Source organism: Cygnus olor, chromosome 1, assembly GCF_009769625.2.
Source record: "Cygnus olor isolate bCygOlo1 chromosome 1, bCygOlo1.pri.v2, whole genome shotgun sequence".
NCBI lineage: Eukaryota > Metazoa > Chordata > Aves > Anseriformes > Anatidae > Cygnus > Cygnus olor.
Genome location: NC_049169.1, coordinates 109,162,144 through 109,234,232, shown reverse-complemented (window position 1 = coordinate 109,234,232; position 72,089 = coordinate 109,162,144). Strand labels below are relative to the sequence as shown.

Below are 72,089 nucleotides of genomic sequence, written 5' to 3'. Positions count from 1 at the left end.
TATATTAAGTGCTCCGATACTGTAGTTAACAGATGATTTCTGAAATAGTGATAAACAACTGTGGCCAAGAAATGCTACCTACCATTTTAACAATGTTCATACATTTATCTGATATTTCTCTTCAGCAGTTATACATCATTTGTAATAACTACCTAAGTGACCACAGTCACTATATGAAGGGTCTCGCGCAGTAAATGTATTAAATGTCAAGGTGGTGTACTGCCTCTTGAGGGACCTTACAGTCATACAATATTTCATGACCACACTGAAGTGAGAGAGAACCTTCAATAGTCATGGGATCATTCCTATTATTCTACTTCACGTGTTTTTCAAGGTTGGTTTTGTGTGGGTTTTTTTTGTTTGTTTTCGTGTTTTTTTTTTTTAAGATTGCTAGGTTTCACTACCATATGCAAGTATTTTCATAGTCTTGTGCATGCTTCAGTTAGCCTGGGTCTCATACTTTTTATGGTGTTCAGTGTCATAGAGGGGATTAACAGGCTAGTCAGGAGGATGTTCATATATGGGGAGCAGACATAGGATTGCTATATGCTGGTTGAACAATACTTATATTGCATGCCAGCTGTTCCATAGGCTTATGGAATAGCTGGGGAGCTGATCGCTTGGTTTAAGAGATGTTAATAATGTGTATAAGAAACTGACTTTTTAAGAGTTTGGGAATGAAATGTAATAACCTCTGTGAGACTGAAGTTAATAAATGTTTTTCTTAGTTTTTTCAAAGCAGTCTTCTTGAGCAAAATGCAGATAGTCTCCTGCCCTCTTACATTTGCTATTTACCTGCTTATATTACAGACCCATTACAGAGGTAATAAGTTCCTGACCAGATTCTTCTTAATTACCACTCCATAGTACCAGAAAAATCAGTTTATCTTTTCTGGGGAAATCTTCTTCCTGAATAAAAAATGAGTCTGTGGTGTGGAGTATCTGCTGTTTTTATAGAAATGCCCTTGAGAGTTTTTACCGCTTTGCTAGCAAAACCAAGACCTTGAACTGAAAGGCTCATGTGCTGCACTTCAGTGCTGAGAGGTCAACATGAAGCCAGCAGGACTGGTGATTATAGTTCGCATAGTAAAATTCAGTTACTGAGTGGTAGTATCCTACATTTTTCATTTGGTTTTCAAGAGATATACTAACACTTTAAGAAGCTGTAGCTGTACTCAGCACATACTGTCTTCTCACAAGCTTCCCTCTCCCATCCACATCAGAGAAACCAGTTGGGCATGAAACCAAGGAGAAAAGAGGCTTATGAAAGGTTGGGGATATTTGGTTATTTTCATTTAGTTGGGGTTTTAATTTAATTGACACTTATTCAGCAAAGCAATATGGCCTGCCTTTTCTTGATTTAGGGCTTTAAAAACAAATGTTCTTTTAGTCCATAATCAGCTGTCTTCTCTAACTAAACTTTACCAAAGTGCTCCGAGTCCTTCCAGAGGATCAGACAGTGGTTCTGTATGATTCCTCCTGATTCCTGACAGATATTATTGGTATAGTGTAATAATATCTCCAGGAATTTTCAAACCTCTACCTCCTTATGTCTGTCAACAACTAGCCTGTGCACAAAAGCACTTTGGCACATGCAAACTCATAACAAAATAGTGAGTTTGAATGCCTGGCTTTCAGTCATGCTGTGTATGCAGCTGTGTTCGTTCTGCCCATAGACAATGCAGGGAAAACCTGAAAAAAATTGCTATAAAAGTAAGAAAAATTCCCTGACAGATTGAATTGAAGGTGAAAATGAATGAAAACTAATGGCAGGTCTACATTAGTTATGCCAAGCTGGATACAAAGAGAGAGTGTTTTTTCACCAAACTATAGTGCAGACATGTATCTGGTTAGTAGACAGATAACAGAGGAGCAGAGGAAGTTCAAGTTATACTGAATTTTATCAGTACATATGAGAAGACTTTGTTTCTTGTGCAATTAGCTGACAGAAGAATATTCTCGTGAGCATATCTAGAATCTCAGCTTTATACAGGCAGCATTGAAAGAGAATCCTCTTAAAGAGAATTTGCTGAGAGGAGTTTATATTAGCTCCCTCTTGAATTGAAAGCTATTCCACCTGCTATCTGGCAGAACAGCAATGTGCATAATTAAAAGCAGACATTTCCAAGACTATGAGTACCCAGCAGGGTTTTGAATGCTGGGAGTAGTGAAGGGTTCTACCTCATCTACACAGTGTTTCCATACTTTAAGGACTCTGGAGACATTAAATAGCAATATTTGGTTATTATTAATCCCTTTTACAATGAAAAGAGCATCTCAAATAATTTTTGATGCCAAGAATCTGTTGTTTCAAGCAATTCACTAAGCAGGCTCAGACACCATGAGCCCTCCCTATTTAAAGCTTCTTTGGCTTAATTTATTCCAGAAACTGGACCAGAAGTAGCAGGAAGGTGAAAATTTAGTGTTTGGTGTCCAGTTTAGTGGGAATGAGAAGTTGTTTTTCTTTTCAGGCTCAGAAGATAATCTGATTGTCATAGAATAAATTCTTCCTAGTGAAAAGGGTCTATTGGTATCACAGTCAAATTTGCACTTCAGGTAACTAATTCCAAAATACTTTTTCTTCAACAAAACCATGTCATTAGAAACTACAGATTTGTAGTTATTTTACCTGAAATGTAATTCGTGCTTGTTCATAAATTATCTGTTCTGAATAACAGATAACATTGCTGAGCTGGAGAGTCTAACATGTTCAAAGAATATCTTTTTGAATAGAATAAGTAGTAGCAATTAAAAGCAAATAAAAATATAATTGCCTGCCCACTATAAGTTTTCCATACTGGGATACCCATTCAACAAAAATAATCTTTGGATCAGAAATGGAAAAACATTGAGCACATTAAAAAGCCAAATATTTAAAGAAATTACATGCTGATGGCATCCTTTATTGGCCATATAGTAACAGACTCTTTTTCTTCTAAGAATGTTAGAACTAATCACCAACTAATAAAAGTGTATTTTATGTTAATAAACTTAATTAGCACCAGACAAAGTTTCCCTTTCATTCTTTCTCATTACAATCTATAACCTCAACAGAGATGTGGAATGGATGACCACTTCATAGGTCTCCAAGGCTAATTTTTATGGCTTTAAATTCAAGTGAATATATTTTAAAGTATTTTCCTTTCACCCCAGAAATATTATATCTGCACTGTTTTCCTCATATGAAAGAAATTCACATATAGTCTCCCATTTGGTTATTTGTCTGTAAGTAATCCTTTTCTGTCTTGAAAATTTTATCTGCAAATAATACTGACTTTTTCTCAGAAGGTCCGATTCTGAAATGCATAAACCATATAATAAAAACCAGCATTGATTTTAAACAGTTATTCATATGAGCATATGTATTTCCATATGAAAAGAGTTGTAGAATCAGGACAGAATCATGCAAGTCACCACAGAAGGATGGATTATAGGATTGGAGATGGATAAATGCATAAACCTGTAAACCCTGTTGTATTTTTTTACTTTATTTTGAATGTCCTTTTGTATTAAAAGTTTACAAGGTATAAAGACACCCTATGAGAATTGCCAGACAGTGCTTTAATAAACATAGATCCTGCCTGACCAACCCTTCTACACATGCATAAATCCAATTCATTTCCTCTAGTATCTGATTTCAGCTGAAGTTGAAACCTGTCAAGGAACTAGCTAGCCCTCTGCACAACCAGGCCAAGAGAAATGAAACAGAGTAACTCTGTAAACGAGTAAGTATAATTAAACAGGTAATAATATGCCTTAAATGGGTGATATATCAGAGTGGGACTTCCCTATTTCATCCTCTTTCTCTCCACCATCCTAGGTCACTTTCTGCTACAGCCTTGTTATTCTCCATAGTGTCAACATGGAACTCTCACATCTCCTGAATATTGTCTTCAAAGCAGCACTACTTTAAAACCTGCAAAGGTTCATTCCCTGCTCAAATATTAGGGAGCTATGAAAGAGTGGTCAGTGATGATGGAGAGAAGAGAGTTTCTCCTGGCAATTTGAGATTGCGCTGAGCACTGTAACCACTCACAGAGGTCCTCTGACATCCCTGCCTCTGCTGCAATAGCACTGGGCAGTCAGCAGCCAGAGCAGCCCTTGCCAGCCTAAATGCCCTTAGACATATCCAACTGAGAGACAAGGTTTATGTAGCTGCACAAGTGGAAAGAGTGCTGATGTTTCTATTATGGCATACTTTAAATGTTGGGAGTTATTGCAAGAGTGATCTATTTCTCTATATGTGTGAATAGTTCATTAGTTGTCTGAATATGGCAGTCAAAAATAGGTGGCTGGCTAACAGAAGAGTTCCTGAGTTTTATGAGATCAATAAAACTTGTTGTTGCACAGAGCACTTGGCTTTCTCTGGTAGCCTCTTACATCATCTTTAATCAGGTTTCTCTCTGCATCATTGTGTGGGAGGCAGTATGATGAGTTTATTCGAAAGCTGTTACAGAAAGTCCAATGTGAGCCCAGGCTTAATGGCCCACTGGAGTGAACGGGGCTTATGGATGAGCTTGAGTGCTTTGCTGAACCAGGGCCAGCATGGGTGACATTACCTCACCAAGGAGCCAGGCGCCTGGTCTCACTTGCTTTGGAGACACTTCCATGGTATGAGGTTTGTTGTGTTTTTTTTTTCCTTTTATGGGTTTTTGTTTTGTTATTTTTTTTTAATCAGGAATAAGCTCTCCAGAATGAAAATGTGTGATATCCCCTTGTATATGGAAAACTTCATAAATAAAAACAGATGCTTCTCATGCAGAGGCATTATAAAGGCATTTCTTTAGAAAACAACAGTTAGAGACTTTTCATAACTCTCCTCCTTTTCTTGGATGATGAAATCGTTGAGCACTGAGACCTGAGGTGGGTAGGCCCACTAACCAGTTCCGTCCTCTATAAAACAGACACTAAAAGGGAATTTGATCCAGATCCTCTCTTTTGCACATACCACCACACACCTTGGGTCTGAGCTCAAAACCACTGAGGTCAACTGGATGACTCCTCTGGAGTTCAGGGAATATTGTATCTGGTGCAGACTTGGAAAAAATCAAGGAGGCATTCCCGGTTTTGCTAAGGATGTGGGTTGGTCTCATTAATCATGAACTCAGAAACAGACAATTGGTGCTACATTTAAAGTAAAAATTTAGAGAAAACTAGAAAAGAAGCAATTGACCCATTTACATTCACATTCTGTTTTTGACATCACCAAAATATAAAGCAGGGCCTAAGGTGAAAAAAGATTTTGTACTTGCTTTCTTCTAACACAGCTGTGACAAATGGTATTATACCTTTTATTATTATTATTAAAAAAAAAAAAAAAGCTAAAATGAGACAACAGGGAAAAAAAGATCCTTACAAATAGAGCTCATGATCTCTCAGACAGCCTGCACAATGGGTGCCTCCCTTGTCCCTTGCTCCTGTAGGATGGATCCCCTCCAATTTCCCAGGTTACTTGTTTAAAAGAAAAAAAATAAAAAGAAAAAGAAAAAAGAAAAAAAAGAAAAAATAAGGAAGGAAGGAAGGAAGGAAGGAGGGAAGGAGGGAAGGAGGGAAGGAGGTAGGGAAGGAGGGAAGGAAGGGAGGGAGGGAGGGAGGAAGGAAGGAGGGTGGGAGGGAGGGAGGGAAGGAAGGAAGGAAGGAAGGGAGGAAGGAGGGAAGGAGGGAAGGAATGAAGGAGGGAAGGAAGGAAGGAGGGAGGGAGGGAGGAAGGAAGAAGAGAGGGAAGGAAGGAAGGAAGGAAGGAAGGAAGGAAGGAAGGAAGGAAGGAAGGAAGGAAGGAAGGAAGGGAGGAAGGAAGGAAGGAAGGAGGGAAGGAGGGAAGGAAGGAAGGAAGGAGGGAAGGAAGGAAGGAGGGAGGGAGGGAGGAAGGAAGAAGGGAGGGAGGGAAGGAAGGAAGGAAGGAGGGAAGGAAGAAGGGAGGGAGGGAGGGAAGGAAGGAAGGAAGGAGGGAAGGAAGGAAGGAGGGAAGGAAGGAAGGAAGGTAGGAAGGGAGGAAGGAAGGAGGGAGGGAGGAAAGAAGGAAGGAAGGAGGGAGGGAGGGAGGGCAGGCGGGAGAGGAAGACCTGATTTTTGCAGCAGAATAAGGTTCTGAACAGGCTGACATATAACAATGCCATTATAATTGGGTTTGAGATGATAGGCAGCAAGACGAATTCATTTACTGCATTATAATATAAAGCATAGTTCAGGTTGGAATGTAACAAGCTGCCTTCCGTTTTACCAAGGGAAAAACTTACATTTTGAGGTATATTAAAATTCTTCTTTTTAATGTTATATTACCATTAAAATTACCCTATTTAGCTGGATAAAGACTGTTTTAGTTGAAACCCTGGCTTAGGTGAGTCAGTAAATATTTGTATGACTAACATCAGTAAAGGAAAAATTATGCAGGGCAAGTTTGCTTTTGTTTAGGCAAACAGAATTATAAAAATAAAATTGTGTCATGTAAAATTAATGCTTTGTGAAATCTTATTTTTTCAATTGCTGTTATTAGGCAAAGCTGTAGATTTGCCTGCATAGTCCTAACATCAAATGCATGAAATAGCAGGACTGTTTTCAATATCATAGTGATAATATTAATAGGTTTTAGAGGCTTTTAGACATAAGTAAGAAAACTGTGCTTGAAATTGGTTGGGTACTAAAGAGCTCATCTGTTCCAAGATTCGAGAACAAAGTGAGGTAGAGGTGCAGGAGAAGATAAAATATGCTAGCTGAAGTCTTCTAGAACTAAAAAGACTAGTCTTTTCACAGGTTTTCCAAAATCTTCTGTGATTTGGAACAATAAATCCATGTTAATGTTTTTTTCCAAAGTATGTGATTTCAATGGATTGCTGAATGTATTACTAAATTATGTGGGGTTTTAGAAAACACCATAGCCATTTCTCAGTGACTTCCAATGGCATGTAGGACTTCCAGAAAGGCCTTAGGCCTGGAATCTGGAATGTGAGTTTGGAAACCTGTGGAAACGATTTTGTTCAAATTTCCCGAAAGCTGTCATGTACATTATTTGCACACACTCCAGCTTATTGCAAATTTGAATGGTTTTGGTGTTTGGATGAGGTTCTGCCATGTTCAAGGTTCTGCCATGTTCAACATATCCTGAAAAAGTCCAAGAACAACAAGGAAAAAAAATATATATGTGTTATGAGTTCTGAAAGATTCCTAATTTCTCACAGCTTCGAGGCCCACCAGTGTATCACGGTTCAGCCAGGATGTCCAGCTGACAGTGTACTGGCCTGCCTCTCGTTTCTTTGTGCTTTGATCATCAATGAATCTGCAAGCCAGAAGGCCAAAGACCTGATTCCTTACATAATGAAACAGCAAAAGGCAACGCACAGAGCAGCGTGAAGTACTTGAAGGATTCAATCAGTGGTAAATGAGGAGACCAGAAGATCCTTAGAGGCATCGGCATTGCCCTTTCACTGCTAGCAGGCAGCTGCCCTGCGTCTGCTCGGGTGCTGCGGCAGGGCCTGTGCAGCGAGCAGGGTGCTGGGGAGCAGCACAGCCCGCCCAGCTCCAGCACCTGCCATGCCCGGGACTGCAGCCCAGCCTGCTCTCATTTCACAGCCCGTCAGCAGGTCTCAGAGGAAACAATTTATGATAATGGGGGTCACTGTGTTCCCAGGTCAGGCTAATGTATTGGTCCTTGGCTACTTGCTGCGCTGACTTTTTGTCCCTGTTTAAATGAAAACACCTTTGCTGTTGGGCTTGCCTTGGCTCTAGTAGTTTGTTTCTCCAGCCCAGACTTTCCGTGTGACTCTGGCCACAATACCTGATGTTAAAATACCAGCTTTTCTCAGCTGCTTTGCTTGAAAAGGAGAGTAATGTGAACGTCCCTGTGGTGCAATGCCACACCGCAAGTGACTGCAAGAGTCTCAGATGCTGTGATAAAGGGGACCTTGGAGAAATAGATGCTGTTCAGGCTCCTTGCCTGGTGTCAGTCCCTTTATGAATAATTTCACCTGTTATTAGCCTCATTACATGTTTATCTACTGAATCTGTGCAGCTTCCTGCTGTGACTATTTGGTGTCCAGAGGAGTGGAGAAATTGGCAATAAAGAGCATAGCGGTGATAGGGTATAAAAAGCTAGCTTTTGAATATGCTTGTTTACCAAGCATAGCACTAAAACCATAAAGTCTACAGATTTTTATGTATATTCAAGAGGCAGTGGATATTTCAATACCACTGTGCTGTGGGCTTAGAGAGTTCTCCAGTTTCCAGATCAAAAGCTGCTGTTTCTGAAATCTATAGAAGCAGACATTAGCCTTTCCAGGTACCAAATCTGTACTGATTTTTAATCAAGGAACTTCTGTTGGTGTCATGCTAAACAAAAACAAAACAAACAAAAAGCAACAACAACAACTGTGGCCATTAAGCTAAGGACAACTTCGTTATTTTGTGAAAGCTTTTTTATTTATTTATTTATATTTTTTATTGCAATTGGTCTCATTTAATTTCAGCTCCTGTTTCTCAACAAGAAGACGCTCCTGCCTCATCCCTGCTCCCTCCCCAGCTCCATGGCAGGGAAGGGCTTCCAGGCAAGTGAGAAGTCAACTTGGCGGCAGCCACCAGCCCTTCCCAGCAGGACACAGCTGGAGGCAAACAGCCTCATGGCCATTGGGAAAAGGTGGAAAGAAGCCACCAACCCACACAGCCAGGGCAGCTGGAGGCCACACTACCGGCGTTGCCTGAGCAGAGGACACTGTGCCTGTGACTGAGACCAACAGGAATACTGAGGCAGTACCTATTAGTGACATTTCTCAAAAGCACTGCTGGCTGGAGGTAAGGGAGCTGGAAAGCACAAAGTGTAGCAAATGTAGTGTCACAAAAATCTCCCTGGCTTTCGGTGGGTTTTCATCCTTTCTTTATGGAGGCAGACAGAGGCAAAGAGGAGGGAAAGCAAATACAAGTTGAACATTCACAGTCACTAGATACTGCTAACAATCATTAAGCACAATCACCTGAGTCAGTAAAATACCTGTTGTCTCAGCCTCTGATTAAAATGCTACCTAACATCCTTTTGGAGTACACCCTTTTTACAGATGAGAGGTTTCATTATTTTTGGTTTTGGTTTTGGGTGAGTTTTTTCAAAGCTGTAGGCAGCATCAACATAATGTAAAAGACAGACATCCATAAGTTTGACTTTTCAGGGTAAAAGAAAAAAAATAAAAGCAGAGGAGTTATTCTGTACCTTTTTTTAAGTGTAACAAAATTTTCATAATTATTCAGCAAACCTCATGTAGAAAGACTTCCCACTACCACTTTCCTCCTGCTCCTGTAAAAATGTTGTGAAAAAAAAAAAAAAACTTGGAAATGATAGATTTAAATTCCATTTTGATAAAGTAAGTAGGCTGCCAATGACAAGGAACTTTACCTAAAGCATCTTTCTGAGCCTCAAACAAAACAAAGACTATCTTATCTCCACATCAGTTTACATGCTGTAATCCAGAATGCTTCCATGTTTCATTTTGTTTGAAGTAAAAAAGATTTTACAGGAATTTCCCTCATTTTAAAATGACCTAATTAGTCCCAAAGTTTGTGTAGATTTAAAAAAAAAAAATGTGCAGTGAGACATGGTCATTCTTTGCTTTGTTTACCCATCTGTTTCTCTGCACTGGGAGTAAGGGGGGAATGTGGCAGAACTACTTAATGCAAATGGTACTGAGAATATGGAACAAGTTACCAGTGCTGGGAGTTCGTGAAGAGCATACATGTGTTCAAATTACCGAAGATTTGTTTCTCTGGTAGGGAGGATTGAGGGATGAAAACACAAAACCATGGGATTCAGCTAAACTAAACAAAGGAATTGATACTGTATTTTGGAACGGATGCCTTTTTCATGAAAAGATTTTGCTTTCCAAATGATTCAGGTGCAAACTTGTTGTCTGCAGAGACCGAGAGCCTTTGATATTGTTTCTGGGTGTGACATGTGACTTCAGGCTAGGGTTTTTTTTTGTTGTATTTTGTTGTTGTTTTCCCTAAAGCAAGGCTTACCATTCTCATCTGTAAAGTATGTGTACTAGGAAAGGAGTTCTACAAGCTTCAGTTGAGGACTGGATTTTGGCCAGGCGTGAGTGGGTACAAAGGAAGAGAAAGATGGGCTGGGGGTGGGGTTTGGTAGGGAGCTGCTTGATCTTCCCGGGAGAGGCTGCTGGGTGCAAGTAGGTACTCTCTGAAGCTGGGTGTATGCTGAGCACTGGTTCTGTAGAAAAATCTGTTGAGCAAGAGGAAGGGTTATGTCATATGCATAACAGAAAGTAGAGAAACACGTACTCCCTTACACGTTTTTCTTCTGAGGCAAAATTCCTCTGACATCCATGGAGGCAACGTGCTCTATATCACCTGAGGACTGAGGTTTACCTACAAGGCATCATCTCAACCCAGACGATTGCAAGGACTTTGATATCTGCTCAAACACGGAACTGAGCTAACATGTCTACAGGACTTCTAAATTAGAGCTGGCTCCTGTCCAGGCAGCTCGGAGCGTAAGCAAAGGAGCCTCAGGTCTGTCTGCAATGTCCGTACAGATGGATTCTCAGATAGGATGCTCTGAAGTGTTGCCTGTTGTGGTTACAGCTAGCATGTGGGTGGCTGAGCTCTCTGAATCACACATTGTAAAAACAGCAGTTTGACAGTCCCATTAACAATATAGATGGTTTTGGTTTCAGTATGAAAACCCTTCTTTTTGGAATTCCCCAGATCTGAGGAGAGGATTGAAGGAAGAAAAAAAAAAAAAAATCTGATGCAGAACTTGAAAGGAATTCATGTCTTTCCCACAACATTTACTATTGGGAAACATTACTAACTTTTACTATAAGAGCTATTGACCAATAACTCTTTTAGCATTTCCCTGCTATCCCAGTAAAGTGTAAGTACAGAAGCTGGAGTGAGAGAGATTTGCTTTCCAACACTGAAAAATAAAATCATCTCCACCATGTGCAGCCAAATATATACACCTACCTACTTCCTTTAAATCTGCAGAAACTCTGAAACTCAAAATAGTGGTTGAGCTTACTAAAATTCACCAGGCCATGTAAACAGAGGGTGCTTACACCACAACATAATGAAAGCCATCAGAGCTCCAACTTCATGTGGCTTTCATGGACCAACAGTGTCTGCTTACTTTGTTTTGGAATTTTGCCTCTACCCCATGCATGTCACTGCTTCAAGAGAAATATGTGAAGGAGTCACTTTGGGTTTGCAGAGCAGGAGCAGCAGGAACATCTGAGCTGAGTTGTTCTGGGTGCTTGTAAAAACAGGTTTAACCAAATGAGAGAGGAGAAAGGTCCATAAGGGATATACAGCAGAAAACAGACAGTCTGATACACCACTGCCTTGCACTTTTGTGCAGTCATTAATTTCCTCATGTGCAAACTGGGAGCAAGATTCTGCTGCATCGTAATTCCCTTGTCAGTTATAATCTACTCTGTATCACTGTTAATGAACATGCAGATTTAAAAAAATAAAAAAAGAAAAGAAAAGAAATAAAAAAAGAATAGAGGGCCTCAGCTTTGACTCCCTAAGGAGAAATGGAAATGGAGAATACAGTATATGCACAGTGATATGTATTAAGTCTTTTTATTGAGAATATGCAGATTTTCCTTCCCTCACCAAATGTATTTCCCCATAATTCTTAAAACATAACAGGAAGTGAGACAGCTACGTTGCCCTTCAGTAGAAACTGGTCTGAGTTTGACTTAAGAGTAGACTTAGGAGGTGAAGGTCACATGAAAGTGTAGACAGACCTTCTGAATAAGAGAAAAACATCTGCAATGAGAAATTACCAGGAGGAGTTCTTCAGAAGATGCAGACAGGAAAAGATGGGGGTTTGTGTGTCTCTGAGAGATACAGGAGGGAGGTGCTATTTGAGCTCTATAAGTAGAAGCATGTAAGTATGAACAGACAAAACAGAGTTGGAGTGAGGTCACGTCTTTGTCAGTGCCACCCAGGAAGCATCACATTGCTCAGTGGGACCCTGACAGCAATGTTCTAGACAGCAGCCATGGGCCTGAATCACAAATGCTCCAGCAGACAGAGGAAAAGAAAGTCACTGTAAGACAGACGGCTATTATTCAGCCTTATTACAGTGTAGTTGCTCAGTGTGGTTCATGTGGATTTGCCTACGCATAGAAAATATGCAGCAAATGTTGACTGTCGAAAACTGATAGACCTCAACATGTGATTGTAAAGAAGAGCTCATTATCAAGCCAGACTTTTCTGCTGCATACCAAAGACCATTGTTCTTGGCACAACACAATTTTGTATTTTTATCAGTAACCTAGAAATAGGCATAGAATCATAAAATAATTTCAGGAGGCAGTCTAAGCTTTAAAACGGGCTGGTCGCTGACATGAATTTAGGATCCTGAAGAATAACTACTGGGCAAAGCAACACATCTGGAAACAAGGGATGTAAGCCCTGACCTTAGAAGAGGGACATGCCCTCCAGAGAAGCAGGGACTCTGAAGAAGCCCCAAGAGGAAGAGGCTGTGGCAGTTAATAGCTAATGTGAGCTCCCAGTGTGATGCTCTGCCCAACGGGGTTACAGCAAGTCAAGCTGTATGTGTATTCTACACTGGCGTGAGCAGCGTCACTTTATCCAGATGCAGTAGCTGCAGCTTAGAGAGGATTTGCTAAATTGAAGGAAGCTAAGAGAAGAAACCTGAGATTGACTGAAGTATTGAAAAATATGTTTGCATAGGCACAAGGTACTTATTGCATTGTAGCCTCACAAAGAAAAGGTCAGAGCAACATGGCCATTATTTGTAATTTTACAAACTTGGTAAAAAGTAGCAGATTCTTCAGACTGGCAGGCAAAAGATTTACAAAGTGTGATGGCTGAGCACTGAAGCTAAATGAATTCTGACTAAAAGTCAGCTGCAACTTTTAAATGGTGTAGGTTAATAAGTGTGGGAACCCCAATGGCTGTCATCTCCTCCCTGGAAATATTAAAATTGTGTTTAGAAACTTTTTTAGAAATAATCTGTTCCAGCTAGGGACAAAATCAGAGAAGTCCAGTGGCATCATTAGGCAGTGGGTCAAGTTCTGCATTTTGGGTGTAAGCATGTGGCCCCTCTCAAAACCAAACAGACACTATGTACACTCACCTCTTCACATAACCTGGAGGCTCAGCTTTAAGGCCTTTCCAGCCACAGCAGAGGAAGAGGCTCAAGCACAACTACCCCTTAACACCCTCTTAACACCCTTCATCCCTCTCAGTGCCTAGGGCATAAGGCACTGACCACATTAAAAGGTGGAAAGGCTGACAACAGGATAACTTAAAGTTGCCAAACACAAACACAATGCTAACTTTCATCCTTTCTTATGCAACGGCAGAGAGAACCTTGTGGTAGACCAGGTGATCACAGTGGTCTGGTTTCCTGTGTGAAAAAGTTGGGTTTTGGTTGGGAAGGGTGGGAGAAGAAGGTTTGTTTTGTTTCTTACTGTGTTTTGTTATGTTTTCTTTTAAAACATGTCACCATATGGTTTCTGTGTTTTGAAGTAGCAAACTCTTGCTCTGTGCAAAAGAGAATGGCTTTCCTACACAGGGGATGGGTGAGTTTTTATGAAGCATGGAAAGTCATGCTGTTCATTGGCAAGGGCTTGAGTATACACATTTTTCAGTTCATACTGGAGAATATAAAACCCCATAAACCTCAGGGAGGAAAGGAGGCTGTGTGGTGTGGTTATGATCTGGACTGTGACATGCACATTTCAAAATGTCCTCTTGGGAGAAAAAATATCTGAAAATATTACAGGCAGAGGAGCAGAGAAGCAGAAGGGTTCTGAGAGATGGTAGGTAATTTGGGAAAAAGCTTTGAAGCTATGATGAAATTTCTGTAACTCAGATTAAATAGGAGAACAGAAATTTTGGTTGATTCAGAGGTTTCTTGCCCTTGTCCTAATACCCATATTTTTATACCGTGTTGACAGGTAAGCTGCCTCCATGGGTGCCTGTCTTTTGCACACTGCTTTGTAGATCTATTCCAGGTCAGATGAGGTAGGAATGGCATTATGTAGAATGATGCATATTGAAGGTATGGTTGCTGCCTAGTGGACCTGCTCTGATTTTTCTTTCACTGAACTTCATGGTACACGGATTTTGATACACTGGTTGCTCAGATCAACATAAGATCAAGCTATTCTTTGCTCTGCCCATATGATATATCTGCTGGTAACTCCATTTGTTTATTTATCTGCAAATTTATTTGCAGCATAGCAGCTGAAGTTTGTCAAGACTCATATTTGATGACATTCTGAGTTTCCATCAGAGTGGGGAATCATTTCCTGTGGTACATTACAGTATCATGTAATACAGCTCCAGCGAGATTTGCCCACCCCTTTAACACCCCACCCCCCACTCTCCCTGGAGCAATGGTGAAAATGGAGTCATGATACTTAGGGATTTCCACCATTTCACTTCCTGAAATGGAAACCATAATGAAATACCATGCATGCTATAATACCATATGATCAGGAAAACTAGACAAAGTCTTCCATTGTACCAGTCTGTTTGTTACTAGCGAGGATCTGCCCACTTTGGTGTAACAGGATGTGCTCCATATTTTGTCGTTTTGCCCAGTGCTCCAACCCCTGTGGGCTAAACCTTTTCAACACAAGCAATGAAAGAAGAAAAAGATTGAGGCCCTTCTCTTCTACCACTTTTATTTTAGAGGGATATTAAATACAAAGAGTTTCACTCTTGGCGGAAATTGTCCAAGTGACTCCAGGATACTGTGTAATCATTAGGAACTGGAAAAACTCAAACTGCCTGTCTGTAGTGGCTTGGATAAGACCTGCTGGGTGCATTCCAGAAATGAATATTGCAGCTGTGATGAAACTTACGCTAGGTCTCTTCTTTTAGGGTGAATTGTACCCTTATGCCCAAGGCCAACATGAGTCTTATGCACCTCTTGAGAACCATTTAAGCCCTCAAAATAAGAGTAACATAGCATTTTCATGTTACATGGACCTCCTGACCATTTTGAAGGGGGTGCATGCCTTACAGGATAAGTGCTAATCATTAAAATGTATGCTTTTCAGCATTAAAGACGGTAAAATATATTCAGAAGACTACCTCCCTGTCTTACGTATGTGTTCTCCTATCATTTCTTTGTGCAGTGTCCTAGCCTGCAGAAGTATCTAAAACATTTGCAACTGAGAAGGAATATTGTGCATCATTTGGCTGATACTGCAGCCTGTTTGTGTCCCTCTGATGTTCCTCAACAGTAGTAACAATGACTGTCTGCTTTAACGAGTAGTGCAGGTGGAGGAGGAGGAGTGCAGAATAGGAGAATAGGTGGATTTATTTGGGTTATCTCTAGTGCAGTTCCGTGCCTTTTACACCCATTGAAGCATACCTTCTGGTTTAGTTCCATCCCAAATGGATCCCATTTGTGTGCTCAATGACCTCTACCTAGGCTACACCAGAACAGAGCAAGCAGAAATGACTGGGAGAGTCACTCCAGAAGCACATTCATGACCGTCCCACAGATGGCACATGCCCTGTGCACACCCATGAGCCTTCTGAGACGAAGGACAAGACAAAGAAGTGCTCACAAAAAGCTCCCACCTGTAGGTTGCTCTTACAGTCATTTCCGTGGGAGAGGAAGTAAGCTCTCAAATTCTCCCTTTCATGGGAGAGGTTGTATTTTGAGTCAGGACAAGTAACAGGGAGATCTGTGCCAGGCAGTGGTGCCACCTGACAGCGCTCCCCCCTGCCTCCTGCTTCAGAGGACCTGCAAAATGCTCTCTCCTCAAGTTCCAGGGCAACTGGGATTCAGATGGAAAAATCTGTGCGCACGGCAACCAGAACTTGATATCTTAAGTGGTGCCGTGTGTGTATTAATGCCAGGTGAGATCTGGCAATTGAATGTTTGTTTTAAATTTCTCTTTAATCACTCTTTCAGTTTTAACTTTGAAGTCTAAGGAAGTACATTTTCTGGTTTATGCCTCAGATGACATGGAAAAAGATATTCCACCTACAGTACTGGAATATCATTTATAGATGTGTAAATTCATAAAGCTATGCCTTTAACAGTTTGCCCACATGGAACTATCCCAATTTGTATTAACTGAGAACTTGACTTATATTTTTTTATTATTATTATATTAAAAAAAAAAAAAAAAATCAGTCATTTATTTTGTTGTAATTGCCCCAGTATTTCAGATCCAGCTATTTCGGGATATATGCAAGAACATATACCCGGCCTATGTGCAAAAAATAGAATGAACAAGATTTGGGTAGAGGGGAGGAGAACAGGTTATTTGCCTGATAAATCTGTACTGAATTGTTTTTTGTTTAGACATGGCTCATTACAGCAGGGAGGACAGGGAGAAGCTGAATATACAAATCTTTGGAAAAATGTTTAAAGAAATAATCATAAAAAGGGGTAAGGTTTGGAGGGATACAAGTATACTTGGATTTATTTAAGTTCTGTTTTTCTACTACAGATGTTCTGCTAACTAGAGCAGAGATGTTCAGAGGCCACATACTGGCTGTAAAATTCTAGGACTGAGATTAATTAAATGTCTGCTGCTCTTCATACAAACTAGACTCCAGAGTTTTTCAGGCCTTCTAGTCTTCTGAAAGAACAGCTGTAGAATACATCATGTGCATGTCTTGCACTCCTAAAAGGTATTTTTATAACAAGTGTCATTTTTTTATAAGTTTAACATCTTACCCTTCCTCTGATTATGTTGCTGCTGTTCAGAAAAAAAAAAAAAAAAAAGGATAAAAAGGATAAGGGTCTTATACTTACTACACTAACATCTGATACTTCCTGCAGAACACTACCTCCACCCAACATGTGTTTTTAAACGTAATTCACAGTAGGTTCAATGGTCACAATTATTCATTTATGTTATGGTTTATGTGAGTTCATTTCTTGCATCAGTTGTAGAAAGGTGAGGGACTCCATTCCAGTCTTTTCTCTAGGTCAATATCTAGGAGATATGATTTGTAATTTGTGCCTTCTTTTCCTACTGACTGGACAATGTCATAGCTTCTTTCGATCAGTAAACACATCCCTCCTCCAGATCCTGCTATGCAGGCAAGAGACATGTTTTTATGATGCGATACATTTTTATATATGATTAACCTTACAAAAATCTTACTATTTTTTTCTTTTCCTCCCTATAAGTGGATACCTTAACAATTTGACTTCTAGCCAGGCCTCAGACAATTTCCTTTTTTTAATTTGATACGGTACCCACAAATTCACAATATTCTTGTGTTGTTACACTAAAACAATACAGCTATTTAAGCTGTGCCCAACCCAGCCTTAACACTACACCCCTTAAGGCTGCCTCCTTGGCCCTTATAGAGAAATGAAGCTGATGTCAAATGTAAAATTTTCAGCCTGCTGGAACTGTTATATACTTGATACATTACTTACACATGCCACTTATAAAAACATAAACCCCAAGCCAAAGGCGTCTCCTTTGCTCCCACATGGCTCTAGTTGAAGAAGATGTCATTGACCATAATGAAGCAAGTAAAACATTTTGCCTTAAAGCTACAGTGCTTCACACGCAAAAGACTTACAATTTTTACCAAATACAACTACTTTAAGTTCATGATTTTACTGTAACTGAAGACATTTTTATTGTAAAAGTGGCCAATTACAGCAACCACAGCTGCTGGTCATGTGCAGTGGTGGCTTGTCAGAGGCACAAATGCCATTCGGGAGCTCACACACCTAGGAACACCAGTCTGTGTGTTTTCATTATGAAAATACTTTCTAATTGTTTGAGTTTTCTGAAGTTAAAGTCTGAGTTTTCGTTACTAGACCTTTAAATAAATAATTTAGGGTCTACAAAAACTTTGTCCTGGACTCCATAGAAATGACAACCACGTACAGAGGAAATGCCAGCCCTGAAAATGAGACAACGCACAGACGAGCAAATTTCTCACTACTGTCTTTGCAACATGCAATATGAGAAAAGAGGAAGAAGTTTGCTCAGTCTCCAGAAGCACTCAGTTCCCAACCCATCTGGTAAGACTGGTGGGAAGGTACACCAGTAATGGTGATGTTGGCTTATTTATCAACCACAATCCTACTTCAATATCAAAAAGCATGAGTTAGACTCAGTCAAAACAACTACCAGGAGGTCTCCATCCTGAATGGGTTTCCAAAAACATTTAAGCCACTTAAAGACACGTAGTCCAAATAAGGGACACCATAGACTATGCCATTTTCCTAGGATAAGAGTCAAAAGCTGTATAGCTTATTCCAAATACCAATATATCTAGACCTTTCCAGAACATTAACCAAAAATATACATTTTCAAACGTTCTTTGCAAAATGACTTATAACGAGTATTTTATTTAATAATGAGCAGTTGAGAAATAAATGCCTTCAGTGGTTTTAATGCATCACCATAGGAAATCTTTAAAATGAATAAACTTGACCATTATAATCATAATGTTTGGATTGCTAAAACTGCTGACAAGACCAATAAACCATGGTGAATTTGAAAGGTGGTTAAGTATCACTGATTGATAGATTTGTGTGAGATAAAGACTGGAACAGCTTCCTGTCACGTGTGAGCTTGATCCTGCTGATATGCATATTTAAAATGTCCCATAAAGTAAACAGAGGCTTTCTATTCTCAGGAAAGACAAAGCTGTCCCATGTTAGGAAGCATGTTGCTGCAGGTAGATGCTTGGATTGGTACTTGCCAAAACCTGGGTCCAGTTCCCACCATCAGGTTTGTGTTGATCAAAGTTTATCAAATGTTGCATGTTTTATATTACTTTAGATCATATTGAGCAGGGGATTTTCTTGTGTTTGATTCAGTCTTCCTATAATTTTATAGAAAAAAAAAAATAGTATCCCCCATATCAATTCATCTGTGCAATTACAGGTATTCTTAACACCTAAACAACAAAACCTGAAGAGAAATTAATTCCCCAAAAGAAAGAGTTAATCATAATTAAGAATTAAGTTCCATGGACAAAACCAAAGGCTGAAATGCAGCCTTAATGAAAGCAGTTTGCAGAGTCAAGAGGACTGCATCTTTTTACATCAGGATTGAATTTGGTCCAAAGTGCACAAAACTTACGTTGTGCCTTAAAGCTAATTGAGGATTTGTGGCTCTCTATCTCTCAGTTGGGAAAGGTCAGTTTTGTGATTTCCAGGTCAGAACTGTTTGACAAGGATTTAGTGCCATCCACAACTCGGGACATGCTAACAGGCTTTCTTGTTTAAAGGGTATGCTGTAACTGTAAAAAGAGGGCAAAACTGGGAGGAAAAAGAAGACAACTTGTTTAAGTGATTTATCCTTCAACTTCAAGAGTCTCAGACTAGAAGAGGCTTCATCTTGTAATATGAGGCATGACTGACCTATCTTTCCACTGTTGCACTGCTGAGTTATTACAGTTTCGAAATGTAAATAGGAAATACTTCATAATCTATGGGGTAATCTGCATGGGTTAATTTGTATCTTCCTGGAAAACCTAGATCCTTGCCTGGCAAAACAGGATGTTGTGGAAAGTTAGCCAGCTTTTCATCTCAGTTGGGAAATCAAAGACAACACAGCAGACAAGCAATGAGACGCACCATTTAATTACCGTTAACTCATCTAAGCATTTCTCTTTTTCCTAGGCTATATAGCTGGACAGTTGGAATTATGCTGTAGCATAGGAGAACGTTATAGTGGCCTCTTGTGTGCTATATGCCTATTCATGAACAAACTAACAGTTTTTTAATGAGAGTTTCTGAGGTTGTTATCCAAACTACATTCCGTATCCCAGATCTCATCTTTAGCACCTCTCCCAGAGGTATTGGGGAGTTTGGACCCAAACATATATGTGAATCCAGGACTTGATCAGGTCCCACTGAAGTCAATAAAAATTTTGGTGTTGCTGAACACTAGGCTTAAATGAAAACTAAAAGCCATCCAAGAAAAAGTAGAAGACAAATTACAGGTTCTTTTAATCAAAACATGTCTTATTCTTCTCTGTCTTTGCCTCCCTTTAGAGCGAGAGAGAGAAGAGAAAAAGAAAAAAAGGAGAAAGAAAGAAAGAGAGAGAAAGAGAGAGAGAGAGAAAGAGAGAGAGAGAGAGAGAGAAAGAGAAAGAGAAAGAGAAAGAAAGAAAGAGAAAGAGAAAGAGAAAGAGAAAGAGAAAGGGAAAGGGAAAGGGAAAGGGAAAGGGAAAGGGAAAGGGAAAGGGAAAGGGAAAGGAAAGGGAAAGGGAAAGGGAAAGGGAAAGGGAAAGGGAAAGGGAAAGGAAAAGGAAAAGGAAAAGGAAAAGGGAAAGGGAAAGGGAAAGGGAAAGGAAAGGAAAAGGAAAAGGGAAAGGGAAAGGGAAAGGGAAAGGGAAAGGAAAAAGAAAAAAAAGAAAAAGGAAAAGACAAAAATATCTTAACTTTATAACTTTAAAATAACTGAGAAAATGTTTAAATTTGAAAAATGTTGAGTAGCCTTGGATCAATGCCCAAAAAAATGTCATGTGACCTTCCTGATATATAACTCAGTTTTGGCATTTACTGACTCCAGTCAAGAACTTTGGTGATGGTAAAATGCTGAAATGCTGAAATGAAAAGAAGTACCAGAAGTCTGGGAAACGAACTTTGTTTGCAGGTATCACTGTTTCCAGAAGAAAAAAAAAAATTGGAAAAGAAAAAAAGAACACCTGCAAAACTCTGGTGCGTTAAATATTTCATAAGCATAACCCCAGGGTGATCTAATTAAAGATTGGGTGTATGTTAATGTAATCTTTTACCCGGGAATATTATTTTTTGAAACGTTCGTGGCACCAGTAAACCTGTTCTTTGCAGAAGGGCTAGGCTCTGGAGGTAGAGCACCGGGGTGCCACCCCGGCGCGCCCCACCACCACGGGCCTGGCCCCGCATCGCCTTGGCCCCGCGCACATCGGCCCCTTGCAGCTGGAGCCGTCGGGCCGGGGGGCTTTTTGCACACTCGGGCGAGGCTGGGAAGCTGCCTCCCTCTCGGAGTCCCGCAGCTACGGAGCACCTGCTCCCGGCACCCGGCTCGAGGCACAGCAGGAGCCGAGAGCATCCTTGTGCCTGCGGGGGGACAGAGGCACGGAGAGGCACCGGCTGCTGGGGGGGGCACCTCGGCGGGGGTCGTGCACCCACTCCTCTGTCCTGAGCGAGCCGCTGCCCGTCTCCTCTGCCTAGGGGCAGTGCCAGCATGGGCAGGGCAGATGAAAAAGTCAGCCCCGACGTCTGCCCTTTGTGCTGTCCTGTCGGAGCGCGGAGCCGGGAGAAAGGGGGCAGGGGGGCACGGCGCGAGTGGACGCGTGTGTCAGCCCGCGGGGGATGATCTAAGCATCTGAAGTCATCCGTAAGGTCAAAGCGAGCGCTAACTCTTCCCCGCCCTCTCTCCTCCTCGGGGGCTCGGGGGAAATCACGGTCCGCCCAAACTAGATGACAGCTTGCCGGGACTTAATGACAGCCTGGGCGCAGGGCGAGCCGCGGCCGCGGAGACAAAGGAAGGGGACGACGAAGCTCAGCGCTGCCGCTGGCCCTGGCAAGGTGCGGGAGCAGGGGACGAGCCCGGGGGACCCCCGGACGGCTCCGGCCGCTTCCCGCCCCCCCCCCCCCCCCCGGCAGCCGGGGGCGAGGCTGGCTCAGCACCCCCCGGGGCTCCGGACGAGCGGCAGCGCCGGGAGGTAAGCACGGCCCGAGCGCCCCCGGCCAGTTGTGAAATATCAAACCGGCGGGCGCCGCTGCGGCTTTAAAGCGATTCAAAGGAAATCTGGTGTTTTCCGTGCACAAACATTTTCGGTCGCTCGCTCCTGCCCTCCCCGGCTTCCTCCCTCTCGCTCGCTCCCCTGCCGCCCTCTCCCTCGCTCCCTCGCCCTCCTCTTCTCCTCCCCCCGCGGCCCCCCCCCCCCCGCCTTTCCCCCTCCCCTCAAGTTTCTCTCCCTCTGTCTGATTAAATGAGAAGGAAGTGTGGGAGTGGTGGTTTTGAAGCTCTCCCTTTAAGAGGCAGCCTGCAGTGACGAATTGTTGAAATTGCCATTGCAGGATGGCATTCCGCTATAAATTCATTGTTCCACCTCCTCTCATCTTCACATTTCTCTCCCTTCTCCTCTTGTTCACATCGGCAGACTGGGGATAACAACAACAACAACAGAAAAAGATAAAGGGAGGGGGCTCGCACAAAATTCCGGGACGTTTTCCACTTCTTCGGCTTTTTTTTTTTTTCCTCCTTTTTAACCATCATCTCACCGGAGACGATCGAGACGGCTTTTGCTGCCTGATTTTCTTCTCTCCCCTTCTCCTCCTTCTCTTCAAAACAAAAGGGGGCAAAGGAAGGAAAGGGAGCCACCGGAGCCCGAGAAAGTGCCGAGTCGCAGCAGACCTGCCCCCTGCCCCTGCCGCTGCTGCTGCTGCTGCTGATGATGATGATGATGGTGATGATCCAGTGACTACAGCTGAGAAGTGCAAGAGGAGTGGGAAGTGCTCAAACTTATCCGCTTGCCGGCTCCGAGCCTCCTCTCCTCCTTTTCCTCTCTCCCCCCCTCTGCCTGCCCACCAGCAGCGATTTGGGATTTTCGCCTCTCTCTCTCCTTCCATGTGCTCCCGGCTCTTCCCTGCAGAGAAACACAAAGTTCACACGCGAGCGGCTTTTGTTGACATCCTTACCTCTCCCACTCACACTTGACTCGCGCTCGGGAGGGACAACTCGCCTCTTCTCTCTCTCTCCTCTCCCTCTCCCCCTCTCCCTCCTTCTCCCCCCGTTCCTGTTATCGCCACCGCTGCTCGCTCCGCCGCCGCCGAGCCAGGCATGCTGAGGGGGCTGCTCTCCCTGCTGCTGGCCGCCCAGCTGTACCTCGCCGCGGCCCAGCCGCCGGCACCTGCCGCCGGAGCCCGGCCGCCGCCGCCGCCTCCCCCGTCCCGTCGTGGCCCTCCCCCGGGGCCGCCCCGCGGGGCCAGCGGCGTCGTGCGGCGCCTCGACCCGACCTACGCGGGGGGCGGCAGGGCGGGCTACGTCCTCTACGCCGGCGGCCGCCGCTTCCTCCTCGACCTGGAGCGCGACGAGGCGCTGGGGCCGCGGGACGGGGCCCCGGCGCGCTGCTCCTACCGCGGCACGGTGGACGGCAGCCCCCGCTCCCTCGCCGTCTTCAACCTCTGCGGCGGCCTCGACGGCTACTTCGCCGTGGGGCGCGCCCGCTACACCGTGAGGCCGGCGCGGCGCGGCGGGGAGGCGGCCGGCATCTACGGGGAGGGCCCGGCCCGCGTCCCCCACCTCTTCCGCAGGGACCGCTTCAGCTTCCAGGCGCTGCCCGCCCGCCACAGCTGCGGCACCCGCGACGCGATGGCTGTCGAGGGGGCGGCGGGGGGCGGCCGGAGGCGGCGGCGGCGCCGCTCCGTCTCCCGGGCCCGGCAGGTGGAGCTGCTGCTGGTGGCCGACGCCTCGATGGCGCGCAAGTACGGCAAGGGGCTGCAGCACTACCTGCTCACCCTGGCCTCCATCGCCTCCCGGCTGTACGCGCACGCCAGCCTGGAGAACCACGTGCGGCTGGCCGTGGTGAAGGTGGTGGTCCTGGGCGAGAAGGAGAAAGGGCTGGAGGTCAACCGGAACGCCGCCACCACCCTCAAGAACTTCTGCAAGTGGCAGCACCAGCACAACCGCCTCGACGATGACCACGATGAGCACTACGACGCCGCCATCCTCTTCACACGCGAGGTAGGTGAACCTCAACAGCACAACATCTCCGATGGGGTGCCCCGACAGCCGCTCGCCATCCCACAGGTGTCTTGGGATGCTTGCAACAGAGTCCTTGGTCTCTCCCATGTCTGGAGGGCTACCTTGGAGCCACACCACCATGCCTCACCTGGTGGTTGCCTTCCCTCTCATGCCCTTGGCCTTTTGGTCCCTGTGTGACCAGCACCCAAGTGTACCACTGCCAGGGATGGATGAAGTGGGACCAGATACCTGGCACGTTGAGGCCATGTCTGTGCGTGTGCCCTCCCCTGCAAGGTTGGCCGCACCGCGGTTCTGCGGTCATCCATGTCAGTGTGGTGCTGGGACTTCTGCCAGGGTGGGGAGGTGGCAACCTGTCTGATCAGGGGGCTTGGCTGGCGCCATCCAACATAACCCCGCTTGAGAGATGACAGCGTGTCCTTCCCTAGCAGGCTTTTCACACCCTTTCTCTGGGAGGTGGTCTGCGCAAGGGGCTGGCAGCGCTCCCTGCCCTGTGTCAGTCCCCACACGAACCCATTCTGCTGTTAGCAAAACTGGTGCGGAACACCTTAAAAGTACACGCGACTTCCTCACTGAGTGGGTCGACACGCTATTTCCAGCATGAAAGGGTAGCTCCACTGCAGTGGAAGCCAGCAGCGCTTGTGGTTCGAGGCTGGGACGTAAATGCAAACCGCAGGTAAACAGAGCTGGAGAAGTCAAGTGAGTTGGGCTGCTGGTGAGGGGATGCAGCCTCTTTCCTGTTCCTCAAGTGAGAAGTGGGTGTCCTGAGCAGCTGCGGGTCACATCCTACCAGTCACCCACGCGGAGCTGTGCCTCGCTCCCTGCCCGGTTGCTAATTAACTGCATTGCCAGAGGTCGTTAAGGGACATTGCTGTAGTAGACATGTGGTAGAGTTTATGCAATGAAGTTCTTCTGTAAGAATATTCCCTCAGCGGTCTGGGTTTGGTGTTTTCTTTTTTTATTTTTTTCTTCCCCAAGTACGAAAAAAATAACTGCATGACTTTCCGTTAGTTCGAGCTCTCCTGCTTTTCTACATCACAGGAGCCTGCCAAAAAGGATGCCTTGGATGGTTTGTGGAAGGAGTTGCTCCAGAAGTGGGGAAAAAAAGTGCCTGGCTTGCTTTTATAGCTGTAAATAGTTGAAACATTAGGTTCTGTGTCAGTCAGGCATCAACTTGTCCAACAGGAGCCTTTTTTTGGCAGTTTAAAACCCATCAGTTCAATTTGCAAGCTTTTGGTTTTTTTTTATCTTTACAATCTGAATGAAAGCAGGCTACGTAGGATGGGTCATACTGTTCTTATTTTTTGCTATAAACATCCTTTCTAATGGGTTATTAATTAAGCTTGGGCCAGAATCCATCACTCTTTCACTAAGGGGTGCGTTTCCCTGCCAGTATTCCAATTTGTTTCCTGAGTTTTCTTGTGATTCAGAAACTCTTAGGGTAGCAGACTGTCAATCCTAACGTTAATTATTTAACTTAGTTGGATTAACGTAGGATGTGGCTTTAAAGTGCACTTGCTTTACAGGTACTTATTTGTAATTCTTTGGATGGACGCCCTCGCACCAGAGTAAGAGTGTGCTGATCAGTAATCCACTTTCAAAGACTCCAGAGTAATGCATCTTTCACGCGTAGAGTTACTTCTTTTCGATGCATGTAGTACGTAAACTAAATGTTGCAGTGCCTGTGATCACCTTCCCCTCTTAAGATGCAAATACCATTTCTATTGTTGCTTAGGGACATAAGTACATTGCAAGAGAAAATCACAGGCCTCAGTTTGCCTGGCTTATGTTTTAATGCATCTAACAGTGCAATGCAGTCTAACTTAATCTGTTTTAATGATTAGCTGCGTGCACAGGGACATTGTTTGGCATTGTATTTCAGTATTTGGCTCAATGAAACTACAGGACTGTAGTTTCTCTCTACATGTTTTCATGATGTTCTTTGTAGGGAGTCCACGCGATTGTTATATGCTTACAGTCAAAATGTCAACATGAAGCTATCTGCTCTTCCTGGAATGTAAACAAGAAAAGGGTTAAGGAATGAGAAAGGAGCAGAGATGTTTCCCGTAGAAAACAGCCACACTTTGAGCTAAAGCGAGATTTTTTCCAGTTTAGCTTTTCAATGAGAGTGGCGGCAATTGGCAGGAGGATCCAACTTTTACAACTATGTTTTGAATGTATGAAGTGCGTTGCTTAGCTACGAGACGCCAAGCCATGGCTGCGTGTTTTGATGGGCTCTGAATACCATCATGCTAATTTTTGAACATCCAGATGTCTTCCTCTAAATGGCTTGTTTTTCAGGCACGGAGTAAATGTGTGAGGTACATTTTCCATCTTTGTTTACTAACTGAGGCCACCTCGAACTTTGTGTCTCTGCGTCAACAGAATAATATTTGCAAATCATTTGTCAGTCGAACATGTGTCCTCAGCTGTATGCAACTGTTTATGTGGAGCTAGAACCTGAGTTATGCATGCCTGTTTCTGTACAAGTCTCTAATATAATAATTATCTTTATCCTGTATTGACATTGACTTGGGTGTTATTTTGACACCAAAAGAGGCTCACTCACAATTCAGCACCATCGCTTCCTCCTCTTCTGTTGTCATTACTTGTTTAAAGATAAATGAATAACCATTGATAGACTAAGAATGCTGGCAGCTCTCCCTTATTATAAAATTAGTACTAGTGGTTCAAATCATTATCGTCATCATTCATACTAGAAATATTTCCCATGGAAAAAGATTTTTAGAGGGAGATTTACTCATTCTGGATTAAAACGTCTATTCACTTTTGGTCATAATTTAGTCTGAAAAGTGTTTTAAAGCACTCACGCTGCAGAGTATAATAAATAGTAAATAAACATGACCATGAGTTCAGTTTTGGGTGATACAGGTGACTTGTGTTAAAACTAAGGTAATGCTCTATATTGCTATCAGTGGGGGCACAGACCATGTACTTGTATCCATTAGCTGCAGTGAATCCCACATTTACCCTGTAACAACCAGAAAACTACAGTAACGTCTGGTCATTATTATCACCTGTATAGGAGACTGCAAAACTTCAGTGGATGCAGAAATTATCTATTACTCAATATTGCAGAAACTCAGTCAGGCTCCACAGTGATTATTTTAAATTCCCCATATCTAAGTTTCCCAATCTGTTATTTTGACCCAGTATGTCCTGTATCAAGCAGAACGGGGGTCTGACTTCTCAGTACTGAAATATAACAGAAAGGTAGTAATTTTCTGATAAATCCTGAGAGCCCTCATTAGGGCCGTATGGCCTTAACAGCCTTAGAGAATACATGGAGCCCCTGCTGTTCAACTACCTCGTGGTTGAGTCCTTGGCAGGAGCTGTAAGTCCATAGGGCACGTGGATCCTCAGAGAATCCTCCACAGAATACAGAGATGCAAGGGTTCAGTCATCTGGAGGACAGGCGAATCCTGCGCCCTGTGTGGCAGTAGAGAAGCGGCTGCATGGTGGGAAGGAAGAAGAGCTTGTAAACCCGTTCCCCTAGAGATTAGCTCACGTTGTTCTCCATGTCAGTGAAGTCAACAGCAAATTTCATCTGCTTTGGACTCCTTTATTGTCAACAGTTCTCTGAAGTTGGAAACAGGTTATCCTCAGTCTTCAGGTCTTTACCAATGCAGAAAATACGTGCCAGATTATTTGTCACAGTACAAAAACATATTAGTTGTGACTTGCAAACTGCACTTGAACTCCAACTGTTCTTTTCTGAGGTCCAGCCTGCTCTGTAATTATCCTCTAGAATTCTTCCAATCTATTTCATTAGTGACTCTTAGTTAAATTTCAAGTGAACTATTGAGTGCCCTTGGACAAAATCCAGTTCTCTTCCTTTCCTTTTCCCCCCAACTCTGAATCATGTGAAAATTAAAACACATATTTCTCACAGTAGATACAGGCAACGAGAAAGAATACTTTCCTAAGTGCTTGCAAGTATCATCTGTGACAGTGCCATCAAGCCTGGCTCTAACACAAAGTTCATACTAGAGCCAAAGGCCACTGTCCTGCCTTTTTCCACACAGTAATTACATGGGTCCTGTGTGTGTGATTTAGTTTAACTGTCAATCGGACAGTGCTGTTGAAGTTTAACAGCAAGCTTTGGATTATCTCAACTCAATAGATAATAATTTCATTGAGTGGAGCACATGCTTTCTTTGGCTCTGTTTTTTTTTTTTTTTTTCTTTATTATCATCCCCTCACAATTATTATCCTGTATTAGTAAAATAGGTCACCGTACCAATTGTCAATAGAACATATTTCACTAATGATTATTTTTATTACTTTGAGGAAATTATAATGTGATATCGATCAGTTTTGTAGGTTTTTCACCAGTTTTGTTGCAAATCTATTACTTTTAGATAATGTCCCACGGAAAAATAAGGTGGGCCATTTTATTTTTGTGTGGGAGAAGTAGGATGATTCGCGCCAACCTACAGAAATTGTGTGGAGTTTCTGCGCTAAAGATTTGTGGGACAGGAAAGCTAAATCAAATACCAGCCACCTGTTTCACATCTGAAATTGTCTTTGCCCTTCCCCTCCCCATGTAAAGTGCAAAAGCTTTCTGTGCTTTTTGTCAATATATTAAAATAATCTGTGCTTTACATAATGCTACTGCATTTTCTTTATATGCTGTAGGAATAAAAGTAGTTTTGTTACTTTGTCCATTCAGAGCACAAAGACTTAGTCCAGTTTAGACCATTTCTAATACTTCACTGCAGGGTGTCCTGGGATGGCAAGGGAAGAGTAAGAACATGTCTAAATTACCAGTAGGTCTCAACAGGACATCACAGATACCTTGTATTTTCTTGAATTTCTCCTCACCTAGAATTCAGAAAGACTACTCAGTATTCAAATACGCCAAGCTTATTCCTGTCTTTAACTCAGTAACCTGAAAGGAGGATGACTTCAGTTTTTAAGTTAAACTACTGAAGGAAAATATATAATTTTTAGTTTGTTAAGTATGGCAGTTATCGCCACTCCTGTGTTCCCCAAAAGTTAGCCAGACTTCATTCTTTCCACTCAAAATACATTAGGGGATGACAAAGCAGTGTCTCAGTGGGTCTGACTGGAGTGGGTCTGACTGCTTCACAGCGATGGCCAGGCCTGCTCCCTTATGCCCCTACCTGGACGTCCGCATCAGCCAGACCCCGCAGTTTCTCAGGAGGAGGACTTCTTACAGCAGGCTTCCTCCAGAACAGCGTTGAACCATTTGGGCTTGTAAAGTCTGTCTTTTTAAGTGTAGTAGTTGAAGTTTTAAGTTGTATCAGTTGAAGGGTAAAATAGACCGTTCCCTAAGTACTTTGTTTACCAGTTAGCCCTTGTTTCCAGTATACCGTTAGTGGTCTGTCGATTTCAGTCTTGCACTCCTTTTGCCTTCCAGACATCATGCTCTCCTGGGGTGATACTGGTAATCCTTTCTGTTTGGACGAGCCTTAGTCTTTCTACTATCTTCTGTTTATTAAGATTTGTCTCCAAATGTGCTGTTCCCTGTTGCCGCAACGTTAATAAACTTTCACCCACTTTCCGGGGTTGAGCGCGGGAGGACGGATTTGTGGGTCCCGAGTTTGGAGCGACCCCACCCTCCTTTTATAGGCCTGCGGTGAGAACACTTGTGCAGGAAGTTGGAAAGTCATGTTTAATTCCTTCCTCTGCCTGAGGGATTTTAGGTCTGTATCGCCCACCTCCCAGGAGAGGTCCTTAACCAGTAGGTTGTAAGCTGTTCCAGGTGTTAAGGAAACTTTCCACCCCTCTGACCAAAGCTATGTCACTGTTTAGCAAGTAATTCAAGATACATGTGGTGGAAAGGAGAGAAATCATGACCTGAAGCTGCCGATTGGAGTGCACTGCTTCGAGCAAGAAGGCCTGTGTTCCCAAAGGGTAGGGAAGACTGTTTCTGCAATTTACTGAAGGGCTGTTGAATGTAAATTACAGAAGTAGTCTGAGGAACAGGGACCAAAAATGAGGTCCCTCCATCAAGTGCTGGAAGCACTAACTGCAGTCTGGGCTACGGAAACCTTTGGCACTTGGGCTGCAACAGGAGGATCCCCGACTCCCCGCATGCACAGACGCATGCATGACTTAATTGCAGACCATAGTCTGGTGGTTAGGGCACTTTTCTAAGAAACATGCTTCTAAGTGTCCTCATCCCTCAGAGGAATTTGAAGCTGAATCTTTTGGGGTAAAGTCTTTAATTGCTGGGCCATCGTAATGAAAGCAGAAAAACAAGCAAGCAAACAAACACAGAGATATAAAAGCTTTTAGCTGTGATTTAAAAGAAGGTGATGTGGAACTGTGTCCAATAATCCCATCTCATAGATACAGTCTGAGAGCATCTGTAGGCTGGGGTTCCCACAAAAGACAAAGGTTGAGAAACACTAAGTATCTGCGCTTTAGTATAAGCTAAGTGCTAAGCTGCTCAGGACTGTAAAACTGTGGTACTTTGGGGCCCATAAGGTCACAAGCTACAAGCCCCATGAAGGATAGGGAACTCAAAGACCAGGGGACACATGAGCCAGTTTTGTTCTTCTGCACTTAACATTCCACCAAACTGTTTGCATTGGTGCTTAAATACTGTTTTGGATCCAGTCCACAGGCTCTGGTCTAATATCAGGTTCCACTACAGTTTATTCTCATTTTAAGGCTACTGCACAAATGAAAGAATTTCAGGTGTAATAAATGAGCTGTTTCAGCAGGGAGCCACGACAGTTATCTTCATTCACAACAATGCCACGTATACTTGGCTAACAGCCAGCTATTCTTGATGTACTTACAAATGCCAAGAAAACTTGGCCTCTAATAGGCTAATTAACTACTAGTCTTATGATGTACAGCTCATTTTTCCTAAGTCATTCATTTGCCAAAGCTTAAGGCTTAACATCTATTGTCTCCCATGTAGCAAATGCATTTCCTATTCATTCTTCTATTTTGAAACTACTGTAATCTAGATCAAAAGCCAGACTGCATTCCTTCTTTAGAAATATCAAGAAACACTTATTCTTAGAAGTTTCTGCTGCTCTTTGGGGGCAATTAAATGAGTATTCAAATCTGAATGAGCAACCAACTTTTTAAATGGAAGCTACACACCATGGAGAAATAATTGTTCAAAACTGATTTTAAGCATCATGTGACTCCCTGCTGTCCTAGTGCTTTAGCTGGAGTTTGAAAAATTAAAGAGATGCACACGGATTTTCTTAGATTACATCATTATATCAGGGCCTGTTTTTGAGAAATTGTTTTAAAGGGAAATGAGATCTTTTAATGTCCCAGAAACTACTTTAGAAGAATCTGAAACTGCTTTCCAAAACTGTCCAGGAAAACTAAAAATGCAGATATTGATTCTGTTAACAGGTCATCTGTGATGTCAAGGAGGTGTAAGTCAAAAGAAACTTTGCCATAAAGATCTAAATGAGTGGAAGTGTAAACAGGTGTGATTTTCCATAAGAAAAAAACATGCTCTTGGGAAAGACTATGTAACTGGGGAATGAGTTAGGAAAGAAAAGACCCAATAGTAGAATTTTCAGAATATTTGTCTCAGAGGTGCCACTTGATACACTTTAATTGCCTGTGTAGTATGTACCATGGGATGTTATGAGAAGAAATATAGTAGAGTTCAAATCATACAGAGGCAGGAGAAATAACGAATAAGTGAGACTGTGAGTTGAGAACACAGTGGAGCCAAGTCCCGGATAATCTGCCTGATTATTGACAATGTCAGCATTAGTTTAAAAAGTTCATCTCGTGCAGTCACTGAGGACTGACATCTGCAATCAAAACCAGAAGGCTCTGTGCATGTTCTCTGTTCAGAGTTTAGTCACACTGCTCTGCTAGCAGATGGGCAACCTGTAGACATCCCTCCAGTAACAACTTCATGCAAAGAAGCTAACACCAGAAAATATTTCCTGTCCCTGTTTCCAAGACCCTTTACGATGTTGCTCCACTGCTGCCCAGCTGGAATTCAGTAGCTGGCTGCAGGACTACCCACGCCGTCTTGCTCAGCAGTCCAGATGTGGTCACTTAGCTGGCTGAAGGAAATGCAGTTTTACTCAATCAGCCCACAGCTTTCTGTGCACAGTGAAGTTGTTCTCCTCTCTTCTCCCTTATGGGATCTCTGGTCCCACACCACCGCCTTCCCGCTATCTGAGGACAACCATTTTCCAGCTGCCCATGGGATGTTGCAGGAGCTAGGTAATAGGTGGGATATTCTAGGAGTGACCATTAACTAATAAACTCCATCAAGAAATTCACTTTATCTGACCTGAAGTTCAATTATATCTAAAGAAAGCATAAAGCCTGCTTTGTTATGTCTAGACAACTATTACACAAATGAGCTTGAAAGTTACGAGTAAGATGTTGAGATGTTTGTATATGTGTCACACTCTGGGAAGTTATGGAAATGGAGGAACAGCAGTTTGATGAAGTGACTGGGCATGCAATATAGTGTAATGTCAGTAACACATAACATATGAAAAGTAACTGAACATTGTTATTTCCTTTTGTGGTTGCAAATGTGCAAAGCTATTTTTTTGATGTCTAAAGAAGGTGGCACAATACAAACCCATGCATAGCTTTGGAAATTTTTAGAGTAGTGTTACTAACCAGCCAAAAGTCAGTGTAGATGCTTATGATTAACAGTCCTGACATAACTTTCCAAAATCCACAGATCCCATCAGAAGTAACTGTAAGAAAGTTTCTGAGATTGCCTATTTGGAAAGACTGTATTATTTTAATTATACTCATGTTGTTTAATCCAGATAGTCACTGTGAGGTCTGGTTGTGTCTGCTGGTATAGCTCCATAGCCATATCACTGGCTTAGTTTCTTCTTGTATACAAATGGAAATAAATCATGCACTGGCACGAGGCGTATGTGTGCTGATGTAGTTGTACCATACTGGGGGTAGTCCTGATGTAAGCAATAAAGAGTAATAAAGACACCCTAGGTACAACCGAAGGGCAGATGACATAGAATCTGCATGTAGAGACAAGGCCCAAATTAATGTATTTTATACCATTCTTGGCACACTCAACATGAGAGTAGTTCAGACCTCCTCTAGTAAGTCGCTTTCTGTCTGATTTATGTGCTTTTTGGTGTTTGCATAAGAATTTCAGTTCAACTACTTGTGTGGATTCAGTTAAAATTGAACTACTATAAAGGTATCCTACTTCCTATACAGCTTACACTCATTCATTTAGACCAATTATATCACCATGAAAAGGTATTTATACTGGTACGATGCCCATGTGTTTTTCTGAGTTTTGTTACCTGAACCATGCTGCTGTAGGTAAACCACTTAAAATCGCCTTACATAAAATGTACCCTTAGGTTGAAAGGGCCAGGTTCAGAATGGTGCATAGAGGGCTAAATTGATACAAACCTAAGCAAAACTAACACAAATTTAAGTATTGCATCTTCCTTGTTGAATATGCCCCAGATCATAGACAGTATATTAACATGACCTCAATTAGGGCCTCTCCGACCTTGGTCCAGAAATGCTGTAAATGATAATATTTGCCCAAATAAAATTTGAAAAACTGTATTTCTTTTAGAGTACTTGGAAACATGCATCCTTATTCTGTATCTTCCCATAACTGGTGCAGATTCAGAAGCAAAGTCTGGGGATCTAATTGGATGCCCAGGTTAGAGAGAGCTCTGACATAAATACAATTCCCTGCATATTATCTGCATTGCTGCGGAGAGGAAGTTTTGCTTAAGCCATGGATTATACCTGCGAAAATTTGGGAATTGAAATATTTTTGAACTTTATTCCTTCTCTTCTGGTAAGACTGTTTTGTTCATTGGTGTTTTGGCATTTAAATCTTGACATTAAGTAGCACCTCGAGTGCACTCACAGAAAAGAGTTCCCAGACACCCAGACACCTGGAAGCTGGAAGAACTGATCAGAAATTCTTGCTCCTTATATGTAATATTGCATGTAATTTGAGCTTGAATTTTTTTTTTTTTTTAGTAAAGAAATATTCCCTCAAATTATCTGTTAATTCAGTGTTTTCTTTGACTTCAGTGAGACTTGAATGCATTTTCAAACTTGCATGCATTTGAAAGTGCTATAATCAGTGAATATTGTTGACCTGGAGCCTCATACAGGATATCTGTAGATGGATTAATTGTGAAAGGTTTCATTAAAGAAATTCTTTATAAAAGGAGATCTGAAGGGAAGAGCAGAGTCTTAAAAATGAAGGGGAAAAAAGTACTCTTTGATCATTCTGATAATAACATTTGATAATACTGTAATGCCTTGAAAATGACATTTTCATTCAACCACAATGAAAAATCTAGGAGTGCTCCAAATGCCATGGTACCTACTTTTCCTTCTCAACCAAAAAAAACCCTATGTACTTCTGTCCATTCGAACTGATATTCTTTCCTCTGCTTCAGCAGCCGTACTGAAAAGTTATTACTAACAATTAAAACCCTGTATGTCAGACCAAAGCTGCCTCTTTCAGTAGTAGTGGTATCCTGGAATGGAAAGAAAAAAAACTAGTGCTACGTGCATGGTTTCTGGGGACACCCCATATCTGCAAGTAGAAAGTACGTGACCTAGCCGTTGAGCTAGTAGGACTAGGAATCAAGGGGGTTTTACACTCTGTCCTGTCACTGACTTTTTAAGCAACTTTTGAGAATTGCTTAAATACTTTGTATATTGGGTAATACATTTTTAATCATTGTACTACTTGACAGATGTGACATGAGGTTTAATATATAACAATCTAATTTCTTTAGGTACAAGTATAAGACTTGCCTTTTGAAAAGGAGGGCAAACTGTAGTTCAGGAACTGATTAGGAATATGAAACTTGCTCTCAGTGTCTGGGTTCACCTTCTGTAAATAAAGAGGATATTTCTTCTATTTTTATAGTCAATGGATAAATGTTTCTGTGGCATGTGTTTTGTGTACCTAGCTCAATCCAAGTTTGAGCATCTGTATGCGTTGCAGAAATACAGATGTAAATAATAATTAATTATAGATCATATCCAAACCCCATTAAAGTCAATGAAAATTCTCCCATTGACTTTAGCAGGGATTGGATTGGGACATCATGCTTTTAAACTGCATTGAGATCTTGAGGTGAAAACTTCTTTTGCTGGTTTTATCCGGGTTCTGCTGTTTGCAAAAGACCAGTGACTTTAGCCTGTTCTTACCTATGGGTGTAAAAATTTATTTTAATGACTTTTTTTTTCCTTCCTGGTCAGGATTTATGTGGGCATCATTCATGTGATACTCTGGGAATGGCAGACGTTGGGACCATATGCTCTCCTGAGCGCAGCTGTGCAGTGATTGAAGATGACGGCCTCCATGCAGCTTTTACAGTGGCTCACGAAATTGGTATGTAGTGCCTTTTCTGTTCACTTGCCAAATCAAACACTTGTAACAGCTGCATTAGTAACCAAAATACTTTGCAATTAATTCCAGATTTCCCCTGGTCCAGATACTCGCTTGGGGATTAAGGCTGTATACATATGCACTTCAGGGTTAACTAATAAGGGATCAGAAGGCAAGTGAAGGCGCACAGTAGGTGTTTCCTTTCTGACAGTGTCGTTTTTAAGCAGTAGTCAGAGTGAAAATTCAAAGGCTGCTGCTACTGTCCAAAAATGTCAATACATGTCGCTCCTGAGAAGGTGTTTAGCTTATTGGCTTACCTGTTATAATTTATATTCATTTAGTGTATACACAGTGGAAAGTAGCACACCTTTTTGAACTACTTGCATGCTCTGTTGTTATGAAACTTTCTTGGGAAGGTGTACTGCCTGCAGACAAGGCTTTAGTGGAAAAGAGCAGAATTCTAATATTTTTCTAATGGTATTGAAATTCCACCTTTATAGTAAAATGTGGTACTAATCTAAATCCTGAAATAAGTGAAATAGTATGTAGGTGCTAAAGATTTGTTTAAAAAACTGCTTAACTTCGGTTAATTTCAGTCTTCACTTCAGTGCACAGCAATTTAATGTAGCAGACCTACTTGTACCCTTCAGAAAGATCTAAGATAGAATTAGTGACAGAAGAAATTTTGTGTTCTGGCATTATACATTCCTTGAGGGAGACTGCTGCCATCTTGCTTATTTTTAATTTACTAATGTTTCGTGACCTGTGTTCACTAGAAATACATATGGTATGTGGGCTATTCATTTTGGTGAGTGAACAGCAATTTAAAAGTGGAGAACATTTTTTTTTTTTTTAACATTCTTGGAAGGAAATAACAAGGAAAGGAGAACTTTGAGAGAGCCAATTTCTGAATTGCCTTGTACCTCTTGCCAAACCAAAGTAAAGTTTGCTTTGGGAGTATCATTGCAATAGTTCAATTTTCAAGTAGCTAGCAGGTAGAGCCTAAGAGTTCTGTGTTTGCTATATACCTGGCTCAGCAAACAGAGGTCACCAAGTATGAAAAATCAGCTTGCATGTTAGTATCCAGGCCCTTCAATGATTAGTGATACCAACACTACAGCTTACAGTACCTCAAAGAATTGAGGTCAGAAGCTGGAGAGGGATCGTGTGTTGCATGAAAGTATAAAATCTTACAACACAGTGAGTCCCCAGACTTGATACTTTATTTCAATAAACAAGATAGTTTGGTAATAAAAGAAAAGCTCTCTGAAATTGCTAGTTTGGAGCATTTCGAGATAAGTACAGCAATACATCAAAGACAGCTTAACAACAGAAGAGTTTAGTGGCATCAAACCTGGATGACATAAAGCTGACAACTCATCATGAATCTGGTCTAGAACTGGGACAAAACGATAGATTGGCTCACTTAGTCTATCATGCAGAGGCCGCCAGTCTGATAGAGGGACTGCTTGTATCTTCTGACATCCAGAAATGATATTTACTGCTGACGGTTTGTGGGCATTGTCATAGTTGTCTGAAGGACCTTTTTGGGACGCTTGTGTTGTTGTATTCCTGTTGTGTGAAGCCATGGGCAATGTGTCTGGACTGTCATTTTATCAACAATAGATATATGTGCAATAGATTAAAAATGAGAAACATAGATCAGTCAAGATAGGGATGAACAGAAAATATGCATATTATTAGTTTGAATTCCACCCAAAGAGAATGTAAACACAACTGAATTATTTTTAGTAATCTAGAGGCACATTTTTGAAAAAGAGCCATTTTCATACCTTGGAAGTTTATAGGAATCCATAAAAGCTATAATTTTCAATGTAAAAAAGGCAAGAATTGAAACAGTTGGATAAATAAGTACCCTAATGGACAAAAAAACTCTAGTTTGAGGTTGTTTAAAATAACATCCCTTTTTTTTCTCCTCACCATAAGATTTGAAGAAAGGAGGGGTGTCAAATCACAGAATGACCTTTGTGTGTGTGGCCTCAAGTGGGAGATGTTTAGAAGAAAACACAGCTAAAATTGCTTGAGTATTTACATTAAATTAAAGGTCAAAAAAGGCTGAAAAATTGAAGTGTGGCACAGATACTCTTTAGTTAAGCACTTTGAGGAAAACCTTACTTTATTTTATTTGGAGACCACATTTCTTCCTCTGATCCAGAAGTCTTAAAGTTCCCCCTTGTCCTGTGGGTAGAGTGTAGTTTTAATTTTACAGCAGCTTAGTTATTCAGTGGAGTTCACCTTGCAGGGTAGGAGATGCCCTGCAAGACAGAGGGGATTCTCAGGGCTCAAAGCATAAGCTGCTTCTTTTTGTCAATATGAAGAGCAAGGTGAGCTGCTAAGCATACTGGAGACACTATCTGCAGTTTTTTAAATAATCCTGCCATGTGTGCATCTGTAGTAGATGCAGCATCATTAGTATGGCCTTGTTCCGAAGAAAGGCTGTGTGTCCTTACTTTGACTTCAGGGTGACCTGAGTGCTCCTGTTTCCTCTCTGAAGGATCCAAGAGCATTTTTGAGGATTGTGTTCTTTCCCTGGAAGGCAACCAAAGTAAATGGAACTGCAGCTCAACCAAACAGGACAATGCACAGCCCAAGAGCTCAGGTTGGATACATGCACAGGAAGCCAAAAAGCAGCCTGCTGCGGAATAAAGCATGCTACTTGAGTTGCCAGGGTTTCTACCACATTATGTATTAAATGTTTATTTTATTCCTTTTAGAAAAAATAGATGGATTTTGACTGGTGGTTTTTGAGGGGGAGAATATGAATGAGCAGCATAAACAGGCAAGATCTCTAAAGAGCTGTAAACAAAAGCACAGAAAGAAATAGATACAACCAAATTCTTAGTACACTGGTTAGATGACAATAAGATGTGAAGACCTGTCTATAATGATTGACAAAGCATCTAGAACCCAAATCTTGTCCTAGTTGCGTGTAGCAAAATCAGGAATAATTTCTGTCCAGTGTCAAGTGCATAAAATGAGGAAAATACAACAAAAAAACAGTACTAACAAGGATATCTTGTGGCTTTGAAAGTGATAATGTGGTCTCTCCTCAGAATGAAGAGTAGCAGTGCTTACATCATAAATGTTATTTTAAAATCATAGCCTGTCAAGACATTCAGCCACTAATGGTAAATCCATATACAGTTATTTTCTCACAGGGGACGCATTGTTTTCAGTTTAGACAGTAGTAGCTTTGCTGTCACAAAAACAGTCTTTTGGATTCTTTCTTGAAATCATGAGTTCAACTCCATGTTGTGGCACAGAGATGTCTTATGGGACTTTAAGCAACTCCATAGTATGCCTCCATAGCTCTGCACTCCATAGCTTCTGCTCAGAACTGTCTTAGGCACAACATATAGATATTCTCCAAGCCTTTGTTATCATCAGACTATGGACTATAAAAAGAAAAAAACGATGCTTCATTATTTCATGTACTTCCCTGCATCACAGAAACATCTGGAGTAAAGTGTTAAAGAACCCATGATTACCCATGATCTCAACATTTATTTAACATTTTTTCATAGGTCAGTGCTGGCATATTGCTAATCCATACATCCCTTACTAAAATAACTGTCATGAAACAAAAATAACTGATTTTAATTTTTACTCTAATACTCTAGCCTTTTGATAGGAGATTTTATTGCTTTTCTGATGCTGAATTATAAACCAGCCTGTGCATCCCCTAAAGATCTGTAGTATAACATCTTCGAAAGATACAATCAACCCATTTCAAGTTACGTTTAACATCTCTCACGGTGGGATATACGCAATATATGACAATTCTCTGTTTAGAAGCCTGGTGTTGTGTTTTGTCATGCAGTAGCTTTCAGAAGGCTCTGATGACTTCAGCCCTTCCTATGCTGGAGTCCTGCATGCTTCAGTGCAAACAATCCACCAGCCTGAAGGGTGTATCATCTACAAAAACAAAATAAGAAGAGTTCAGGAGAAAAGAACTGGAGCTACTGCCCATTTTATCAATCGGTAATTGAGATACAGAAATTTGGTGACTGCCAAAATCACAAACTAAGTCTTAAGGAAAGCCAAGGATTAAATTTGCCTCTTGAGTTTCAATCTACTCCTTAAACACAAAAGCATCCTTTCTGCAGTCTTTAAGCAGGCAAGACTCCAGTTTAGCTCAGTGAAAATTACATGAGTTTAATAACTTAAATTACATGCATCTTTATTCTTTCCATCAATCTTAAAGATTATTTTTTTAAGAGGGGATACAGAGAAAGCTCTGCCTTCTTGTCCATTTGACCTTTTGCAAAGTTCCTACTTCTTTGTTATGTAATTGTGCTGGCATGCTATTACTCCTTGTATCCTCCTGAGTAATATGGTTTACTGATCTTCTTTCCAAGTATTTTATTTTTAGATTATAGCTTAAAAAATTCTACATGGAACTAATTAAACCTCAGTTCATTAATTTTCTTTATCTCTAACATGTGACTTTTGAGATAGAAAGACTAAAGGGGAGACATAAAAGCAGTCTTCAAATATATCTAATAATAGTTGCAAAAATTTACATAATAAATTATTCTCCATGTCCACCTGGGACAGCACAAGGGGTAATGGCCTTTGCATTGCAGCAGGGGAGCTTTTCTTTAAGCATTAGCCAAAGTCATCTAACCATACAGACAGTTCAGCACAGGAATGAATTGCCTTGGGAGGCTGTGAAATCTCCATCAGTGGAGGCTTACAGGAGTCAGCTGGCCAAACAGCCGTGGCTTAGGGGATGCTGATCCTACCTCATGGCAGAGGGATGGACAAGATGACTTTTCAAGTTCTCCTTTCAGCCTCATTTTTATATGGTTGTGTGATGTTATTCCAGCCTCCTCTCCAGCTGTGTTACATAGTTGAACACCTAAAATCAAGGACCTGTACAGAAACTAAAACTAGAGAACAACATTTTTAATGGCAAATCTTTTTCTGTATGCCATCATTCTGTGGCATCTACCATCACTGAAGACAAAAATAACATGAATGCTGTCAACAAAGTGTAGTGATTTTATTAAAGAGCACAATTTTATGTAAGGAAACCATTTCAGAAGTGAGGTATCGCTCCTGGAGTGAACTGAGGCAGTTCACTGAAATACATCAAAAATACCATTATACAGAGTTCTGAGTGGGGTTGAAAGTATTTCTTCAGGGCCTGAGCCTGAATTAGAGTTGTAGAAAGAGGGCCATCTATACCACATCTAACCTATGTAAACTTTATTAAAAAAAAAGTATGACTCTGACCCTTCTCCAGGAGAAACTGAAACCAAGAACAATGTGTATGATGTTTAAGTAGTAGTCTTGCTTTTGATGTACATAGGAGAACCAAAAAGTACTCTAATTCCCTGTTTTACCACACATGGTCATTTTATATACACTCAAAGTAATTAAATACAGAGTCATCTTTTCTTTGCCACTGCTGAACATTTAGCCCTTTGATTTCAAGGCTGTCAAGATAAAGCAGATAACAGAAAGCTTCAGACTTGACAAGTACAAATCTTTTGTAGCCTTTCATTTCAAGGGGGATACATTGCCAAGGGCACAGAATCTCAGAGGAACATGAAAAGATGGTGAAGGATATTTGACTTTCATATTATGTTTCTTTCATGACAGACAAAGTTTAGGCAAATATCCAGGTAATGATAATTAGGCAGAGTTGCTTTCTTAAAACAACAAAAAAGGGAGTGTGAGAGAAAGAATGTAGAGTCATCCAAATCTACTCTGATGACATACATCAGCAGTATTATTTGATTCCTTCTCTTTGAACCTTTTTCAAGGTTCTATTTTAAATTCTGTTAGCAGCAGCACTTGATTTAGGCCCTCATCAACATATCCCCTTTGATTAAGAGAGAAGATGGAGAGTCAAAACTTAATGAGAGGTGAAGAGTAGGGCAGAAACTTTAAACAATGTTTCAAAACACAAGTATCTGATGTACAAAAGGGTGCTGGTTAAAAGTTTTGACTAAAAATTCCTCATTTGTCCAACAACAGTGTGATTAACTTCAGTTATATGCAAGGCATAATAATTGTTCCACCTGCAGCACACATGGTGATTAAATCTAGCATTTTTAGTGAAGCTGAGCCAGTTTGTAATGGCCTTTGTGTGGATAACTGGAGATAGGGAAGGAGGAAATTGGTATGATATGGAAAAAAATGAGTCCTCAGGACCTGAATATGCTCGAGCTTTTCGTTATCTACCATGTACTGCTGAGTCCGACTAGATTAGGGATCTTTGCCTTCTCACCAACTGTGAAGCTATCCTGAAGAGAAGCAAGGGGGTTGAGGGCAAAATTCTCTACCAGAGACTTCAGGAAGTGACTCAGACACAGCAGCAGCATTGCCTGAGTTTTCGGAGGTTTTCTAGTGTTATGTTGATCTTTGTATATGTGTAACCTCGTGAAGAATTGGATTAAACAGTGAGATGCTTTGAGAAGCTGCTGTGGATTCTGAAACATCATAACAAGAAGCAAAATAGGTGGAGCGAAATATCAGTATCTGTGCAACCATAAGGGAATTGAGAGTGAAGCAAGGTTTTGCCAAATGTTTCAGAACAGTCGTTATCAATACAAGTTCACTTTGTCTGTGTGTGCCTGAACCCACCGTCTTCCATATTGCAGAATAAAGTAGGGATTACTTTCCTCCTTGGCAGATAAACACTATCATGTAGTTTTTGTGAAGTCAGTGCTCCAACCATATAGAGGAAGGCAGAATTACCCAAAAAAACAGGCAGCAAGCAATGTAATGTATTCATTGTTCCACTATCTACTCTCCTGGAGTTCATTCATTTACAATGAGCAACAGCAAATTATATTCCTTGTGAGTTACTCTGAGTTGGGAGACATGAAATGGGAATCACCACATCCCACTTCATTAAAATCTTGACTTCTCTTCTACATGGCCCATAGCATAGCAGATGTAGCATGGACCACATCTTTTAATGATAATTTGAGTCTTTGTGGTCGCAGTGGTTTCTATTGCCTAGTCTGCATTGCCTGGACAGAATCTTGCCTGCAAATTGTCTGTCTGACTGGGGTTATGTATCTGAGATCTCCCACAGAAGTCTGTTATAACAGGACATTTCAGTAGAAGTTTGTTTTGTGTAAAGTCTGCAGGACTGGTGTATGAATGTCTGATTGTGGCTTTTTTTATGTCTGCTCCTGAAAAGAAACTGCACTTCAGACTATTGTTTCTTTCAGTCCGAAGAATTCTTTTAAGCCAGAAATATTAAAAACTGCCTCTGGGCTGGGGATTTAAAAGAGAGAGTGATTTTTTTTCCTTTCATAAGTGATGGATAGCAGTCGAAGAAAAAGAACATTGGAAGGAAAGTTCAAGTATGAAGAAAGGGGAATAGCCAGTTTTACATTCTGTGCATGTTTTTTGTAAGCTTGTGTAATTCAAAACACTGCTGTTTTGTAAAAAAAAAAAACTTTATTAATTGTTATTGCTTAAGTTCATCATTTGTTACTCAAAATTCCCATGACTTCAAAAGGATTTCTATCTATGAGTGATACCAGTGTGCAGTTCTTAATGAGGAGCCAAGTACTTGCACAAATTGGAAAAATAGTGCATGCAGAAAGAAATGGCTTTATTTTAAAAGAGTTACTGCATGCAATCTGTTATTAGAAAAGGAGAGAGCAAGAGGGTTGCACAGAATGCATGGGGTGGTGATTAGACCAAGGAATGTTGAGCCAGGAGGTTCCTGAATCCTGATCCCAGGAGATACGGTTACTCACTGGGTAACCTTGGGCAAGTCACTTGACCTTCTGTTGTACCTCAGCCATCCCCACTGAAAATTAGGTGAAAGGCATGAGCTCGCTAAAAAACACGTGCTTAATCTGCACTGAGCTTTTCTAAGAAAACAAATTACAATGCCTGTAGCATTTTTTAATGTGCTGTGTCACTTTGCATGTGTGCTGTGGTCAAATTCAGTGCAACAGCAATACTTTGGTATGCTTTTCAGATCAAGCTCTAGAGATCTTGGTATGTCCATAAACAAGGGTGTTCCCTCCAAAAGAATGAACCATCATGATTTACATTTTAGCAAAAGCTGGCCTTTACTTGCCATACATTGGTGCTGCTTTTTGCTTTCTGTATTACTATGCTTGAGATATCAATGAGATTATTGTAATTTTTGCACACTATTGACTCAGAGAACCTCTACAGATAGTCTGACAACATATTTTAAGAAAATTCGGAAATATCCAAACTTCTGTTTTGCTTCCCAGTGCTCCTGGGAAGAAAATATTTGCTGTATAATGTGCTTTACCACATTTCTAACGTGGTTCTGATGTGCGCCAGATTTACCAGCAGAGCTCTTTGCATCCTGATACTTAGCGAGGACAGAAATTTTAGCTGACTTGCCATAAATGCTTTGGAGTATTCCCACCTTAATTCAGGAATATATACCCCATTCCTACCAGATGCAGGAATTCTTTTTGATCCCATTGGGGTTATTCCCTTTTGGGCTGTAGTAGGTGTTGGCCTTCAGTAGTTGTTTGGGTAAGGAAGCTTGTACAGTGCAAAGTTCACTATCAAGAATGCAGAAAGTGGAGGTGAACTAGGGTCCGGGGGCTGATGGCTGCTGCTGACTCTTTCATTTCTTGTTTGAGGATCTAAACAGACTGAGCTGTGCCAAGAGTCCCTTGCAGATTACATTCCAAAATATATTGGGGTCCAAAGTCTGCAGGTTGCTTTCATGCTGTTCTGACAGTTTACTGATGTAGTCACACCTGCTCTTACTTCAGGGGGAGACGAAAGGCTGTTAGGAAAAGCTGTCAGTTCTTCTAGCCGGTTGGTCTTTTGGCCATTTGGGAAGGGAACGATCTACAAGAAGACTAGCTCCTCTTCATTTGCATGAAGGGTAAACCCCTGCCTCCTCTCCATCTGTTTCTTTTACCATTTTGTGCATTCCTACAGCATAACTGAACTAAACACCATCCTGCTGGTAAAATTATATTATGTCATTTTCACACAGTGGGAATTGTCAACACCAGTAAGATGCTTCATTAAGTAGAAAACATAGATGATCTACTAACCCATTCTCAATCAGTCATCATTTTACACAGCTGCTGGGAGCCCTTTTTCTTTTTTGAATAGCCTGGTTTGAAGTTCCCTAAATTTGGCATAATTTTTAAAAGCTTTCATTGTAAAATTTGTGTTCCTTACATCTCTTAGCTTTTGCCCAAAGCTTTCACTGGAATTAATTCATGCTTACATAGAGGATCTCCTGAAGAATCACCTATAACCTTTTCACTTTGTTTCTTATGACAAGAAGCACCCTACCAGTAAATGCCAGTAACTACCCTAATATCCTGAGCAATATGTGATGATAATACGAGCATGCTCATGCATGTGAGTGGGAAAAGGACAGACTTTTCAAGTAGAAAGGGAAGTGTCCCTACTTTAGTTCTTAGATCCAAAAGGATGAATGGCACCGGTGCAGAAGTACTCTGTTCCTGTTACATCTGTACTAAAAAGAGCATACCTTGGAGATCACAGGTTGCTGTGATATTTTGAATTTTGATTGTTTCTAATGAGAAGCCAAAACAGTTTTAAGAGTCGTTGGAAGTTTGTCATATATTTTAATCTGTATTTAGTCTGGCAGTAATGCTTTAAAAGTAGAAGTTAGGATGGAGAAAAATTTAGGTTGTTATAAGAATTGGGAATTTTAGTTTCATAAAATTCTTTAAAATTTGCATTCTCAGTGTTTGTAAATATACATACAAAGTTAACAGGCAAATCAATATGGACAGGTAGAATTCATATATTTAATGCCATGAACAGATATTACCTTCACTCATGTCACTGATGGCTTATTTAGAAGACAATCAGAGTTCAATATTTTGGAAATTATTCACTACTTCTTTTCTTATGATTGTTCAAAGATTTTTTTTTGAAAATTTTAAAAGTAGCCAGAGACATTTACAAATACTTTGAGAAGCTTCTCAAAAAGCTTAGGTATGCTGTGTCTAGTGTCTAGTGTCTAGTTCTCATCATGCATTAGAACAATGGCCTAATTTAATATGACAAAGTAGACACTTTTAATGAGGTATGTCCTCAGTTCACCTCATTTATCACCATGAAGTTTAGAAGTTACAGTGCACTCTAATTAAAGGTGAAGCCAGTAGCTTGACACTTTCCAGAAGATGACCCTTTTTCAGTTTCCTGTACTCTTGCCAAAGTATTTAGGCTGAAATGTTCTGTGTTGAATAGTTGCCTGAGAAGCATTTCATCTTATTTATTCTGAACTACAGAGACTGTCCAGCCATTTCCAAGAGGGAGATTAATTTGCAACCATTTTATGGAGAAACTTGAAGCCTCTCTGCTCAAAGAAAAGGTCTTGAAATTTGACTGTAAGGTTGCTCCTTGTTTATGATGGATATTCTTTTTTGTCCTATACGCAGGAGGAAAAATGAAAGGAAGTAAACCAATTTCAGTATGCAGTTCAGGAGTTAAATTCTGTGTAGAGACGGTGCGTCTCGGAGGCATTGTAGCTCAGGGCTGTTGAGTTTGGTCAAGGCTTTCCCTCAGCCTCAGCAGGCTGCTCCACTGCCAGGTCCCCAACACCCCAACATCAGCTGTGCTGATTCCTGTCCAGGGAGAGGTCCGTCCTCATTGTGCTCAACTCACAGGACACAAGAGAGGATGGTTGGGCAGGAGAGAAAAGAGTAAAGAAGCACAAAAACTACACCATCTTTAGGCCTGGAAGCCAGGAGCAAGCTCAAGCACGACGTACTCCCTGGCCTGCGCATGGGGCATTCACATTGCCCAGCTATAGGATATCCATGGTTTAATGTGCTGTGACCAGATTGCTCCAACAGCTAGGTAGTCTAAGCTAAGGTTTTTTTACAAATCTCATTGCAAAAGGAGCAGGGGCTAAAAAATGTGGGAAAAAAAGTTTTCATGTAGGATTTCTGTCAGTTATGAATACTGAAGAATGATTAGGCAAGAAAGGGATTCTTATAGAGAGTGAAGCTGTATCTTAAGTTAAGAAGAGCATTGCAGAGTGGTACAAGAGAGTGTTAATGTTAAGAAACTTGAATTCTGCCCTACAAGACTGAATACTTCATATCACTGAGTTTGGAATAGTTCTCAATGATAGTACAAAATGTTGAGCACTCTGAAGAATTAGGCTCTCTAACTGCTGTTTCAGATCCAACTATTATTCATATCCTACACCAAAAATGCACTCTGTGACATATAACGTTACTCAGCCGTACCTTCTAGAACTGTCCTCCAGCTTTTGTTATTCACACAGAGCTGTTCAGTACCAAGTCCAGTAGTTTAAAATGAAACTTCTTTTTCACTAACAGAACCTCATTACTTTGTTTCACAAACATGCTGCAGTGAAGTAATTTCTTGCAGTGTTACAACTATGAGCCATCTTGGGACAATAAATACAAATTCTTCCTGCAACCTTTAAGCATACAAGCTGTCTCAGAGAAGGTTGCTATTGTGAGACTTAGGTCTAATCAACGTGGTATTTTCATGTTTGTTGGGCTTATTTTGTGCAAATATTTCTGTTTAATTGGTTGGAAATATATGCATATTCAAGTGGACAGATTCAAGCAAATCACAAGAAACTGGCTGAAACTCCTGAACAACTCAGCAAAACACTGTATATGCAGACCTGATTGAAGTGTGGAACCATACTGTATATACAGGGGTACCTCAACAAAAGTTAGTGGATGAGTCTAAAGCCCTCTCCAGTAAATGTTTGCTTATGTTTGCAGAATACTGGTGAAACTTGCTACAAAGAGTTACATAATGTCAGCAGAAAATAGTTCTAGTTATATTACTACTAGACATTTGTTGAGGTTCATTAACATGTCAGCTGTGTTTGTTGTTCTTCTCAGAGATGAGGTGTGACCTGGTGCCATTCACTGCATTAGCATGAATACAAGCATAGTGATAACATCGTATATAAAGGCAGCCAAAACCAACACCATCTTCACATTTCCTGAAGATATTCATTGTCAGCATATTAAGACTTTGGCAAAGTTGGAGGTAGCCCTCATTGGTACAGTAACTGCTGATTCATTAAATGTTTAGCCTGTGACACCCAGAGAATTTGTTTGAAGTTAGAAGTGATGCACTGATTATTTGGTTACTTTGTCAGAGAAATGTGTCTGTTTGAAATAATAGTCCTACTAGTGAATTCTTTTGCTCAACACCAGCTTTTGGCTTAAATAAAACAAAGATGTCATCTCTTCAGAGCAAGTATTTTTATAATGCTATATCAGATTGAAATTTGACGTGTACCTGCTAACATTCAGCCTGTGTGACAGTGCAAAATAAAAGTAGCATTATCTGGCCCATATATAATAAGTATCACCAGAGGAAAGTGTTTTTACCTATAAGAAAATAATAGTCCTGAATCTAGCATATGAAACATATGAGTAATTAGACATGCCTTTCATATAAAAGTTTGAATCACTGTGTTCTTGTGGGAATATATTTGTGGGTGCTGCAGTGCAGCATGGCATTAAAAAATAGCAGCAAGGAAAGGAAAGGGTATTAATTATTTGACTCTCATCACCATCAACCCAGGTAGCTTGAATAAATTCTAGATATCATGTATAATTGTACAGGGCCTTTTCTTCGAATAGTAGCTGTAAGTTGATTTATGTTGGTTAATTGATGGTTGGACCAGATGATCTTGAAGGTCTTTTCCTACCTTAATGATTCTGTGATTCTATGATAATGCGTGCACAGCAGAAGAGAGGAAAAAAAGAGAAATGCTCTCTTCGTTCTCCTTCTCACCTCCCCTCCAGTGCGGATTCAGTAGCTGTGGAAGTAAGACTGGCTGCTCTTTGTCATCACTGGTTGAACTGAAATGACAGATCAAGGTCCTCGTGTCACATCTCTTGTAGCTCCATCCTTAGGTCAGGAACCCAGCATCACTGGGAGTAAGGCTGCCAGAAACCATGATTTCTGGTCTTCTGCAGCCTTATCACATATTTCTGGTCAGATAGCTACTTTCCTAATCTCAAGTATGGCTAGACAGTGAGTTTTGCCTCCTTCTCTTTCCTCTTGGCTTCTCTCCAAAAGCAGATAATAACAACATATCAGAAAATTTATATAAGGCAAATAGATATTTGCTGATATTCTGCTTTTTCCAGTCTGTATTGTAGGCATTGTAATTATTATTATTGTTGTCATGGCTATTACTGTGGATATCAGAGTACGATATCCTGCCATCAGTGTTCCTACTTTTGCCACCTTTAAGCTAGGGTACAGCAGTTATACCAAAGCATAAAACTATGTCAGATTTATTCCTCTGCAGTGGCTGTGATGGGCTGGTGGTCTTTGCCTTATCATTAAAGCCCTCTTGGTCAAACTCTGGATGTCCAACTAACCATCTCCTTGGCTGCATTAAAGACTGTGAATGTTAAGTTCAGGCTTGAGCTCCCTCCAGTTTTGGTATCCATTCAGTCTTCTACCTCTTGGATAGTAAATTGGCAATGAGATAATCCATTGTGGGCATGGAAATGTTAAACAGGATGTTTACAGAGGGTACAAAGTGGGTTGCCTACAATCTGTTATTGTTGCCCAAAGGCTAGAGAAGGTAGGGATCTTTGAACTACAGTGAAAGTTGCTGCCACATTTATAGGAAATAATCTCTCACTGAAATGAACTCTACCAGATATTCAGGATTTTTGCAAGTTACATCATGTGCTGTTCTGTGTTGACATTGTTTTGTGTTCTGTAGTCTAAATACCCAATACTATATACATTTAAAAATAAAAACTAAAGCCCTAACCAAAACAATACTAAAAAGCACCCTCCCACAAAATAAGAAACAATACATGGAAGAGGCTATTGGAAAACATTATTCAGATTGTTTGATGTGTTGTAGAGGGTAGAATCATAGAATCATTTAGTGTGGGAAAGACCTCTAAAGGAGGGTGACTCAACTGCTGCCCTGGGCAACCTCTTCCAATGCATCACAACCCTATCAGTGAAGAATTTTTTCATAATATTCAACCTAAACCTCCTCTGGTGCAACTTGAGGCCATTTCCTCTTGTTCTATCACTTGTTGCTTGGGAAAAGAGGCTGCCTCCACCCTGCTACAGCCTCCTCTGAGGTAGGTGCAGAGAGAGATTAGGTCTCCCCTAGGCCTCCTTTTTCTGTAGGCTAAATAATCCCATTTCCATAAACCGTTCCTCAAAAGACTTGGCCTCCAGACCCCTCACCAGCTTTGCTGCCCTTTTTGGGACACACTCCAGCACCTCAATGTCCTTCTTGTAGTGAAGGGCCCAAAATTGAACACAGCATTTAAGGTGTGACTTCACCAGAGATGAGTACAGAGAGACAATCATTTCTTTAGTCCTGCAGGCCGTGTTATTTCTGATACAATGCCGGATGCTGTTGGCCTTCTTAGCCACCTGAGCACACTGCTGACTCATGTTCATTCAGGTGCTCACAATTGAATATGGAGTGCAGTATAAGAAGTCACATACGGTTTGCTTAGTTACTCCATAAATACAAGCTGTTGTGTTCATTTAGAAAAATCCTCCAACATCTTTCTGAACAGTCACATAACTTCTTTACAGCATGAAGTATTAGTCTTTCTTGCTGCAGATGATTTGGTAAACATTGAGAACTAAATTCATGGCTAATATAAAAAAGTACTGTTCACTGTAGTCTTCATCAGATCTAAATCAGCACAATTTGATGGCATATAAGCTGCTGGCATTGCTATATGTAATGATATAAACTATCACAGCTTTTTTATTTTTGAGCAGACATACCAGATTTTAAGTGGCCAGATTTGGGCTGCTGTTGGAAATTTGAGAACAAATAATGCATTTCGTTTTACTTTGACTATGAGTTCCAGCTGGTAAACTCTGTTATGGATAATCATTTCATTTTATTTATTTGTTTCATTTCTACAGGCCACTTGCTTGGTCTTTCCCATGATGACTCCAAATTTTGTGAGGAGAACTTTGGCTCCATGGAAGATAAGCGCCTTATGTCCTCCATTCTGACTAGCATTGATGCTTCCAAACCCTGGTCCAAGTGCACTTCAGCAACTATAACAGAGTTTTTTGATGATGGTCATGGTATGTATCTTTTGCTTCACACGCTTAGCGTCAGTTTTTGCTGCAGTCCATTTTTGGAATAAGAACATTTTATGCCAGCTTTTTCATTCCTTGCTCATCTTCAGGACTATCTTGGAAGTGCTTGCAAAACAAGGCAAAGGTCTAAAAGGCTGTCAGGGTCTCACCCCCACTTTGCATGGTTCAAATGCAAGAGAAAAGAAAAGAGTTGGTGGAATGTGTGCTGGCAGTAATTTGTTTTGAAACATGGAGTGTTTTTTTTTCTTTTTTAAACATGAGATTAGACTTTTCTTCCCTAATGCCACAGATAGGAGTTCAGAGAGTATTTTAAACAGAAGACACAAACAAATTCCTTTTCCTCACAGCAATTGAGGTTACTATGGTCTACATAGCATTAGACTACAGATATGAGCAAAGGGTATGTGTTCTTCTTACCATTTACAGCATTTATTATTACAGTATTTATTATGTTTATTAGAGGAGCCATAAGCAAGTATTAAGACTCTTCTATACTGTATATGAGAAAAGTCTGCTTCTGCCCCAGCAGCTTACCCTCCAAGTCATATAAGTAATATTCGATAAACATGTCATTTACCCTTTGGAGAATAAGTACAAAACTTTCATTTTTTCCAACAAGTAGTAATAATAAAGTATAGTCTGCACTCTTAAATGAATTTTAAAGTCTTCATTGTGCTTCCAAAGCAACTGCAGTTCTTAAACCATTCAAATTCCAAAAAGCTGAGATAAAAATGACATAATTGAATGAATGGTTCAAGTTGTTATGGTAACTGAAATACTTATGGATAAAAAGTATGGTAACTCTGCTGAATGTAAAGTTTTTGCTTTTAAATATTGTGTTGGCTAATTTTAGTGCTCTCTGAAATATTTTCTCCTTTTTTCTCCTATCTGGAGAATGACTTCATTTTTTCTCTCCAATTTTATTAGATCCATTAATCTGTGCTGTCCTATTTTATGGTCCATATTGCTCTGGCATTGACTTAATATTACCAAGTTAGTTTCCACATGTGAAGAGATCTTTCCTTTTTGAGTTTAGTTACATTCATTGCCTTTCTTCTCACCTGGGAGTTTTACAGTATGTGTTCACTGGGGTATAAAAGGGACCTTCCTCACCACCCATGTATGACCCTGTACAAAGTGTAAAGATCTATGAATGTCTATCTATCTATATCTATTCTCTTCTGTTCATCTCCTATCCAAACTGAAATGTTGTATTCATTTTTTCCCTTTTTTGTGATCTGGATTTTTCACTTCCCTATGCATCCAGCCAGCTACTTCCTCCAACAGTAACAAAAAGAAAGAGCATTTCTCCCACACACCTCACCTTTGGCTTGTTTGCAATGCAGAATGCTTGAAATTTGGACTCTTATCCATGATCCATATCCTAGTCTCAACATGGAAATAAACTAGGCTGTAACAAACTATCCTACAGGTCTAAAAATATAATTTTGCCATTTTTTTCAGCACAAGTTGGTAGGAGCTTCAAATCCTTCAGGGCTGCATTATGGTCTACACGTTCAGCATGAGTGTTGCCTTCCTGCACAAGAAGTTTAGCAGTCCTCCATTGCTGACACTTTTCACAAAGTCATGTATTCTTTGCTGCACACAAAGTGCTTAGGATCTGTCAGTTTGTTAACGGATGGGTTAGGGTATATTGCCCTTTCTGATACTCATGAGTAGTTACCACTCAGGCGTGTAGTCTCGAAGAGTTATCAATAGGATGAAATAACTCACAGAATATGTGAGCTTCCAGTCAGATCTGTGAACTAATTTTGTTACTGACACTATTGGTACAATTTCAAAACTACAATTTTTAGGAAATCTGTTTTCTTGATAGATTAGGCCTTTAGAGACATTGTCTACGTAACAGTTTTCCTTTTCTGTTGAAGTTTATCATTTTTAGCTATTTATTTTAAATCAAAGCTTTGCCTTGGCAGAACACAAATACAATCTATGAAATAATGATGAAGGTCAATGATTTAAAGTGCAGTTTCTTCAAATTATTGTGCTGAGAGGACATGCGTTATTACAGGAATGGAACTGCTTCTGGTTTTATTTTCTTCCAGCCAGTGAATAAATCCATAGCTCTGTAATTCTCATTTGTAACACATACTGAGTATACCAAAAGCCACAGAACCCTAGTAGAGCATGACGCCGCCTTTCAGACTGCTTTGGGCTGATAATAAAACAGCGCAAATGTGCCATATTTCCATGTTTCCTTCAGAATGAGCATACTTCTGCTTTTGGGGTTCTTAGTTTTTTTTTTCCTTAGCTGTGGCAGATGTACTTACTTACTACTTGTGTAGTTACCATGCTTTCTCTCCCTTTTTGTTTTAGATCAGGTGCTCTTTTGCAGTCTTCCCATTGAAAGGAGAAAATCCTATATCTCTCAAGTGCTGCTAGCAGAGAACAAAAAAATTACCAGTTCAGATGTAATTTTGAGGAGTGCTGCAGGCATAATGTAGTCAAAGAAGGCACAAAATATCAGTTACAACAGAAGGATGAGAAAATGCAGATCTTCATATACCAGGCTTTCTTTTAAGATGCTTGTGAGTGGTTTTTGTATAGTCACAGGAAGTTTATGTGGGAAACACTGAGCAAGAAGAGACTCTTCCATTCTTTAATGTGCAACATAAGCACTCTGCACAGTGCTTTTGGTCTGAATGGGCATGAGCTTATGCAGTGTGCTTTGTGACAAACCAGGAATGGCAGTATTGGTGTGAGGAAGTAAATATATGAAGTACTTCATCTGCTGCTCCTTATGACTAAACAGAATGAAATGTGAATAAAGTCCAGAAACCTGGATCTTTGAGTGGTATTTTATTATAAACAAGTAGTCAATGTTGTATCAAAGCTTTAAGTAAGTTATCCATATAGATTTAGATACTCACTGTATACCACTCCAACAGCAAACATCATCATCTTAACTCTTGAATTTTGTGACATCCATTTGTCAAGAACTGAGATTCGTATTTTATATATTTGGAAAGTTGTATTGATAAGTGGACTCATCTTATAAAAAGTGTATATTTGCTATGTAGGTTGCTACACCTAAAGTAGATATTTAAGTTCCTATTGCATCATGGAGGGGTGTCATCAATGGCATTAGTGGTTTGATGTCATCAGTTGCATTAGTGGCAGTGAATTACACCACAGGCTCATTTGCCTGTACTAACTAGTAAAACATCTGACAGCTGACTGAATTGCAGACACCAGCATCACATACAGTTATGGTCAGCTAAATAAATTTCAGTATAAATGTCTCACCCAAGGTCAACCAGGAGGGCTGGGGATGATCAAGGTGCTGATTCCCTGTCTCCTGAGGCCCACTCTGAGAATTCTAATCATCGTTATCATCATATCACCATTTGTTCTACACTCATAAGATGACCCCAGACAGCAGTTTGACATTTAGAAAGAAAATGTTCAATTAGTGTCCAGAATACAGTGACATTTATTTCCATCTGTTTTTAGCCAACTCTTTCCTAAGATAATAATTGCCTTTATTGTCATGCCAGCCACTAGACTGTAGTATTATTGCTTGCAATTTATTGTGTTTAGTCAGAGTGCTTGGTGTTCTTTGTAACCTGAAAAAAAAAAAAAAAGAAAGGACTATTTATATTTTAATTAATTTATATCCTGGTTATCTGCTTCCTGCACAAATTTTATTCTGCCTTCCAGGCTATATTGCACATAACACTGAGGAAAGAGAATGAGGTGTCTTGATTAATACTGTCATCAGTCAAGTATGTTGCTCTAGACCAAGGCACCCTAATGTTCTTTGATACTCAGGACAAAAAAATGAGAGTAGTAGTACATACATGTTCTGTACATTATAATGTAGTGAATTGCTGTTCTTGCTTTTAAAAAATAGATTTTTGACAACCCCAGGAAGAAAAAAATCTGCGCTTCCTCACTTTTTACCATGTCTTTAACATTTTATTCTATAAAAGACTTTGAATGCTAGGATAGTTTTAATTGTCTTTATCTCATGGTACCCAGCTCATCAGTTAGCATTGGCACACCTTGTCTTTGTTTAAGCTAGCATAATCCAGATGAAAGATAAGGCTAGAGTAAATCTGGGTCAGCAAAGGATAAATAGAACAGCAAGTTTAACAAGATAGCTTTTTGGTAGTAAGCGATGATGTAGAAAGACTTTTTGGCTCATTTGGCTAATTGTCCTTAGCCTTAAGAGGAAAAAAAAAAAAAATGAGAATAGCTACAGTGTATGTTCTGGAGGGAAAACACAAGCCATTGAGTAATGGGGTATTTGATTTACTTAAATTCACTGCTATAGCTTGAATTTCAGTTCCAGTTAGTTTAAATAGTGAAGTTTTTCTAGATAGCCCTTTTTCACTCATGATCCAACCAAAGAATACTGTTGTATGTTGCAAAGTGATGTAAATTGTGGTAAGTTATTTTGGCCAAGGATAAGTGAAGCTTGCCCAGACCACATATCCCTTTCATGGGTTGTAAAAGAGGTTATGCTGAATAAATAGTTCTGCATGTCAACATCTGAGTTTTTTCAATAGTAAAAAAAAAAAATCTATTAGTAGCTTGTCTAGAACCTAAATGCAAATTCTCATTTTTAGAGTGTGCCAGACAAATTTTTACTTCTGCAGTATATGTCAACACACATATTCAATTCTGTATTTTATATTTATGCTATTTTTTCCTTGTCTGTCTTTTTTTTGTTGTGCTTTTTTTGTGAGTGCATTTTTCTATAAAAATTATAGCCCTCTTCAAGCTAATTCCAGAAGCCGCCAACTATCATTCTTTACAAGAGAAGCCCAGTCCAGATTTACCACCACCACTAGTTTCGATATGCAACTTCTGTTTTTCCTTTGATCTTTTTTGTGTTTTGTTTGTTTGTTTGTTTGTTTTTATTGTTGGTGGTGTTTTTTTTTGTTGGTGGTGGTTGTATTTAAGTGTATTTAAGTGCCTCATGGGCTAGATGTCTGTTCTTTGTGATTTTTCTGGCTTCCCTTTCTCAGCATTACTGATGTTCTGGCTCAAAATTCAAATGGGAATTTTGTTTACTTTGCCATGAGTCTTGATCATTCCTTAAATTGATTCCACATATTGATAGAGTGGAATGTATTTGGAGTCAATTCAAATAAAGGAAAACAGAATGAAAGAGCAAAGAGACCTGAATAAAACTCGTTTACACTCCTGGATTGGAAATAGCTTGGCACCTGGTATACTCCTGGGAGACACAGCAGTTGCAATAATATGACCTTGTACAAAACCTGATGATACCTCAGAGAGCCTTTCCACTGACATCAGTGTCCTTTGAATGAGGTTCACTGTCATTATCAGTTCTTGTAACATGAATGACAGACTTGTAGCACTGCAGAGAAAACTAGGTAATGAGTAATAATAGATTGTATTGCTCTTTTAGGTAACTGTTTGCTGGACCAACCAAGAAAGCAGATCCTGGGCCCCGAGGAGCTTCCAGGACAAACCTACGATGCCATTCGTCAGTGCAAATTGGCATTTGGATCCGAATACACAGTGTGTCCCGGTATGGATGTGTGCTCTCGCCTGTGGTGTGCAGTTGTTCGTCAAGGTCAGATGGTTTGTCTGACTAAGAAGCTGCCTGCTGTGGAAGGGACACCATGTGGAAAAGGGAGGATATGCCTCCAGGGAAAATGTGTTGACAAAACCAAGAAAAAATACTACTCGGTAAGTTACCTGCTGTGACCCTAGGGAATTTTAGAAGGAGTAACCCTCAAAGGCACTGATTTTTGTGGGAGTGAAAGGGACTTGACAAAAGTCAGATTGAAAGTTACCTTATATTTTAGCATGTAATTGGAGCATTACTGGTAAGGGATGCAGGAAAAATGCTACTGAGTTTCAGGAAGTTTCATTCAGGAGGTTTTCTTCTTGAAGTATGGAAGCCTTGGATCATGGAAAACTGAGAGCACCCCTTCAGACTAGAGGACTCACCCATTCAATAAGTCAGGTCTCAGAATGTGTGGAAAGATTCTCAAGGAACTATTCATAGCTTCCTGACTTCTTGGCAACGGACTCTGAGGTAAATTAAATCTGTAAATTTAGTTCACAGCCCTCATCCAGAAGTCTCCAGGGACCTAACTGTAGTGAAGAGAAAGATCAATGAAATTCATACAGGATACAATTTCTGGATCAGATAGTTTGTACTTACAGTGACAGAGTCCCCTCTGTCAACTTAATACCTCTTAAGAGTCCCCAGGCTCAAGAGAGTGGCCAGATTCATGAGACAACTGCACAGTTCAAATGCTTTGAAATTAACTTGGAAGACAGTAAGTAGCACTTCCCCTTCTGTTATACCTACAGGAGAGAGACAGACTTGCAGAGCTTTGCGAAGATACTTACAAAATACGAGAGTCATTCAAATCAAGCTACAGCCTTTATAACACTGTTTTTTATAGAATGGTATATTTCTTCATGCAATGTCTGTTAATTGTTGCAATATTGTATTTAGGGAGCCAAAATAGCAGAGTTGCAAACTATCTGACGGCTCCACCTCTTCCAGTACTCTTGAAACGTTAACTAGTTGGTTCAGAAGGAACTTTTACTCCACTTTCCCTGCCAACATTTTTGTTTTATGCCTTCATTTACTGCCTTTAAAACACTCTGAAATTCAATATGATTTATTTACAAAGGGAAAAACAGCAACGATCACCTAAACTTAGACTTAGGAGACTACTACTGCAATTTGGACAGATAATTCATTTGGCAAAACTATGGGTGGTTTGTTGTATTTGTAGCATGTGTGTGAAGTAGGTCTTTGGAAACAAAACTCATCAACATAAGGGATTTTGTCTCTTGTCCTTTAGAGTTCAACATTGAGGTATGCTTAAGATTGCTTGTATATGTTGTTTAGAGCAATACCTATTCATCATAATAATTGCATTTATTATTTGCAGGTAGCCTTATGAACATGTTCTGGGAGCTAGTTTATGGGGGCCTGTTGGTGGGAATAGCAAAAAATAAGAGAGCAGCACATGAGAATATAGTCCATATTTCTGGTGCATGTGTGTCTTCCATGAATGGGCTGAAGCTGGCTTTAAGAGTAAGGCCTAGATTGCGCTTGCATGCCCAGTGCCAAATCAGGTGCCATCAATCTGCAGATAAAAGACAGAAATAAATTTCACTGGGAAAAAGAAGGCTCCAAAGCCTTTTATCCCCAATTAAAATGACCAAGAAAATGCCTTTTCAATTGTGGAAAACATTATCAGTGTCTCTGAGATTTAGCACCTTTATTCACACCCTTACCTCCTACTGTTCTGTATGTTTCAGGCATCAAGCCATGGTAACTGGGGGTCATGGGGACCTTGGGGACAGTGCTCCCGTACCTGTGGTGGAGGCGTTCAGTTTGCGTATCGTCACTGCAACAATCCAGCTCCTAGAAACAATGGCCGGTACTGCACTGGCAAGAGGGCCATCTATCGCTCCTGCAATGTTGCACCCTGCCCAGCAAATGGTATGTTACATACTTGCTCCAGCCTCTGTTTTCATAGATAGTAAATATTGAACATCTACTGAGAAAGGAAACAACAAAGATCTATTGTACTTTCTCTAAAATGTGCTTACCAAGGCAAGACATTCATCATTCATACAATATGGTAATTCTTCCCCCGTCCCTACACTGACCACAGACAGAAAGGACATTGAAATGAAAAGAAATTTGTCCTGGAAAAATGAACCATCATGCTAGCTTTAGTCCTTCATAGCATGGGAAGATTGCTAAGAAAAGTTAAAAAGAGGTGAAGTGTTATAACTTCAAAAATTAAGTTAAAAAGAAATTGGAATAATAGGTGTGAGTGCATAATGATTTTTACAGCATGGTCTGCAATAATCACTAATGATTTGAATAATTCTACAGCTAAATCTTTTCGACAAGAACAGTGTGAAGCAAGGAATGGCTATCAGTCTGATGCAAAGGGTGTCAAAACTTTTGTTGAATGGGTACCCAAGTATGCTGGAGTGCTTCCTGGAGATGTTTGTAAGCTCACCTGCCGAGCCAAAGGAACTGGCTATTATGTGGTATTTTCTCAAAAGGTAATGGCATCTCCAATCATGACTTCATGTTCAAGCTGAGAAGTGTCCTGTATCTTAGAAATCTTTCCCTACAACAAGGGAAAATAAGTTAGTCATATGATTCGAAGTTTTAAATGTGTGATTAGATATAATGGTTTGATCCAGAGGTTATACAGTAAGACCAAAATTGACCTCTGAAATTAGTCAAGTATTTTCACATTTCAGTATGCATGTTCATAAAAATACGGGTCTGATAGTGGATTCTGCACTTTTCATTAGTGGGTAAAGGGGTTTCTGCCTGCAGACTCATCCGTGTGTCTGGTGGCTTTTGTAGGAGACAGAGTGCCATGAGTAAAAGAATAAATTTTACCCTGAGTTATGTTAAGGGAGTCTAGAGTAACTCATACAAAGCCAATTAATATAAACTATTTAGCCAATTATTATAGATGTGACTTGTGGTCAGTTTGTTATCTCAGATGCAATTTGAACTAAAACGTCTCCTACACTTATACTCTAAATGTTATGAGGATATATGCATTAATAAGGTGAACTGAAATGCTCAAGTGAGAGGCTATCTACAAGTACTGATATTGTTATTACTAATAAACTGTAAGCTCATCATTAAAGTCAGGGTCACTTTAGTGTTTTATGCTAGAGTCATCTGTCACTGCTTTCAGCCCCTGCCTAAACTTCATCTGCTTTAGTGCTGTGAATGTTAGAGAAACTCAGTCTGGGCTGCCAGGATAGGAACTCTGTTCTATATGGGTCACGTAAATAAGTAACTTTTTTCCCAGTCAGATTCACAAAATTTATTTTTGAGATTCACAATTTTTTTTTCCTGTGGTAATTTTTAACTAACAGGCATTTGATTACCTAGGTAACTGATGGTACTGAATGTCGACCGTACAGTAATTCGGTCTGCGTCCGGGGAAAATGCATCCGAACTGGTTGTGATGGCATCATCGGTTCAAAGCTCCAGTATGATAAGTGCGGGGTGTGTGGAGGAGACAATTCCAGCTGCACAAAGGTCATGGGAACCTTTACCAAAAAGAGGTATTGATCTTGAGTATTAGTAAATATTTCAAAAATACTTGCTGTGCAAATAGTATCTCTACTTGTCTGTGCCTCCCTCCCTCCCTTCCTCCCTCCCTCCCTTCCTTCCTTCCTTCCTTCCTCTGAATTCAATTTACTTTCATATGAAGATTAAACAAAAATGTGCATTGCCTGTGCTTTATTGCACTTTTCAGATGTTTACAGCTGGCCTCTTAACAATACCCTGAAACTTACAAATAATCACCTGTCAAAACACTGTGCCCACTTCATTTCTGACGTAAAGTACCAGTGATACAGGTGAGCACCCAGTAATAGGAAGTCTGCCTAGACTAAGGCATAGAATCTTATGTTATTTGCCAGTTTTGCTGTGGCAGATGGCTTGTGGTTTGTAGAGGAGAGAGAGAAGGGAAGAGAGAGATGCGTCAGACGGTTGTTGGTCAGAATAATCTGTGTGTATCTGAAACTCTGCATTTCCCAGGTGATGCTGCATTAGGAAGTTCCTATGGAAATGTGTTTGATCTCATCTAACTTTGAACAACACTAAGGATGTCCCACCTGATTAAGCGGCAGACTCCTTGTTAGTGGAGAGAAGCGGCAGATAGCATTAGAGCACAGCTGTAAAAGTCATCCTTGGCAGCTGAGAGGGATTACACCCTAAAAATACCTTTTCACACCACTCAGTATACATGGAGCTTAGACGACTAGATGAGATGTCAGAAGTGGCATTTTCTACATCCCTTAGTGTTCACTAGGATCATATTGATCTCCAGATGTACTTTTTTTAAGTTAAAATATTTATAGCAGTTATCTGTAAGACATTTTTCTGTCAGAATTCAGCTTTTAACTACAATACATCTTAATATGAACAAAACAAAAGCAACATCCCCATGGTTTTTCCTAACCATATTGAGAGCAGCAGCAAGCTTTTTACAGATTACCAATGTCAAATAAGTCTGCCTTCTGTCTGAATTCTTGTTTCCCTCCGCCTTCCATACTTAAGGTTCATAAAAGGATGAGGATTTTTTTACTATCATTTGTATAGATGCCAAGGTTTTAGAGGACCGCTGTAGTGACCTACTCTTAGAAACTTTTAGCTGAACATTTATACTCAGCATCTTGCAACGGAATTAGTGTACCAGCTTTTAAAATTTACAGAAACTTTATTTTGCTTAGTATCTTCCAAATTCTTACATAGCATATGGAACGCTACTAGAAGTTGAAATCTGACTCCTGAAATGACCTTTTATTTCTATACATTTCAATATACTGATTAATAGCAGTCAAAAATATCTTTAAGAGTGTTTTTTTTTCTAAAAATAAACATAACCAATCTTCTTCTCAGTAAACCAATGATTACTCACCTAGGGATGACAAAACACCTCTTCCAAAAAGAATGACTTTCCATCTAATATAGTACTTATATAAACCAGATCTGTTCTAATCTGTAAATATTGAAATGTCTGAGATGTCTAAATGAAGAAGACAGTGCAAGATATACTTCATGTGCTTTAGCAATGATCCTTGTGGTGCATACCAGGCTCCAGCAAAGATGCTAAAGGGACTCCATGAATTTTAGTGAAGTCAGATTTGTAGTGTAGATATACTTGGAATCAGTGAGATTCTACTGTAATTATTCCTATGAAGGTACCATCTTATTCCAAAAATCATGACTTTAACTGAAATGAGACCAGTCAGAGAATAAAATATTAATTCAACCTCAGTGCATTTAAAGAGCTGTTCCATATAGAAAGTAATAAATAATTGAATGGTTCGAACTTGATTTTGATTGAATTTGGGGTGTCAAGAATTTATTTTTTACTGGGAATATTGTTTGAGATGACTCCTTTATGCAAGTAATTGACTTCAAAAAAAGAAAAAACAAAAACTTCATTAAAATAGTGAAATCTTAATTGTGTGCAAACTGTTTTTGTATATGAAAGGGGAGTGGCTCTAGTAAAATTATCTTTCTCCACTGAAAAATAGCAGCTCCCTCTTTGCTATCCACTATAAACCAAACTGTAGCAACCTGTATTTTAAATGTACAGGGAAATTATTAAATGTATAAGAGGAAACTAGTATTTTCCATTGTAGACAATTGCCATAACAACATTTGTTATGTTATGTACTTTTTTCCCTTAAAGCAATCAAAACACAATCTTCTAGAAAACTCTTTCTTAAGAACTTATTTTAAAAGGCTGTAAAGTTAAATAGTCAGAAGTTGGGAAATAGGAGAATTAAAGATGCACGTGCTTCTGTTTGCACATGAAATATTGAAGAAAATGTTGCATTCTCTAGCATTTCTTTTAATTATTGAACAAATGATTTTGTAACTTTAATAACATGTTTTAACAGAGCTCTTTTGGCAACTGTTAAGTAAAAATATTTGTGCAGTGCTATGGAGCAGAGTCACCCAGCCTGTTTTTTGCACCATATTCCTTCATGTTTATAGAGGTGCTAAATCAAGAGACTTTTAGTAGTTGTCCTGTAACTGCTTGAAATAGCATGGGAATAGCACTAGTGTTTAATCTGCAGTCTCTGCAGTCTTTACTTTTGCAACCAAAAATTTGCAAAGGTAGTAGTCTATTCTTTAAACAATTCCAAGGGACCCCGTTCACTTTTATACATTTTAAGTATATTTTCTCATTCCCTTTCCTCTAGATGTTTCAGCACTAACCTTTTTAGATATGAGGTACTTGCAGAATAGTTTTATCACAAAATTAGAAATGAAAATAAATGTTTCCAAAGTCCAGCTGGTAGCTTACAGCTTTGTGCGGTGTTCAGACTTTTCTCTGTTTATCCGTATGGTTAAAACAAATAATATACTTGAGATAGTAGAAGTTTTAGCACACTTGCAGGTTTTGAATGCTTGTCACTTTTGGTAGAAAAGTTAAATATCTTCTTCTAAGTCAGCATTAAAACATTTCATAAGTAGAAGCTAAGAGAACTTTGTGGTACAAATTAAACATTTGAGTGTACCTTGTGTTAGACACTTAACAATTAATCTTCAGCTTTATGAATTTCAAAGTAAACAAATTTTTTCTCAGTGATCAAGATTATTATTAAATGTTCCCAAGGTACCTCTATCCAGCTGTTACTCTGCTCATGCTTCCCTTAATCATCATTATAGCAAAGACAGCAAGAAACAGCTGTAACCAATGCATATCTCATTATCTTTCGTTGGCAGGCAGAACGTGCATCGTATTTTATATCTCCCACCCTTTGTTGAAATATATAAGCTATCTGTTATTCTTCATTCTTTTTGTATCTGACTCATGTAAAATTATTACTAATGCTAAAGATTAAGCAATTTGAAGTAAGTGCAGTAGAAATTTCTTCAAGAACATTAAGAACAGTACACAAGACAAATAATGAAACCTGGTTAAACTAATCTTAGATGTGCCGCTAGCCAGACGGATTCAAGTAAAGATGCATCGTACCAGTGACTTCATTAGACTTAAGGTTTACTTCACACCAGCTACTGAATACTTTCTTTTTTCTTTTTTTCCCCCTCATTCAGTAAGGGCTACACAGATATAGTGAAAATCCCAGAAGGGGCAACTCACATCAAAGTTCGGCAATTCAAGGCTAAGGACCAGAGCAGGTTTACTGCCTACCTGGCCCTGAAAAAGAAAAACGGTGAGTATCTTGTCAATGGAAAATATATGATCTCCACTTCAGAAACAATCATTGACATCAATGGGACTGTCATGAACTATAGTGGCTGGAGTCACAAAGATGATTTCTTGCATACGATGGGACACTCCGCGACAAAAGAGGTTCTTATTGTGCAGATACTTGCGACTGACCCAACTCAACCCGTGGATGTCCGTTATAGTTTCTTCGTGCCAAAGAAGCAAGGGCAAATGACTAACTCTGTCACCAGCAGTGGCAGCAACAGCAAAGTAACTCCACAGCTCATGCAACCCCGGTGGGTTACGGGGCCGTGGCTTTCTTGTTCTCGAACATGTGACACAGGATGGCACACCAGGACTGTCCAGTGCAAAGACGGGCATGGAAAACTAGCTAAAGGATGTCTTCTCTCTCAGAGACCATCAGCATTTAAACAGTGCTTGTTGAAAAAGTGTTAACCTGTGGTTGTGATCTTCTTTAAAAGAGGTTTGATGAAGCCATTGTTGACATACTGGTATTAGGTCTGCCCAGACAGAGAGAAGCAAAGGCTTCAATGTACTTACATATAGTCTCAAATTATGGGCAGAATCTGCCTATTTGGACCAAATGAAGATGTGCACTGCTTTAAAAAATAGTAGGGTGATCTTAATATGCCAAAAACCTAAGCATTAAAGTTGTTATAAGCCCTCTGCGTCTGCAAAAATATAAAATAAAATAATAAAAAAGAAGAAAAACTAGTGAATGGAGGATCCTGGGATATTTGAAGGTTACAGAATCATCTCCCCCTTTTTCACCTACCTCTAATACAGTATGTCCTTAGAAAATGTCACATGTACCCATGATACCACAGTAGCTTATTTTATGCTGTTTTGTAAATATATTTGATTTGGTATGTCACTTTATATCACTTGGTTCTATTAAAAAAACATCAAAAGACAAACTATATAAGCAAAGTGATTGACCAAAGTATATCTGCAGCCCTGTGGACTTGGTCGAGTCTTCAGAAATGGCTGCAGATGTTTTACTGGAAAATGAAGAGCTTGCTGCTGGTTTTAAAAAGTAATACCTTTTGGTTTTGACAAAAGGAAATGCATTTTTGTTCCAGGAATTTCCTGACAGCAGATCATAATTCTGACAAATACTGTGTTTCCACCAAGAAATTCTCAAAAGGAGCATTGCAGCAGTTCACAGACCAGGGATCCCCACAAGTACATTGCTCAAATACCAGCACCATCAGCAGCTCCTTACTATGTGTATGTCAGATAGCAGGAGGTTTTGGCTGCTAGAAAGAATGTGTGTACCTTTGACTTGGTAAACCTTCCATTAGCTCCAGCTGTGTCACAGCACAGGGTCCTTCTTGTCGATGAACAATAGCTGCTAGTTCCTTCTTTCCATAAAACAAAGGCATACTGTATTTTGTAGAAACTAGTTAGAGAACCAAAAATTACAGGTAAGGTAAACAAGTGTTTTCTAACTCAGATATTCTGAGGCTGTATACAACTGCTTTCTCTGTTATTTTCTCTATGGCTTCCACCTTGAATCTAACAATGTGTAATGTACCTACATCTTTTGAAGAGGCTATAAAGGTCAAAAAACACAGCAAGCAGTTAATATTTTATCACTGTTTTGTCCATCATGTCTAACTCTGGTATTCATCTTACCAGCAAAAGTTTGTAACTATTTGTCTTTTTGTTTGTTGATTTTTTTTGTTTTTATTTTTTTTTAAGCTGTAGAAGTTATTCATATTTTGTATATCTACCACATTTGGGAGGAAGAGGGGTCATTAGAAAGTCAAACCACATCAGGATGTGGAGGACTTACCCAATATCAATAAGACTGTTTCCACAGTACGGGCAGTAGCTAGTAATAATTTTCTTTGGCAGCAGCTTCTGAATCCCATTATTGTCTGGTGGAAGTTGTGTGACCGAGGAAGGGTATTTCAACATATGCAGGTTAACAGGTGGAGGCTTGACACCAACCCTGTTAGAATTGCTTCCTTTTTATCATCAGGTTTTGAATAAAGCTCTAGAATAACAGGTACCAAAAGAAATGGTCATGATCTGCTAATGAAAATAGAAGCCCATCTGTCTTTTATTTTTCAATTCATCCACCCAGGAGAATGTGAAACTGTAGGAGCATTTTCAGACACAGCTGTGAGTCAGTGGTACTTGAGCACTGAACTTCCCTAGACTCTTCTAGGAAAAATCCCAGTCATGAAATCAGTAAAAAAACATGTTGGTTTGTGTAGCGAGAAGGTCAGATCTCACTCCAGGCGGACATAAACATGTTTTTGCAACTGTGGTGTGTTTGTGTGAATTCTAGAAAGCATGTGATGATTTAAAACAGCATAGAGTTGCTACATCTACCAGTATGAAACTGGAGAAATATCTGTTTTTGTACTCTATTACAAGTAAACAGGAATAGAGTTAGGGCCTCATCCTCCCTAAAACTGAATTACAAAGGAATGTTACTAGTCATCGTCAGCTTTCAAGAATGGTGTGACCTAATAGAAAGAAGTAGTCCTATAAAAAAACATGGGTCTTGAGGAAAATTCCCCTGTTAATAACTGATGTCATTCTAATAACTTAGATCAAGGCTCTGAATATTTGCAAACTTCTGGAAAGTTAAGATTTTTGCCTCCTCTACCTATTACCATGTTTGAAATGTCTTATTTTCATTTAAAGTAATCTGATTTTTATACTTATATATATAAACACATGTTCCAGAACCTCTCACGAAAGTTCATAATAAGTAGAAACCATCAGGAGAGGAAAAATAAGGAGATTTAATGTGCATAGACTTAATATTTTGTCTTGGCATACAGCTGCTTTATTAAGTGGCATTTATTTTTCCTGTGTTTTATCAGAATAGAGAGAGAATGTACAAGTATTTGTGTTTGCATCATAGTAATAATTTATTATATAGTGAATGAAATGAGTAAAGCTTTTGGATGCTACTCAGATTCCAGAAGAATAATACCATAAGCTGGTATAAATTTAAAGCTTTCTTAGATCAAGACTATCTTTTTCATAGAAAGATTATTTATAAAAATTAAATAAATATGGGAACTAAAGAAAGCAAATATACGTGCAAAAGAAGTTTCCTTTATATGGTGAGAGGGCAAAGGGGACAGACAAAGGAAACAATCCTAAAAATGCAAGATGAACTAGACCAGGCTGCTCTATTTAACACTTGCTTTTTAGCTGATCTTTGTAATCAGACTCCAATTCCCAACCTTGCTTTTTTCAGTCATAGCTATTTCATGTAACTGATGAATGAAAAATTGATGCAAGGTATGTGACTTTGTCATTTCAACTTGTGTTCCAAACTAAATTCTTTGTTGGTCACACTGTTACGTCATTGCTTATATTACTACAACGTCATGCCAAACAAGATTCATAAAATGCTTCCACTGGATAGAGACACTGTCTAAGAAGCCCAGAGTATTACTCTGTGCATGGAAATAAACAATAGTCAGTGTTGAACTCACTGCAGGCTTTTGGGGACACATCTCCACAATGCCTTAGGTGGAGTTGGTCCCCTTAGAATCTGTGTTGTTTAGAGCATCTGCTTTTCAAATATGACAGCCTCATTAGGAAAAAGCCTATCATCTATGGTTTGTCTGTATACCTGAAATTCAATTTAGCTGCCCTCCTGTGGAAACAGTTTTATCACAAGGGAGAGAGGGAATAATCTTGTGGATTAATCACAATTGTTTAAAAAAAAAAAAAAAGAAAAAAAAAAGCAACACAGCACTGAAAAAAATAAAATAATTTATTGTTTTTACAACTGGTATGTGAACGGATGTAATGAATTTATTTATTCTTATTTAACAAAAATACCAATTGTGCAAATTCTATATTTAAAATGTTTACTATCGTCTCTGTCTCTCTCTTTCTTGCTCTCTCTAATTTATGCTTCAAATTTCTGTTGAAAGTACACCTTGTGAGTTTACATAATGTATGGCACTGGTTATTTTTTGTTTGTTTTTATTTAGAAAGCTTTCTTCATGAAACAGGAGTATATGTGTATACGTGTGTGCACACTGTATAGATGTATATTCTTTTTTCTGCTACTACCTTTCTTAGACAAGTTGTAGATTTCTAAGTTTGTGACACCTCATGCTCAAACGCTCAAAGGAGCTTTGTTACACTTCAGCTCTAAAATCTCTCAACTAGCAAGTCATAGAGGTCTGTGGATCACTAAAAAAAAAAAAAAAAAAAAAAAAAAAAAAAAAAGATACAGGCTCCTAAAGCGATCAGACAACAGACTCCATAAAAGTGCATGCAATTCTTGTTACGCACCTCGGTAATTTACCACTGAAGGTGGTAGGAGTCTTACCATTTGCACCAGTGGGAGCAAGCTCAGGCTTGTAGTGAATTGGAGTCCTCCATATGTGAATGAGGTTTCTCTGAGTTTTCAGGGTGGCAAGCGAGTATTCTCTCATGCAGCTTCTTCTATTTAAGGGAAAACTCTGCAGAGAAATTCTTTTGTGTGCCGCTCTGAAAATATAGCTGAAATTATGTGTGATTTGGTTTATGAAGACTGAACCGTTAAAAATGCTACCTTTTCAGTCTTTTCACTATTTATATACTTGCATACGTATTTATCTGTAGCTATAAAAAGTTAAAAGCACAATTTGGGAGGCTTTGCAATGTTTTGCTTCATTGTACTCCAGCTCTTCACACCACGTCAGGCAAAGTTAGACACTAAAATCCAGCCAAGCATGCATTCCAAGTATTTCCTTGAAAATAATGGTATCTGCTTACTTCCACTTTTCATCCAGTCCAAATTCTGCTGAACTCAAGGAAACTTGCACTGGACTCATTGTGAGGTAAAAAATGCAATATAGATAAACCCATAAAATCAATTTATTTAACAATACAAATTATTTCTGTAACCACTTCACTGTAAGGACAGTACTACAGACAGCAATCTATTTCAAATGACCAAAAAGTATCTTTCTCATCAGTGCCCAGATTCACACAAGTTAAATTCCAGCTCAGCCTCTGTGCCCACTGTTTGCTGCCGTCAAGGCACTACCCAAGACCCTGAGCCAGCCACAAGGCTTTAGATAAAATTACGAGAACCAATGGGTAATGGCCTCCCTTAAGACCCACTCCAAAATGCCAGGAAATGACAGTAAGCCTCAACTTTGATAATCTTTAGGGCAGGCCTTAAATAGGATTCGTAAGGATGAAACATTAATAACGGTGGGTTTTCAGCAAAACGTTTAGGTGACTGTTTTTTCTCGTGTTCATGAATGCTGTGCTGTTCTTTGTCACTGAGGAAGATGGAGCCTACGGCAAGAGCCAAAATTAGATTCTCCGAGCATGGACTGCAATTTTCAGGGAAAAAAAAAAATAAGAAAAAAAAAAAAAGTTGCTGATTTTGAGGCGTTTGTTCCTTTTTTTAATTAACTGATTAGTTTTTATAGAGTTGTGAGAGTACATCATTGCATTCATACTTATAATTGGTAACATTTTCAAGACGGCTTTTTTGTTCTTTTGTTTTTTGTTTTACTCTGGGTACACTGAATGCTAGCTTGTATAGTAAAGGTAGTTCAACATTCTTGTTTCAAAAAACATTGCTAGTGCAGATGTTTATCATGTGTAGTGGTAATGACTCTTAACCTGAGACAACTTATCAGATACTCAGCTGGCATCACAATATGTAGCTCTGGAGTAGCTCTGCCAGTTTTCAGTGACAACATACAAACACTGAAAAGCCCCAAACACCTTGTTAATCTTCTAGGTAAATGTCTGCAAAACTTCTCTCCAGATACCCTGTACCAAACATCTTGATAGTGGCCAGCCACTCTGCATGGTACAGAGTTACAGATCAAAACCAAAACTCACAATGTTGTTTGCCCTGAAAGCTGTCTGCAGAGGTTCACAGTAGCTGTAAGGACACTAAAAACATTTCCACATATGTCAGCTAGAATCTTGCATAGTCTGTGTTGAAACGCATAGGTGGACACATAGAACTTAGCTATAGCTAAATGGAAATGTATATTTTTGTATGTGTGCTTGCATATACTTGTGTATGTATAAACATGTTCACATACGTATACACATGAACAAGTATTTGGGTCTCCATTAGTCCCATTCACAGGGCAAAATACGTAGGTATAACTAACACCAGTGCAACTAAATTCAGAGTAATTTTTTACATCATTTGGCTTTGCAGGAGCTGCTTCAGACATATACCACTTTAAGTGAAAACAGTTTCTCTTGTACTTTATAGGAACTGGTTTACACAATTTATCATATGAACTGTGAAGTTTTCTAATAGTTTTATCGTATGAAACTTACTCCTTGACAGTCAAGCTTATATGCATTGCTAAAATCTCATCAGATACGGGAAATAATACACTGTATTCAAGTAAATTGGAGACAGTGCGTACCCCTGTATAGCAATAGATATACTTAATTTCTATTGTGAGGTCATTGCCTAACATCAGATAAAATTAGAGAGGTATTCTAGGGAAGACTAACAGGAAAGCACAACCTTTATTTTTTCTTAGTTTATTTCATGTGCCTCTTTGTACACTCTATTGGTGTCAACATATTCTGGAAAGTGTCACTTTGTGCATTATAGATAACTTGACTGAAATACCGGTACCCTTTGAAAACTAAGATGTGTCACAAAACTTTTTTTCATTCTAATTTGTGTCTAATCAAAGAGAATTAACATTTTTAGAGCACTACTATGTCAGCCAGTTTACACCATAATTAATATGTTATGCAAAACAAATTCATTTGAACTGAATTGTACAAAGTCTACACTGTACTATGACACATTGAAGGCCAATATTTTGTTTTGTAAACTATTACATATGTATAATTTACCAGTTGTAATCTTAAAACATTTGATTCTGTGATTTCAGTAAAAGTAATAAATATAAACTGTATTATAGGTCCAGGTACTTGTTCCATATGGTATATTTGTGGGCTATTGTTTGCCATTTGTGACCCACTAAAATCAGGTAAGCTAAGAGAGACTGAGCTGATCACTAAATTAAGGCATATATATTCTATATGAAAATATTGCACTTGCGGAGTTCTGTGAAAGTGTTCTTTTGAGTCATGAAGTGTAACAGAAGAGTGCAGAAAACAGCATGCAGTACCTTTCCAGAGCTTTAGACAAAGTCCAGCAGAGATGGTATACACTGGTGATCTCTTGAGCCCCTAGAAAGTTCCCATGAGATCTGTGAGACCTGTCCAAAAGCATCATCCAACAGAATTAGACAGTGGATTAAGATAGTCAGAGTGAGATTCATAATTATCAATGTAAACCTAACTAGAGTAGTAAAAAACAGCCAGAACAGGTAATGGAAACATACACTGTGTGCAAAAATGGTAATAAAGCATGTATCGAAGGAAAGAAAAAAGCAGCAACTAAGGCGATTGGGTTGGTAAGAAAGAATCACATACACACTCCAGTTGAAGCATGGCTCTTAAAGCACTTTAGTACTGACTCACTTTTCCAATAGAACTGTACTATTACATTATGCATTATAATTTAATTTCCATGCTGATTTCTTGCTTATCCTTTCTAATTCCATAACACTAAATTGGAGTTTTTCTTGTTCCCTAAAATGATGTGCTCTTTCCAAAAGTGTAAGCAAACCCAACTCAGAAACTGTCTCACCCCATCCATGTGCATGTCTAATCTATTGTTTGCTGACTTTTTTTTTTAATTTTGGATTTTGCTTTTTTGTTGTTGTTGTTGTTTGTTTGTTTATATTGTTTTACAAATTCTAAATTATGTTGATTCTTATTTACAGAAACCATTTATTCATGCCAAAGAACAGCTTTTCTTCCTAGGTTGTTCATACAATGGCAGTGAAGCTTTACAGAGTGGCCAGTACCTATAGAGACTGGCCTGAGGTCTTCAGAAAAAAATCTATAATAATCTGTTACACTACATGCAAGTTTGCTTGAACCACATTACATGAGAACTGTTCCGCTAGTGCTTGGTACAGTACATGTCCAGATATACATATATATACACACACAATATTATATATTTGTATATACTATGTATGTATATAAATGTTTCAGAAAATCTTGTTTACACACTTACACTAGATGTTTTTAAGACTGGTCACTGCGCATCAGAAAGAATACTATGTTCAACATCAGTAAAGGATGCAGTGAAAAACCTGTGCAAGAGTGCATTCTTATTGTTTATCCTGCCTAAAGGGCTGAGGGAGGTGATTCACCTGCTCCACAGTCTCTTCAGTAATAGCTGACTAAACAGGTTTTCTTCCTTCCCTGCATCTTTCTTCAGTCAGGATCCCGGGTCAGGGCAAAGCCTCCACCCGTTCCTCATCTCCCCTGCCCACCTGCAAGTAGAAACAGCAGTTGTACAAACTATTCCATAACTTCGTCCTCTACTTTTAAGTATTTTTTGTCTATTACAGGACTCCACAAGTGTTAACACCTCAGTGATACTTCAGTACCTCCTTCATATTTTTGTCTGCAAAACAAGCTGCAGTGTCACCAAGTGATTATGGCAGGTGCTGTCTTCCCAAAATTATGTTTTTATTTCCCATTTTAGAGTCTGCAGTAGCTCAGAGAAAGCCATTAGTGGGAATGGAAATCCATTCATATACAAATCAAATACAGCAGAGACATCAGTATAGACTTTCTCAAACGTCCAAGGCTGTCATAATTCCATTACCATGCAGGGACTGTTCTGTATCAGGAAGATGAACTCATCCTCTCTTAATGTATTTTCCATCCCTTCATAATGTGACATTTCACCTCTTCAGAAACCACACGTAATTACATATGATGGGGGGAGACTTATTCCCAAGACTCAGAACTTTTAGACCCAAGTCTCATTTTTAGTTTGGGATGCAAGATGCATTTGATTCAATTTTAGTCTTCCAGCCAAACTGATCCTTTAAAAAATATTTTGGAAACCAAAATATATGAAATAATCAAACAAGAAAATGCTCAAGTCTTTCCACATTGCCTACACTGTTACCTCACTCTTCTTATGCTATGCTCTGCAAAGTCCGAAGTAATGAATTCATCTTGCTTACACCACTCAGCATTCTACTCTGACCCAGCAATAGGGTTGAAGCAAAAATGTAGGGGAAAAATATTATAGCAAAATCCATGGAAAGAAATTATTATTTTCCATGCTTTCCCTTGATTATTCTGGGAAAAGTATGCTTAAAGGAAAATGCACACACTTAAAAATCTTAAGATTTTAAGAAAATCTTAAGCAGC

At 39.9% G+C, this 72,089-nt stretch overlaps 1 protein-coding gene across 1 annotated transcript; it reads left to right on the top strand.

The window, feature by feature from the left end:
• Nucleotides 1-22,562: 22,562 nt before the first annotated feature.
• Nucleotides 22,563-69,762, top strand: ADAMTS5 (ADAM metallopeptidase with thrombospondin type 1 motif 5). The gene is made up of 8 exons (XM_040576455.1): nucleotides 22,563-23,663; nucleotides 34,911-35,043; nucleotides 49,954-50,121; nucleotides 55,538-55,821; nucleotides 57,421-57,604; nucleotides 58,007-58,182; nucleotides 59,039-59,214; nucleotides 62,732-69,762. The coding sequence occupies exons 1-8, from the start codon at nucleotides 22,761-22,763 to the stop codon at nucleotides 63,300-63,302; spliced, it is 2,595 nt and encodes an 864-aa protein (XP_040432389.1). The 5' UTR covers nucleotides 22,563-22,760; the 3' UTR covers nucleotides 63,303-69,762.
• Nucleotides 69,763-72,089: the final 2,327 nt, after the last annotated feature.

What these genes read in the sequence shown, in the direction of transcription:
- ADAMTS5 (XM_040576455.1), top strand. Translation starts at nt 22,761, where the DNA reads ATGCTGAGGGGGCTGCTCTCCCTGCTGCTGGCCGCCCAGCTGTACCTC. An exon ending in GTTTTTTGATGATGGTCATG is followed by an intron (nt 50,122 to 55,537) that starts GTATGTATCTTT and finishes TTGCTCTTTTAG; the next exon opens with GTAACTGTTTGCTGGACCAA. An exon ending in TGCACCCTGCCCAGCAAATG is followed by an intron (nt 57,605 to 58,006) that starts GTATGTTACATA and finishes ATAATTCTACAG; the next exon opens with CTAAATCTTTTCGACAAGAA.